Source organism: Ranitomeya imitator, chromosome 10, assembly GCF_032444005.1.
Source record: "Ranitomeya imitator isolate aRanImi1 chromosome 10, aRanImi1.pri, whole genome shotgun sequence".
NCBI classification, from domain to species: Eukaryota; Metazoa; Chordata; class Amphibia; order Anura; family Dendrobatidae; genus Ranitomeya; species Ranitomeya imitator.
The window spans coordinates 33,893,127-33,961,412 of record NC_091291.1 but is presented as its reverse complement, the minus strand read 5'-3'; the positions used below and the strand labels follow the sequence as shown (position 1 = coordinate 33,961,412).

Below are 68,286 nucleotides of genomic sequence, written 5' to 3'. Positions count from 1 at the left end.
AAAAGGAAGCGTTTTGGCTTTATTGAATGTTGTAAGCGCACACGTCATGGCATTCACATGGTTAATATAAGCATAGTGATTAGCAGCTATAGTGTGATGCTTTCACCACAGATTAGCATGTTAATGGATAACATGGGGAAGGTATACAAACAGAAGTTGAACTTGAAAAGGCTGATTAGGGGTAAAGTCACGTTGCTTGGCAGGGAAAACATACATATTGTACATATATAGATACATTCATACTATACATATATACACATATACATACTGTACATATATATACGCATACATACTATACATACACACTCTTAGGGTTGGCGGATTGCGCTAAATAAAATAAAGCACAATCGCCACCCAGGGTCCACCGTGCAGAGATGGAAAACTGCTGCTAGTAAATAATGACGGAATGCACGGCGTGCAATTACACATACACACTGGGTGGAACGCCACATGAACTGAACTCACACAAATGAAAGAGATGCTCTGCAACTGAGCTGTGTCACTCGCACACAGAAATAAGAGAGATGCTCTGCAACTGAGATGTGCCACTCACACACAAATGAAAAATGCTCTGCAACTGAGCTGTGTCACTCACACACTGAAATGAAAGATGCTCTGCAACTGAGCTGTGCCACTCACACACAAATGAAAAATGCTCTGCAACTGAGCTGTCACTCACACACAAAAATGAAAGATGCTCTGCAACTGAGCTGTGTCACTCACACACAAAGGAAAGATGCTCTGCAACTGAGCTGTGTCACACACAGAAATGAAAGATGCTCTGTAACTGAGCTGTGCCAATTACACACAGAAATGAAAGATGCTCTGTAACTGAGCTGTGTCACTCGCACACAGAAATGAAAGAAATGCTCTGCAACTGAGCTGTGCCACTCGCACACAGGAGCAAGAGATGCTCTGCAACTGAGCAGTGTCACTTACACACAAACGAAAGAGATGCTCTGCAACTGAGCTGTGTCACTCACACACAAAGGAAAGATGCTCTGCAACTGAGCTGTGTCACACACAGAAATGAAAGATGCTCTGTAACTGAGCTGTGCTACTTACACACAGAAATGAAAGATGCTCTGTAACTGAGCTGTATCACTCGCACACAGAAATGAAAGAGATGCTCTGCAACTGAGCTGTGCCACTCGAACACAGGAACAAGAGATGCTCTGCAACTGAGCAGTGTCACTCGCACACAAACGAAAGAGATGCTCTGCAACTGAGCTGTGTCACTCACACAAATGAAAGATGCTCCGTCCGGGCGCTGCTGCCTATCGCTGGTTATCATAGACTCAGGTGGAAAGCCAACAGTAACCAAACAAACAGCACGAGCAAGAGACTGGGACCGACGTCTATGCTCCATAGCACACGCAGCAGCCGAACCTGAATGGGAGACGGCAGAGGCAGATAAGGCTTGGGATCTATCCTGTGCAGCGGGAGAATCCTGACACCTAACACACACATACATAATATCTACTATATAATTGTCTAAGGGTCACTTACATCTTTCTGTCTGTCTTTCTGTCTGTCTGTCACAGATATTCATTGGTCGCGGCCTCTATCTGTCATGGAAATCCAAGTCTCTTATTGGTTGCCACAAAACAGCCATGACCAATCAGCGACGGGCACAGTCCGGAAGAAAATGGCCGCTCCTTGCTCCCCGCAGTCAGTGCCCGGCGCCCGCATACTCCCCTCCAGCCACCGCTAACACAGGGTTAATGCCAGCGGTAACGGACCGTGTTATGCCACGGGTAACGCTCTCCGTAACCGCTGCTATTAACCCTGTGTGTCCCCAACTTTTTACTATTGATGCTGCCTATGCGGCATCAATAGTAAAAAGATCTAATGTTAAAAATGATAAAAAAACAAAAAACCTGCTATTCTCACCCTCCGTCGTCTGATGATGCGCTTGCACCTGCCGCCTGCATTTCCCGTTCCTCGCGACGCCCCGGTGACTGCTCCATGCATTGCGATCTCGCGAGATGATGACGTAGCGGTCTCGCGAGACCGCTACGTCATCATCTCGAGGGAGTGAGACAAGGAAAAACAAGAGGGCAGCGAGAAGGTGGCGCGAATCCCCATGGGAGCCGAGGCTGTGTGCCTGGGAAGGGGGAAGGTAACGTGGGAGGAGGAGGAGCAGAGCGGCCAAGGTGAGGCGCCTCAGTCCCCACGACGAGCCGGCGCTGTACGGCCTGACTGCTGCTGACAGGTGCCGGTTTGTGCGAGACCCCAGTCCAGGAGCCGGCGAAACATGTACGTGTAGGAGGGGACGGCGGCACCATGGTGGAACTGTTCTGTAAAGTTGTCTCCATTATTACACTACGTGGCCTGTGTTATACACTACGTGGCCTGTGTTATATAGTGCGTGCGTGGGCTGTTATATACTACATGGCTGTTTTATATGCCAAGTGGGCTGTTATGCACTCCGTGGGCTGTGCTATATACTATGTGGCTGTGCTATATACTACGTGGCTGTGCTATATACTCCGTGTGCTGTGCTATATACTCTGTGGGCTGTGCTATATACTCCATGGGCTGTGATCTATACTCCGTGGGCTGTGCTATATACTCCGTGGGCTGTGTTATATACTACGTGGCTGTGTTATATACTGCATGGGCTGTGCTATATACTACGTGGCTGTGCAATATACTACGTGACTGTGCTATTTACTACATGGGTTGTTATATATGAAAAACCAGAAAACATGAAGTATAACAACTCAAAAAAATTGCGTTTAAAATATATGTTTATTAGTGCAAACAAGCAAAACTTACAATTGTTTAGAACAAAATCCAAATGTATAGTCAAAAAGATTGTATAATACAGAGTCATTTGAGTATTGAAACTGGGTGCAATAAAATCAGTGTTGCACCATGGACACAGAAAAAGGGGGGGTTTTATGAATGTAGTAACAAGAACCAATGGCTACCTATAAGGTAAAGTGGAGTGCCAATGCTTAATAAGTCCCTAAGCGTGGCGCGTTTCGCCCACGGCTTCGTCGGGGGGCCCCCGACGAAGCCGTGGGCGAAACGCGCGTAGGCGCGCGTGTTGACAGTCATGGAGAAGGAAAAGGGTAAGATGATAATATGGGACTGGTTCCCCTATATTTAGACTACTTTGGGGTCACTGGACTATAGGGTATTTTCCCTTTACCTTGTGTAACACTCTGACCCTGTATGGCTGCTTAGGGACTTATTAGGCATTGGCACTCCACTTTACCTTATAGGTAGCCATTGGTTCTTGTTACTACATTCATAAAACCCCCCCTTTTTCTGTGTCCATGGTGCAACACTGATTTTATTGCACCCAGTTTCAATACTCAAATGACTCTGTATTATACAATCTTTTTGACTATACATTTGGATTTTGTTCTAAACAATTTTAAGTTTTGCTTGTTTGCACTAATAAACATATATTTTAAACGCAATTTTTTTGAGTTGTTATACTTCATGTTTTCTGGTTTTTCAAATATTAGGAAGTATCTCAGGGTATTATCCCAATTAGTCCTGGGTGATCCAGACGGGACTGTCTTTTATGGCAATGGTATCTGTATCTGAGGTTTTGTTTCTGTGGGTTGTTATATACTACGTGGCTGTGCTATTTACTACGTGGGCTGTTATATACTACGTGGCTGTGCTATTTACTACGTGGGCTGTTATATACTACGTGGCTGTGCTATGTACTATGTGGCCGGCTGCGAACAATCAGCAACAGGCGCAGTCTGTTGAATCCTGTGTATTCAATGTATTATTCTAAAATCTTCATAAATAATCTACATACATATTCTAGAATACCCGATGCGTTAGAATCGGGCCACCATCTAGTACATATATATTTACCTTCATATATATACACATACTGTACATTATAATATATATATATATATATATATATATACATATATACACACACACACAGCAGCCTGTATTCTCCACTGTTTTTTACAGAAACAGTGAGCATCATCAGCAACATTATTACTATTTATTTTATATTAGGGAACTATTATTTATGTAACTCCTCATCTATTATAATTAGTGATGATGAGCAATGGTGCTGAGCTAAGGTGTTATCTGAGCATGCTCGGGTGCTAACCGATGCCTTCGGCATGTTCGAATAATATGTTCGAATCCCCGTGGCTGCATGTGGTGCTGCTGTTTGTTAGACAATATCTGCATGTGTTGTAGCTGTCGAACAGCGGCGAGACATTCAGCCGCGGGGACTCAAACATATTTTTCGAGCACGCCAAAGACCCTCGGTTAGCACCCAAGCATGCTCAGATAACACCTTATACCAGCACGTTCGCTCATCGCTGCTGTACAATACAATTCCCTACAGGATGATCAGCCCAAGTTGAATAGACATTTCCTATTAGGGAGGTAAATGGTTGGGCCAAGTTGCTAATTTCATATATTTCCAGGAGGAGTAACAGAGGGAAAGTTAAAAGAGAATCTACTTTACAGATGGAGAAATCGGAGTATTTACGCAAACAGAAATATCCGGAGGAAAAAAAGTGATAGTGAGTTTCCAAATGTACTTGCTGAGACTTGTAGTTCACTATACGCTGTTTGTTTATCGCTTGTTTCATGCAGTTATAGTGAGTATATGAGCTGAGAAAAATGTCACAAAAGAAAAATAGTAGAAAATGTCCAAAACACAAAGTACATGCTGAGAGATAATGACAGCTGCTTGTCCCAGACAGGACAAAACGAGGAAATGTGCGCACTGGCTGCAGATCAGAGATAACCCCCATCATCAACAACAACAAGAGGATGGAATCCAGGGCAGATCTTACACCATGGATGTCACTGTGAGGGGGACACCGATGGTTATAATGGGCACACCGGGAATGGAGTTTCCACAGAGAACCCCGCTGATTAGTTGTGACTGTCTGACATCCTGCAGGGCTTTTAATAGTTATTTTCATGTTCTGTGATTGCTGAGGAATGGATACATCCTCTTCCTCGTGACGTCATTCCCGGCAGGCGGACGTCACGGGTAATTGTGTTGTGTTTTCAGGTGTCAAGAGCTCAACTGACAGTGGAATCGTATCTGATATATAGAAAATAGGTCAAATGTATGTGTCTGCGAGATGGATCGACAGGAGACGGACGGACGGATCGTCGGGAGATGGATGGACGGACCGACGGAATATTGACTGATGGACAGACCGACGGGAGATGGATGGACGGACCGACGGGAGATGGATGGACCGACGGGAGACGGACGGATAGCCCTACGGGAGACAGACGGACGGATCGTCGGGAGATGGATGGACGGACCGACGGGATATTGACTGATGGACGGACCAACGGGAGATGAATGGACGGACGGACTGACGGGAGATGGACGGACCGACGGGAGATGGACGGACGAGAGATGGACGGACGGATAGCCCTAAGGGAGACAGACGGAAAGATTGTCGGGAGATGGACGGACTGACGGGAGATGGACAGAAGGACCAACCGACGGGAGATGGATGGACGAACCGATGAGAGATAGATGGATGGACGGACCGATGGGAGATGGACGGACGGATAGCCCTACGGGAGACAGACGGAAAGATTGTTGAGAGATGGATGGACTGACGGGAGATGGACAGAAGGACCGACCGACGGGAGATGGATGGACGAACCGATGAGAGATAGATGGATGGACGGACCGATGGGAGATGGACGGACGGATAGCCCTACGGGAGACAGACGGAAAGATTGTTGAGAGATGGATGGACTGACGGGAGATGGACAGAAGGACCGACCGATGGGAGATGGACGGACGAACCGATGAAAGATAGATGGATGGACGAACCGACAGGAGATGGACGGACCGACGGGAGATGGACAGTCGGACCGACCGATGGGAGATGGACGGACAAACCAACCGACGGGAGATGGATGGACGGAACGATGGGAGATAGATAGGAGGGACGGACGGACCGACCGAAGGAGGTAGATGGACAGACGGATCGACGGGAGATGGATGGACCGACGGGAGATGGACGGACCGACAGGAGATAGGTGGACCGACGAGAGATGGACGGACGGACCGACGAGAGATGGACGGATGGACCGATGGGAGATGGACAGACGGACCGACCGGAGATGGATGGACAGACTGACCAATGGGAGATGGATGGACAGACCAATGGGAGATAGATGGACCGACGGGAGATGGACGGACAGACCGATGAGAGATGGACTGACGGACCGACGAGAGATGGACTGACGAACCGACGAGAGATGGACGGATGGACCGACGAGAGATGGACGGATGGACCGACGGGAGATGGACAGACGGACCGATGAGAGATAGATGGATGGACGGACTGAAGGGAGATGGACAGTCGGACCGACCGGAGATGGATGGACAGACTGACCGATGGGAGATGGATGGACAGACCAATGGGAGATAGATGGACCGACGGGAGATGGACGGACGGACCGACGAGAGATGGACGGACGGACGGACCGATGAGAGATGGACGGACGGATCAACAGGAGATGGATGGATGAGTCGATCGATGGGAAATGGATGGATGGACGAATGGAATGACTGACAGAGGGAGAGAGATGGACAGAGACTGTTATATAGAGGTGGATAGAGAGAAATAGAGAGGCGGATAGATAGAAGTACCATATATATATGTAAGGTAGATGTTAAAGGTGGAAAGATCAATATTAGCAAAGGATCTTACACGGATATATAAATAAAAGGTAAAATAGTTCATAAAATATATCGAGATAAAATGTAGGTGGATAAAATTATAGCTGAATATTAAGCAGCTAAGGATCAATATATGAAATTTTAGAAAGAAGAGAAATATATCTTTCCTGTAGAAAGAAGAGAGGGATTCTATCATTAGTGTAGATTCTCGCTATCTGCCGATGTGATCTTTCAGCCCATTGATCCCTGATGTCCAGCGATCTTTCTCAGCTGGATCTGTGGGATAATCAGACATTTGTCAGTGGGATCCCTGTGCAGAGAGCCGTGTGTGGGGTGCGGTCAGTGACGTTTCGCGCTGTCTCTGCCCGTGTTCCCGGCACTCTGCCTGCTGCACCCGCCGTCCCTGCACCTTCCCGCCGTCCCTGCACCTTCCCGCCGTCCCTGCACCTTCCCTCCGTCACCTGCCTAAAATCACTTTCCCTCCACGCCGTTAACCCCTGCGCTGCTGGAGGCGGCCCACTGTCGCTATTCATGGGGCAGATGCTGCGCCCAGAGCTGAGCTGCCCGGGAGGAGGCCGATAACATCAGGAGGACACTGCCCCCCATTCATTGTCTGCACTGATGTTTAAGTGTGGGGGGGAAGGGGGCTACTAAGTGTTCTATCAATTGAAGTGTTATCCCTCACACCCCCAGGATAAAACAAGGGCAATAAACAAACAGTAAACAGCAGAGCCCTGCAGGGGGGCTGATGAATGGGAAGGAGACACACAAAGTGGATAAAAGTCATTGACACCCCCCAAAAAAAACTACAGCCCAAACATCTGCACGGGCCGAGGCGGGAGATTAGGGCTGATTTTGTAATGGGATTTGTGACCACCTGGCTCCTTAAGAGTCATTGATCTTAGTGACAGATATTGGGATCATGAGGCTCAATGGCTTCAAACAATCCGAATTAAGCTGGACATGGATATTAGATCACCCTCCTACCAAACAGATGATTCCTTCATTCCCCGATGACGACTCAATCAATAATCTCTCAAAAAATTTCATCTTAAAGGAGGAACAGCCATTTTCCGTTGACATATAATTTCTTTACGCCACCGTTCTCCAGAATCCGGCGTAGTTTTTAATTTGTTTCTACGCCTCTCCATTCTGGAGATATGACCCCTTAAAAGAGGGCATTGTCCTTGGCTCTTTTTCTGCAAGAGTCTTCTAGATGACCACGCCCAGTTGGTTAAAAGATTCATTTTTTTTCTTACACGGGCCATATCTCTGGAACGGAGAGGAGCAGGAACAAAAGAAAGACAACGCCGGATTCAGGAGAACGGCCACAATTACAGCAGGTAAAAAAAAAAAAAAATACATATTTATGACTCTTAAAATTTGGATCTAATAATGGTTATGGGTTCAGTCTATTGACTCCTGGTCGGAGAAAATGGGATTCTAGGTTTCCTCTGGAGAGATGTGGTGCCGAATGGATTCTCGTTGGCCACATATTACCTCTGCTCACAGGTGGGTAATGAACAATAAAGCAACTGCCAAACATAAACCCCTTGGGACAACTACAGGGCCACCAACCACATTGTCTAGACCAGTGGTCCCCAACTTCGGTCCTCAAGAGCCACCAACAGGTCATGTTTTCAGGATTTCCTTAGTATTGCCCAGGTGATGGAAGTATTGCCTGTGCAGGTGATGGAATTATCACCTGTGCAATACTAAGGAAATACTGAAAACATGACCTGTTGGTGGTTCTTGAGGACCGGAGTTGGGGAACACTGGTCTAGACTAATGGACCTTGACTCTTTAACTTCTCGCTTGATCCGATGCTTCATCTTTAATGATCGCCATCCTCCTTCCTGTGGATGACGTGTCCTACGTCATCCACAGAGTCGCCCATCGCGCTCCTGCGCAGGAGCACTTCTCTGCCCAGCCGAGGGTAGAGCAAACTACTGTGCCGGGAATGGTCAAAACTGAGGTCCCCCAGGGTAGCGATTGGAAGTGCTCTGCCCAAATATATAGAATGGAAGAACCTCTGTTATAGGGGCTTTAACATCTCTAAATGATGCTCTGCATGGAGGCCGATAACTAGAAAGTATAGAGTCATTCCTTATTTCCCATAGCAACCAATCAGAGCAGCCTTCAATTGTCAATAGCTGAATACAAAATGAAAGCTGTGCTATGACTGGTTGCTACGGAGAACGTTCTTGTATCTAGGTAGGCCTACTCAGTCTCTGGGGCCTACAGCTGCTACTGTAGCTACACTAGCTGGCTTTATACATTACAGACCAAAAGTTTGGACACACCTTATCATTTAAAGATTTTTCTGTATTTTCATGACTGAAAATTGTACATTCACACTGAAGGCATCAAAACTATGAATTAACACATGTGGAATTATATACTTAACAAAAGTGTGAAACAACTGAAAATGTGACTTATATTCTAGGTTCTTCAAAGTAGCCACCTTTTGCTTTGATGACTGCTTTGCACACTATTGGCATTCTCTTGATGAGCTTCAAGAGGTAGTCACTGGGAATGGTTTTCACTTCACAGGTGTGCCCTGTCAGGTTTAATAAGTGCGATTTCTTGCCTTATAAATGGGGTTGGGACCATCGGTTGTGTTGTGCAGAAGTGGTGGATACACAGCTGATAGTCCTACTGAATAGACTATTAGAATTTGTATTACGGCAAGAAAAAAAGCAGCTAAGTAAAGAAAAACGAGTGGCCATCATTACTTTAAGACATGAAGATCAGTCAGTCCGAAAAATTGGGCAAACTTTGAAAGTGTCCCCAAGTGCAGTGGCAAAAACCATCAAGCGCTACAAAGAAACTGGCTCACATGAGGACCGCCCCAGGAAAGGAAGACCAAGAGTCACCTCTGCTTCTGAGGATAAGTTTATCCGAGTCACCAGCCTCAGAAATCGCAGGTTAACAGCAGCTCAGATTAGAGACCAGGTCAATGCCACACAGAGTTCTAGCAGCAGACACATCTCTACAACAACTGTTAAGAGGAGACTTTGTGCAGCAGGCCTTCATGGTATAATAGCTGCAAAGAAACCATTGCTAAGGACAGGCAACAAGCAGAAGAGACTTGTTTGGGCTAAAGAACACAAGGAATGGACATTAGACCAGTGGAAATCTGTGCTTTGGTCTGATGAGTCCAAATTTGAGATATTTGGTTCCAACCACCGTGTCTTTGTGCGATGCAGAAAAGGTGAACGGATGGACTCTAAATGCCTGGTTCCCACCGTGAAGCATGGAGGAGGATGTGTGATGGTGTGGGGGTGCTTTGCTGGTGACACTGTTGGGGATTTATTCAAAATAGAAAGCATACTGAACCAGCATGGCTACCACAGCATCTTGCAGCGACATGCTATTCCTTCCGGTTTGCGTTTAGTTGGACCATTATTTATTTTTCAACAGGACAATGACCTCAAGCACACCTCCAGGCTGTGTGAGGGCTATTTGACCAAGAAGGAGAGAGATGGGGTGCTACGCCAGATGACCTGGCCTCCACAGTCACCAGACCTGAACCCAATCAAGATGGTTTGGGGTGAGCTGGACCGCAGAGTGAAGGCAAAAGGGCCAACAAGTGCTAAGCATCTCTGGGAACTCCTTCAAGATTGTTGGAAGACCATTCCCGGTGACTACCTCTTGAAGCTCATCAAGAGAATGCCAAGAGTGTGCAAAGCAGTCATCAAAGCAAAAGGTGGCTACTTTGGAGAACCTAGAATATAAGACATAATTTCAGTTGTTTCACACTTTTTTGTTAAGTATATAATTCCATATGTGTTAATTCATAGTTTTGATGCCTTCAGTGTGAATGTACAATTTTCATAGTCATGAAAATACCGAAAAATCTTTAAATGAGAAGGTGTGTCCAAACTTTTGGTCTGTACTGTACATTCATGGCTAAAAGTGTTGGCACCCTTGAAATTGTTACAGAAAAGTACTGCAATTACAGTTATTTTATTATATACATGTTTACTTCCTTCGTGTGTATTGGAACAAAACAAAAATTTGGAACTTCACCATATTTGACTGTAGGTACTGTGTTCTTTTCTTTGTAGGCCTCATTCCGTTTTCGGTAAACAGTAAAATAATGTCCTTTACCAAAAAGCTCTCGGTCTCATCTGTCAATTGCCAAAGAATAGTTCGCCCTGACACTGATTAACTCTGAGCCTTCAGGACAGCTTGAATATCTGCAATCCGGACTATTCTGCATTGCAACCTTTCATCAATTTTTCTCTGTTGTCCACAACCAGGGAGATTAGCTACAGTGCCATGGGTTGTAAACTTTTTGATTATGTTGCGCACCATGCACAAAGGAACATCAAAATCTCTGGAGATGGACTTGTAACCTTGAGATTGTTTATATTGTTCAGCAATTTTGGTTCTCAGTCCTCAGACAGTTCTCTTCTCATATGTTGTGTCGGTCTCTGAAGGTCGACTTCCAGACGGTCAAGGCTTAGGTTGACTTCCTGGAAAAGTGATTTCACATGCTCAAACCCAATTTCCATTCTGTCTCCAACGGCCTTTAGACCATTCTGGAAGACCAAGCCTATGTGAACAAACTCGGGCATGAGTTGCCTGTTCCAGGCATTCTGCCGCTGGTAAGAAGAGCCAAAAAAAACAGTGGCAGATGATTGGGACAGGGGAAAACCTGAAGGACCAGCTGCCTGTTCTCCAGCCTCTGAAGCCTGCCCACTTGCTGCATCCCTGGTGGATGACTGGAACTGTTCAGTGGCTGTTCGATGAGGGGCCGCTTCAACAGAGGACAATCCAGGTCCAGTGGTGCTGCTCCAGGTTCTGTTTGAAAAAGAAATGAAAAACAGTACTACAAAAAAATAACAATTTTTAAAGCGCCAACATATCCTGTTAAACAGAAAAATTCAGATGTTATACCATGGAATACAACACAAAAATACTTACGTTCGATGACCAACCGCAGGCCTCAGGAAGGAGAGACTACGATGGTACTTGTATTTGGAAATTTTTCAAGCAGCACCACTTTGAACTTGGGTCTCCTTTCTCATGCCCTTATTGAAGCGATCCTTCATTGAACGCCACCAGACTTTGACTCTCTTCACTGTGAAGGGGGCAAAAAAAGAAATTGCAAAACCATGCACAACAGGTTCACTGCCGCATCAGACCACATTTTAATACTTACAAAAATCCTTTCTGACTTGTGGCATGGCATGGTCCCAATCATCTAACAGCTATTTGGCCACTTCATCCCCTAGCCACCAAATGACCACAGTGTCTGAGTGCCGCTGATCCTGAGTCTCCCACAACGGAACTCGCTCCTACACCAATGATATTAGGAGGTTGTTTTTAATGGTGGCTTCACGATGTGAAACCTAGAAATCAATTAATATAGTTGTAAAAATAAAACAAAACAAAAACAGTCAAGAATACTTACCCGCCGCCTTTCCACCTGAACTTGGGCCTGAGTCTGCTCCTGCTCTGCCGCACTGGAACTGTTCTGGAAGGAAAATACATGATTTTACCACATGTGTCATATTGACAGTCTATACTTACCAATCAGTACCAAATGTACTCCATCAGTCTCCTGTCCGCTCTGGGAGGTATGCTCTTCAATGGAGGACATCTTGGATAAGGAATGCTGCAAGAGAGACAGAAGTGAGTACAGACTGCAGTGAGAGAAACAGACATCTTGATAGCTTCTATACTAACATCCTGAGTGAAATCCAGAGTCTTCAGAGCAGCAATCAATCGCGTACACCATGTTAAATATACGGACGCATGCGGATCTATGCGAATCCCTCAATGTCTGTCCACTATTTCATCCTTCTTCTCCGCTAGATTTCTCAAGCTTAACATGGACAAAACAGAATTCATCATCTTTCCTGTTGTGAATTCTGTGGCTGAGTTCACTTCTGTGGTCACAAGTGGTATTGCAGTCTCTGGGCTTCCTCCCTCAGGTGTTTTGGTGAGCTCGTTGGCTGCCTTGCTATTTAGCTCCACCTGAGTCTGTCTTCCTTGCTCCTTGTCAATGTTCCAGTGTTGGATCTGAGCTACTGCATCTTTCCTTGGGCCTGCTGCTCTGCTAGATAAGTGCTTCTAGTTTGTTTTCTGTTTTTTCTGTCCAGCTTGCTATTAACTTTTGCTGGAAGCTCTGAGAAGCAAAGGGGTGCACCGCCGTGCTGTTAGTTCGGCACGGTGGGTCTTTTTGCCCCTTTGCGTGGTTTTCGTTTTAGGGTTTTTTGTAGACTGCATAGTTCTCTTTGCTATCCTCGCTCTGTCTAGATTATCGGGCCTCACTTTGCTGAATCTATTTCATTCCTACGTTTGTCTTTTCATCTTGCTAACAGTCATTATATGTGGGGGGCTGCCTATTCCTTTGGGGTATTTCTCTGAGGTAAGTCAGGCTTGTATTTCTATCTTCAGGCTAGTCAGCTCCTCAGGCAGTGCCGAGTTGCATAGGTAGTGATAGGCGCAATCCACTGCTGCTTATAGTTGTGTGAGGATAGATCAGGTACTGCAGTCTACAGAGATTCCACGTCTCAGAGCTCGTCCTATTGTTTTTGGTTATTGCCAGATCTCTGTATGTGCGCTGATTACTGCACGCTGTGTTGCCTGATTGCCGGCCATAACACTTTCCCCCATCTCACACGACCCCCCCAACGAACCTAACCATTACAGTAAATGGCTGCCCACTCTCCCCAGTCCCACAAGCTCGCTGCCTCGGGGTAATCCTTGACGCTGATCTCTCCTTCAAACCACATATCCAAGCCCTTTCCACTTCCTGCCGACTTCAACTCAAAAATATTTCACAAATCCGTTCATTCCTCAACCAAGAATATGCAAAAACCCTAGTCCATGTGCAGCACCCCCAGAGTCCTGGTCGTTGCAGTAATGTCGCTCTGCCACTAAGGGGAGTGATGTAATGTCTGATTGCACTAAAGGAGTTCACCTGACCAGGTATCACAAGCACACATTACACTTCACACTCCGGCCACCAGGGGGAGCAAAAGGCACTATGTAATAGGCCACTCCTCACACTGGTAAAACTGGGGGTCGGATAGGAAGTTAGGACAGAACGCAGCCTGGGAGAGCTCCAGGGAGGACCTGTCAGGGGTGGGTTCCTGACAGGGGCCTAGCAGAAAGGATAGAGAGTGATGGAACCGCGCCTGCACTACCTTGCGGCGGTATCCCAAGGAAGGACACGAAGAGAAGGATATTGTGGAAAAGTGAGAAACGAGATCAAAGCACAAAGGAGAGCCAGTAGGAGTTATGCCCCAAGAACGGCAGCATCCTACTGTGGCGCATAGCCGGTGAGTGGAACACCGAGGGAGTAACTGACTTCAAGCATTACTTCAAATACCGCAGGACAGTTGATTATAGGTTGGCTGTCTACCATACATCACCTAAGAAGACATAGGGGGCAATGTTGTGAATTCCGCTCTTGGGCTCCCTCTGGTGGTTGTAAGTGGCACTTTTGTGAGTTCTGCTCTTGGGCTCCCTCCGGTGGTTTTAAGTGGAATGGCTGCTCCTTGGATTTAGCTGTCAGCAGCTGCTTCCACTGATTGTCTATTCTGCTCGGCTATTTAGCCTGGCTCTTTCCTTCAGCTTGTGCCACTTGTCAATGGTTCCTGGTTGGATTCACATCTCTTTGGATTTCCCTGTTATCCTGACCAGTTCAGCAAAGCTAAGTCCTTGCTTGCTCTTTTCTGTCCACAGGTTGTGGACTTATCCGTTCTGTGCTTTTTATGTTTGTCCAGCCTGTCAGTATGAATTAATTCAGTGATGCTGGAAGCTCTGGGAAGCAGATTTACCCTCCACACCTTTAGTCAGGTGTGGAGATTTTTGTAAACTCTGTGTGGATTTTTTGTAGTGTTTTATACTGACCGCACAGTATTCCATCTTGTCCTACCTATCTAGCTAGACTGGCCTCCTGTGCTCATCCTGGTTTCATTCTGTGTATGTCTTTTCCCTCTCCACTCACAGTCATTTCTTGTGGGGGGCTATCTATCCTTTGGGGATTTTCTCTGAGGCAGGATAGTTTTCCTGTTTCTATCTTTAGGGGTAGTTAGTTCTCAGGCTGTGACGAGGTGCCTAGGGAGTGTTAGGAGCATCCCACGGCTACTTCTAGTGTTGTGTTGAGCTTAGGGACTGCGGTCAGTACAGGTACCACTTCCTTCAGAGCTCGTCCCATGTTGCTCCTAAACCACCAGATCATAACAGTACAAGTGGCCAAAAATGAATTAAATGCATCTCAAAAGAAGGAAAAAATTCTGAGCCATTTTTTTTTCTGTGCTCTCTTTTGTCTTTTTTTTTCCTCTTGATCTCTGGGTGATTCAGGATTTATGCTCTGGCATGGATGTTCAGGGTTTGTTTTCTCATGTGGATCAACTTGCTGCAAGAGTACAGAGTATCCAAGATTATGTTGTCCAGACTCCGGCTTTGGAGCCTAGAATTCCTACTCCTGATTTGCTTTTTGGAGACAGATCCAAGTTTTTGAACTTTAAAAATAACTGCAAATTGTTTTTTGCTTTGAAACCCCGTTCTTCTGGTGATCCCATTCAGCAAGTTAAAATCATCATATCCTTGCTGCGTGGTGACCCTCAGGACTGGGCATTCTCCCTTGAATCAGGGGATCCGGCATTGCTGAATGTAGACGCATTTTTTTCAAGCGTTCGGATTATTGTATGACGAACCTAATTCTGTGGATCATGCAGAAAAAACCCTGTTGGCCTTGTGTCAAGGTCAGGAAGCGGCAGAATTATACTGCCAGAAATTTAGGAAATGGTCTGTGCTCACTAAATGGAATGAGGATGCTCTGGCTGCTATTTTCAGAAAAGGTCTTTCTGAAGCCCTTAAAGATTTTATGGTGGGCTTCCCTACGCCTACTGGTTTGAGCGTATCTATGTCTCTAGCCATTCAGATTGATCGGCGTTTGCGCGAGCGCAAAGCTATGCACCATATGGCAGTGTCCTCTGAGCAGAGTCCTGAACCTATGCAATGTGATAGGATTTTGACTAGAACAGAACGGCAGGAATTCAGACGTCAGAATAAGCTGTTTGTTCCTGATGGATGGACAAGTAAGGTGATTTCTGAGGTTCATTGTTCAGTGTTGGCTGGTCATCCTGGGATTTTTGGTACCAGAGATTTGGTTGCTAGGTCCATTTGGTGGCCTTCCTTGTCGCGCGATGTGCGTGCTTTTGTGCAGTCCTGTGGGACTTGCGCCCGAGCCAAGCCTTGCTGTTCCCGATCTAGTGGGTTGCTTTTGCCTTTGCCGGTCCCTGAGAGGCCCTGGACGCATATTTCCATGGATTTTATTTCGGATCTTCCTGTTTCCCAGAAGATGTCTGTTATCTGGGTTGTTTGTGACCGGTTCTCTAAAATGGTCCATCTGGTACCTTTGCCTAAGTTGCCTTCCTCCTCAGATTTGGTTCCATTGTTTTTTCAGCATGTGGTTCGTTTGCATGGCATTCCGGAGAATATTGTGTCTGACAGAGGTTCTCAGTTTGTCTCTAGGTTTTGGCGGGCATTTTGTGCTAGGATGGGCATTGATTTGTCTTTTTCTTCGGCGTTTCATCCTCAGACTAATGGCCAAACTGAGCGAACTAATCAGACCTTGGAGACCTATTTGAGATGCTTTGTGTCTGCTGATCAGGATGATTGGGTGGCTGTTGTGAATTCTGTTGTCGAGCTCCCTCCTGTGGTCGTGAATGGTACTTCGGTGAGTTCTGTCCGTGGGCTCCCTCTGGTGGCTGTGAGTGGAGCTGCTGCTTCTGAGGTTCCTTACACTGGTGACGTGGTTTATCCTTTGGTTGGCTGCTCTATTTAACTCCACTTAGATCGTTACTCCATGCCAGCTGTCAATGTTTCTGCATTGGTTCAGTTCGCTCTTGGATCTTTCTGGTGACCTGTCTACTCCAGCAGAAGCTAAGTTCCTGATAGTATCTAATTCGTTCATTGTTTTCTTGTCCAGCTGGATATCATGATTTTGTCTTGCTAGCTGGAAGCTCTGGGATGCAGAGTGGCATCTCCGCACCGTTAGTCGGTGCGGAGGTCTTTTTTGCACACTCTGCGTGATCTTTTGTAGTTTTTTGTGCTGATCCAAAGCTACCTTTCCTATCCTCTGTCTATTTAGTAAGTCTGGCCTCCCTTTGCTGAAACCTGTTTCATTTCTGCGTTTGTGACTTTCATCTTTACTCACAGTCAATATATGTGGGGGGCTGCCTTTTCCTTTGGGGAATTTCTCTGAGGCAAGGTAGGCTTTATTTTCTATCTCTAGGGCTAGCTAGCTCTTAGGCTGTGACGAGGCGCCTGGGGAGCATCAGGAGCGCTCCACGGCAATTTCTGGTGTGTGTATAGGATTAGGGATTGCGGTCAGCAGAGCTCCCACATCCCAGAGCTTGTCCTGTGTGAGTTTTAACTATCAGGTCATTCCGGGTGCTCCTAACCACCAGGTCATAACAGTACAGCTGGCCAAAAGTATTAATGCATCTCAATAGATGGATAAGAGAAGTTCTGAGACCATTTTTTTTTTCTTTGCACTGTGTTTTGTCTTTCTTTTCCCCTAAACCTTTGGGTGGTTCAGGACACAGGTGTAGATATGGACATTCAAGGTCTGTCCTCTTGTGTGGATCATCTCACTGCAAGGGTACAAAACATTCAAGATTTTGTGGTTCAGAATCCGATGTTAGAGCCTAGAATTCCTACTCATGATTTATTTTCTGGGAATAGATCTAAGTTTCTGAATTTCAAAAATAATTGTAAACTGTTTCTTGCTTTGAAACCCCGCTCCTCTGGTGACCCCACTCAACAAGTAATAATCATTCTTTCTTTGTTGCGTGGTGACCCTCAAGACTGGGCATTTTCCCTTGCGCCAAGAGATCCTGCATTGCGTGATGTTGATGCGTTTTTTCTGGCGCTTGGATTGCTTTATGATGAACCAAATTCCGTGGATCAGGCAGAGAAAATCTTGCTGGCATTGTGTCAGGGTCAGGGTGAAGCGGAGGTGTACTGTCAGAAGTTTGGAAAGTGGTCTGTGCTTACTCAGTGTAATGAATGTGTCCTGGCGGCAATTTTCAGAAAGGGTCTTTCTGAAGCCCTTAAGGATGTCATGGTGGGATTTCCCACGCCTGCTGGTCTGAATGAGTCTATGTCCTTGGCTACTCAGATCGATCGGCGCTTGCGTAAACGCAAAACTGTGCACCATTTGGCGGTGTTCTCTGAGAATAGACCTGAGCCTATGCAGTGTGATAGGACTTTGACCAGAGCTGAACGGCAAGAACACAGACGTCGGAATGGACTGTGTTTTTACTGTGGTGAATCCACTCATGCTATCTCCGATTGTCCTAAGCGCACTAAGCGGTTCGCTAGGTCTGCCACCATTGGTACGGTACAGTCTAAATTTCTTTTGTCCGTTACTCTGATTTGCTCTCTGTCGTCCTATTCTGTTATGGCATTTGTGGATTCAGGCGCTGCCCTGAATTTGATGGACTTGGAGTTTGCCAGGCGCTGTGGTTTTTCCTTGGAGCCCTTGCAGTATCCTATTCCATTGAGAGGAATTGATGCTACGCCTTTGGCCAAGAATAAACCTCAATACTGGACGCAATTGACCATGTGCATGGCTCCTGCACATCAGGAGGATATTCGCTTTTTGGTGTTGCATAATCTGCATGATGTGGTCATTTTGGGGTTGCCATGGCTACAGGTCCATAATCCAGTATTGGATTGGAAATCTATGTCTGTGTCCGGCTGGGGTTGTCAAGGGGTACATGGTGATGTTCCATTGTTGTCAATTTCGCCTTCCACTCCTTCTGAAGTCCCTGAGTTTTTATCAGATTACCGGGATGTATTTGAGGAGCCCAAATCCGGTGCCCTACCTCCTCATAGGGATTGCGATTGTGCTATTAATTTGATTCCCGGTAGTAAGTTTCCTAAGGGCCGACTGTTTAATTTATCTGTGCCAGAGCACGCTGCTATGCGGAGTTATATAAAGGAGTCCTTGGAGAAGGGTCATATTCGCCCGTCGTCGTCACCATTGGGAGCAGGGTTCTTTTTTGTGGCCAAGAAGGATGGCTCTTTTAGACCTTGTATTGATTACCGCCTTCTTAATAAGATCACAGTCAAATTTCAGTACCCTTTGCCGCTGATGTCTGATTTGTTTGCTCGGATTAAGGGGGCTAGTTGGTTCACCAAGATAGATCTTCGAGGGGCGTATAATCTTGTGCGAATTAAACAGGGCGATGAATGGAAAACAGCATTTAATACGCCCAAGGGCCATTTTGAGTACCTGGTTATGCCATTCGGGCTTTCTTATGCTCCATCTGTGTTTCAGTCCTTTATGCATGACATCTTCTGAGAGTACCTGGATAGATTCATGATTGTATATTTGGATTACATTTTGGTCTTTTCGGATGATTGGGAGTCTCATGTGAAGCAGGTCAGAATGGTGTTCCAGGTCCTTCGTGCGAATTCCTTGTTTGTGAAGGGGTCTAAGTGTCTCTTTGGAGTTCAGAAGGTTTCATTTTTGGGTTTCATTTTTTCCCCTTCTACTATCGAGATGGACCCTGTTAAAGTTCAGGCCATTTATGATTGGACTCAGCCGACATCTGTGAAGAGCCTACAGAAGTTCCTGGGCTTTGCTAATTTTTACCGTCGCTTCATCGCTAATTTTTCTAGTATTGCTAAACCGTTGACTGATTTGACCAAGAAAGGTGCTGATGTGGTCAATTGGTCCTCTGCGGCTGTAGAGGCTTTTCAGGAGTTGAAGTGTCGTTTTTCTTCTGCCCCTGTGCTGTGCCAGCCAGATGTTTCGCTCCCGTTTCAGGTCGAGGTTGATGCTTCTGAGATTGGAGCAGGGGCTGTTTTGTCGCAAAGAAGTTCTGATGGCTCGGTGATGAAACCATGTGCCTTCTTTTCTAGAAAATTCTCGCCTGCTGAGCGCAATTATGATGTTGGCAATCGAGAGTTGTTGGCCATGAAGTGAGCATTCGAGGAGTGGTGGCATTGGCTTGAAGGAGCTAAACATCGTGTGGTGGTCTTGACGGATCACAAGAATTTGACTTATCTCGAGTCTGCCAAACGGTTGAATCCTAGACAGGCTCGATGGTCGCTCTTTTTCTCTTGTTTTGATTTTGTGGTTTCATACCTTCCGGGATCTAAGAATGTGAAGGCTGATGCCCTGTCAAGGAGTTTTGTGCCTGACTCTCCGGGTGTTCCGGAGCCGGCGGGTATTCTTAAAGAGGGGGTAATTTTGTCTGCCATCTCCCCTGATTTGCGGCGCGTGCTGCAGAAGTTTCAGGCTGATAGACCTGACCGTTGTCCAACGGAGAAACTGTTTGTCCCTGATAAATGGACTAGTAGAGTTATCTCTGAGGTTCATTGTTCGGTGTTGGCTGGTCATCCTGGAATCTTTGGTACCAGAGATTTGGTGGCTAGATCCTTTTGGTGGCCTTCTTTGTCACGGGATGTGCGTTCTTTTGTGCAGTCCTGTGGGACTTGTGCTCGGGCTAAGCCCTGCTGTTCTCGTGCCAGTGGGTTGCTTTTGCCCTTGCCGGTCCCGAAGAGGCCCTGGACGCATATTTCCATGGATTTTATTTCTGATCTCCCTGTTTCTCAAAGGATGTCGGTCATTTGGGTGGTTTGTGATCGCTTCTCTAAGATGGTCCATTTGGTACCCTTGTCTAAATTTCCTTCCTCCTCTGATTTGGTGCCATTGTTTTTCCAGCATGTGGTTCGTTTGCATGGCATTCCGGAGAACATCGTCTCTGACAGAGGTTCCCAGTTTGTTTCAAGGTTTTGGCGGTCCTTTTGTGCTAAGATGGGCATTGATTTGTCTTTTTCTTCGGCTTTCCATCCTCAGACTAATGGCCAAACCGAACGAACTAATCAGACTTTGGAAACATATCCGAGATGCTTTGTTTCTGCTGATCAGGATGATTGGGTGTCCTTCTTGCCTTTGGCTGAGTTCGCCCTTAATAATCGGGCCAGCTCGGCTACTTTGGTTTCTCCTTTTTTCTGCAATTCTGGTTTCCATCCTCGTTTCTCTTCAGGGCAGGTTGAGCCTTCGGACTGTCCTGGTGTGGATACTGTGGTGGACAGGTTGCAGCAGATTTGGACTCATGTGGTGGACAATTTGACATTGTCCCAGGAGAAGGCTCAACGTTTCGCTAACCGCCGGCGCTGTGTTAGTCCCCGACTTCGGGTTGGGGATTTGGTTTGGTTTTCATCTCGTCATGTTCCTATGAAGGTTTCCTCTCCTAAGTTTAAGCCTCGTTTCATTGGGCCATATAAGATTTCTGAAGTTCTTAATCCTGTGTCATTTCGTTTGGACCTTCCAGCTTCTTTTGCCATCCATAATGTGTTCCATAGGTCGTTGTTGCGGAGATACGTGGCGCCTATGGTTCCCTCCGTTGATCCTCCTGCCCCGGTGTTGGGCGAGGGGGAGTTGGAGTATGTGGTGGAGAAGATTTTGGATTCTCGTGTTTCAAGACGGAAACTCCAGTACCTGGTCAAGTGGAAGGGTTATGGTCAGGAAGATAATTCCTGGGTTTTTGCCTCTGATGTTCATGCTGCCGATTTTATTTCGTGCCTTTCATTTGGCTCATCCTGATCGGCCTGGGGGCTCTGGTGAGGGTTCGGTGACTCCTCCTCAGGGGGGGGTACTGTTGTGAATTCTGTTGTCGAGCTCCCTCCTTTGGTCGTGAATGGTACTTCGGTGAGTTCTGTCCGTGGGCTCCCTCTGGTGGCTGTGAGTGGAGCTGCTGCTTCTGAGGTTCCTTACACAGGTGATGTGGTTTATCCTTTGGTTGGCTGCTCTATTTAACTCCACTTAGATCGTTACTCCATGCCAGCTGTCAATGTTTCTGCATTGGTTCAGTTCGCTCTTGGATCTTTCTGGTGACCTGTCTACTCCAGCAGAAGCTAAGTTCCTGATAGTATCTAATTCGTTCATTGTTTTCTTGTCAAGCTGGATATCATGATTTTGTCTTGCTAGCTGGAAGCTCTGGGATGCAGAGTGGCATCTCCGCACCGTTAGTCGGTGCGGAGGTCTTTTTTGCACACTCTGCGTGGTCTTTTGTAGTTTTTTGTGCTGATCGCAAAGCTACCTTTCCTATCCTCTGTCTATTTAGTAAGTCTGGCCTCCCTTTGCTGAAACCTGTTTCATTTCTGCGTTTGTGACTTTCATCTTTACTCACAGTCAATATATGTGGGGGGCTGCCTTTTCCTTTGGGGAATTTCTCTGAGGCAAGGTAGGCTTTATTTTCTATCTCTAGGGCTAGCTAGCTCTTAGGCTGTGACGAGGTGCCTAGGGAGCGTCAGGAGCGCTCCACGGCTATTTCTGGTGTGTGTATAGGATTAGGGATTGCGGTCAGCAGAGCTCCCACATCCCAGAGCTTGTCCTGTGTGAGTTTTAACTATCAGGTCATTCCGGGTGCTCCTAACCACTAGGTCATAACAGGTGGCTTGCTTGCCGTTGGCCAAGTTTGCCCTTAATAATCGGGCTAGTTCGGCTACTTTGGTTTCACTTTTCTTTTGTAATTTTGGTTTTCATCCTCGTTTTTCTTCTGGGCAGGTTGAGCCTTCTGATTGTCCTGGTGTGGATTCTGTGGTGGACAGGCTGCAGCAGATTTGGACTCATGTGGTGGACAATTTGACGTTGTCTCAGGAAAGGGCTCAACGTTTTGCTAACCGCTGTCGGTGTGTTGGTCCCCAGCTTCGTGTGGGGGATTTGGTTTGGTTGTCTTCTCGTCATGTTCCTATGAAGGTTTCTTCCCCTAAGTTTAAGCCTCGGTTTATTGGTCCTTATAAAATTTCTGAAATTATTAATCCGGTGTCTTTTCGTTTGGCTCTTCCAGCCTCTTTTGCTATTCATAATGTTTTCCATAGATCTTTGTTGCGGAGATATGTGGTGCCCGTTGTTCCCTCAGTTGATCCTCCTTCCCCGGTGTTGGTTGAGGGAGAGTTGGAATATGAGGTTGAGAAAATTTTGGATTCTCGTTTTTCGAGGCAGAGGCTTCAGTATCTTGTCAAGTGGAAGGGTTATGGCCAGGAGGATAATTCTTGGGTTGTTGCCTCCGATGTCCATGCCACCGATTTGGTTCGTGCTTTTCACTTGGCTCGTCCTGATCGGCCTGGGGGCTCTGGTGAGGGTTCGGTGACCCCTCCTCAAGGGGGGGTACTGTTGTGAGTTCTGCTCTTGGGCTCCCTCCGGTGGTTTTAAGTGGAATGGCTGCTCCTTGGATTTAGCTGTCAGCAGCTGCTTCCACTGATTGTCTATTATGCTCGGCTATTTAGCCTGGCTCTTTCCTTCAGCTTGTGCCACTTGTCAATGGTTCCTGGTTGGATTCACATCTCTTTGGATTTCCCTGTTATCCTGACCAGTTCAGCAAAGCTAAGTCCTTGCTTGCTCTTTTCTGTCCACAGGTTGTGGACTTATCCGTTCTGTGCTTTTTATGTTTGTCCAGCCTGTCGGTATGAATTAATTCAGTGATGCTGGAAGCTATGGGAAGCAGATTTACCCTCCACACCTTTAGTCAGGTGTGGAGATTTTTGTAAACTCTGTGTGGATTTTTTGTAGTGTTTTATACGGACTGCACAGTATTCCATCCTGTCCTATCTATCTAGCTAGACTGGCCTCCTGTGCTCATCCTGGTTTCATTCTGTGTATGTCTTTTCCCTCTCCACTCACAGTCATTACTTGTGGGGGGCTATCTATCCTTTGGGGATTTTCTCTGAGGCAAGATAGTTTTCCTGTTTCTATCTTTAGGGGTAGTTAGTCCTCAGGCTGTGACGAGGTGCTAGGGAGTGTTAGGAGCATCCCATGGCTACTTCTAGTGTTGTGTTGAGCTTAGGGACTGCGGTCAGTACAGGTACCACTTCCTTCAGAGCTCGTCCCATGTTGCTCCTAAACCACCAGATCATAACAGGGCAAGCGTGGGGAGGGGCGTCTCTAGGGTCCCAGAATAGCTCCGAGCCTTCCCGTCAAACGGGTGCGTCCTATCCAGATAAACTTGGGGGACGGAGAGAGAAAGAGAAAGAACGAACACAAGAGTTGTGAGGACTATCCCGAATGCTCAGCAGGGAAGAACTACAACACACAGGCGCTAGTGGTAGGCACTGATTTCCACCTGCAAAGGGAACTCTGAATGTGCCTTCGGACCGGCCGGTCTCAGACAGCCCTGTTAACAGTGCTCTGGATTGAGGATCCCGAAGTCTTCAGTAAAAGGTAAAGAGACTGCAACCCACCTACACAACTGGGAAGCCCTGGGGATATACTTCACCTGTGGGAAGGTATACCATCTAGCTGCCATTCCATCACCCCAGCAGACCCCTAAGCAGCGTTGGTCACCCTGACCAAACACCACAGGTGGCGTCACGAACCCTTGACAAACTGCCATCACCCCTTTTATTGGACACCCCTTAGCAGGGTCACGGACCGGGTCCAGCCACCGTGACATCCCCAGCACCGAGACAGAGGACCAGTACCAAGTTCCCCGTGGCCCTGCGTCTGGGGGCGCTCCACATGCCCTCATCATCTCTCGCCTTGACTACTGCAACCTCCTGCTCTGTGGCCTCCCCTTGAACACTCTTGCACCCCTCCAATCTATTCTAAACTCTGCTGCCCGACTAATCCACCTGTCCCCCTGCTATTCCCCGGCCTCTCCCCTCTGTCAATCCCTTCACTGGCTCCCCATTGCCCAGAGACTCCAGTACAAAACCCTAACCATGACATACAAAGCCATCCACAACCTGTCTCCTCCATACATCTGTGACCTCGTTTCCCGGTACTTACCTACACGCAACCTCCGATCCTCACAAGATCTCCTTCTCTACTCCCCTCTTATCTCCTCTTCCCACAATCGTATACAAGATTTCTCTCGCGTATCACCCCTACTCTGGAACCCTCTACCACAACATATCAGACTCTCGCCTATCATTGAAACCTTCAAAAAGAACCTGTGACCCACCTCTTCCGACAAGCATACAACCTGCAGTAACCACCGATCGACCAAACCGCTGCATGACCAGCTCTATCCTCACCTACTGTATCCTCACCCATCCCTTGTAGATTGTGAGCCTTCGCGGGCAGGGTCCTCACTCCTCCTGTACCAGTTATGACTTGTATTAAGATTATTGTACTTGTTTTTATTATGTATACCCCTCCTCACATGTAAAGCGCCATGGAATAAATGGCGCTATAACAATAAATAATAATAATAATCCTATGCGGATCAAACGCTGTGCGCCCAGACGCAAATGTGAAACCAGCCTTAGCTCTTAAAGGTATCAACCACCAAGGACTCAATTTTAAGGATTTTTCCACTATCCAGTCTGTTAATTTGTTTCCTCATACTAAAGCAAGGACCATAAATGTTGATGAGCGGACATGATCTGATAAGGTGTTATCATGCTCGGGTGCTAACCGAATGTCTTCAGTGTGCTTGAAAAGTATGTTTGAATCCCCATGGCTGCATGTCTCGTGACTGTTCAACAGCTGCGAGACATGCAGCCACAGGGACTAGAACTTATTTTTCAAGAATGCCGAAGACACTCGGTTAGCACCCGAGCATTCTCTGATAACACCTTATCCGAGCATGCTCGCCAATCACTAGCCATAAACAATTGGCAAACTGCACCATGTTGCCGGAGGGTTGGTTTTATTAAAGGGAACTTATAAGAACAGAGGGCATAAAAGTTTTACAACCACTACCCCCACCCAAAGGGTAAAGACCGAGGCGGGAGATTTAAATCAGATTTTCTGCCCAGTAAAAAAGGTTAGGATGGCGGCCACCTGGCACCATAAAGTCCAGGGCCAGTGATTTATATGTATATTGAATACATTTTTCTTGGATGATTTGTGCATTATTTTTCAAGATGTTAAACACAGGTTCCAGAGTGTAAATCACTACTGGAAAGTTTAACAATTGTACTTACAGGCATTAAAATGACAGTTACTCCTAGACTGTTGACAGCGATTGCCTGCAGCTCTTTACAAGGTCATCGGATATTCTCTCTCATTGTGCTTGCAAATTGCTGTCAAAACGGGAGAATTAGGAGCCCTTGCTATATTTCACTTTAAAGTGCATTCAACTTTGGTTTAACAATATGAAGCTATTGTTGGTCTGTTCACATCTTCCTTCCGCTATACTGGAGATCTCCTAGAGAATAAGTGAAGAAAAATGTACACAACTAATTTTCAAGTGGTTTCTCCAAATTCAGCACAAAATACCCCTTTTACTGACTACTGCAAAATCCGAATTATTTACGCCTTGACAACAAGCGACTTTAGTACTAAAGTATAGCCCCTCTGGCTGCAGATGTGAAGCATCCTGAGGAATCATAGGCAAGGGTCTCTAGATCAACTATTGTTTTGGTTTATGTGCTACAACCACTTTTCAAATCCCTCCAAAGTTTTTCTATTGGGTTTAAGTCAGGCGACTGACAGCCGCTTCAGAATCTTCCAAAACTGTTTTCTAAAATATATGTTGAAATATTCAATGCCACCCAATGTTAGTCTATTATTTCATAAGGAGAATATGGACTTATCGTATGCCCTGGCCACACACCGGTTATATTTTCGAGATCCCCAGAACATGGAGAGCGCCTGGCTGGGTCTTGACCCATACTAGAACCCAAGGGTATAGAGATACATAGAACAGTCAGTAGAAAACAGATAGCAAAGCTGTGTTGTATCTTAATGCATAGCAGGGGCCCAGCTGGATCCGATGGCATCAGAAATGGCACCCTAGGACTTCCCAGAAAGGAGTTATGATCCTTGATCGGTTTTGAAGTCTGCAGCTGCATATGTAACAACCCTGTCGGCATCACTGCATGGCCTTCCATTCCCCACCTGCCTGCTACATCTACTCACTCACCCAGTGCCATGCTGTGAGATCTGTCTGCTGCTGGTTCCATGCCATGTCCTTCATGGCGGCCTGCTCTGTGTACACTTCCTGGCCGTGTGCATAGGGGGGCGGCGCCAGCCACTCCGGATTCTAATTGAGACTGTGTGCACCTCCCTAAGGTGCTTCTGGCCAATTGCCAAGAGACCTCCTGTATATAGGGCAGCTCCACCCTGTGGTCTGGGCCTGTGCAATGTGTTTGCTCAGTTAGTGTTTTGCTTCTGAGTTTGCCAGGTCTAGCTCTATGTTACTCCCTCTCTGGAGGCTTTTCTCTGTGCTTTTGCCTTGATCTTTGTCTGCCCTCCAGGAGGCAGAATATCTTGGTCCCTGTGTCTTTGTCCCTGTGTCTTTGTCCTTGTGTCTTGTTCCATTGCCTTGTCTGTACTTAGTCTTATCTCGGTCTCCTTGTCTGTGGCTTCCTTCCCTGCTGTGTCTTTCCTTGTGTTCTCAGTCTGCTTACACTCCGCACTCTTGCGGCTCTGCCTGCTCTGCATCTTGGTGGCTTTACCGCTGCTTCGCACTTCTGCGGTTCTGCTCCGTCTTACTCTGCTCCGCTCCCGTTGCTGCAGAAACCTCTTGCTGCAGTTCCTCTCTGCAATCCTTGCGGTTCCACTTTGCTTAGCTTCTGCAGTATCTCTTGCTGCAGCTTCTCTCCACATTCTTTGTGGCTCTGCTCAGCTTTTGTCGCTACGCTACCGCTTGCTGCTTTTCCATTCCTATCTGCAGTCTTTCACTCCTCTCCTGTGTGAACAGGTCCCTACCTGTTCCTCCAAACTATATATCCCTACCTGTTCCTTCATCTCACTCACAATTGGACTGCACTCGGGTGTCATCTGACTGCAGCCTGATTCTAATATCTCATCAGCTAGTCCTGTGTTTCCTGCCGTCCTAGCCAGTCCTGTCTCCTGCCGTCCTAAGTCAGTCCTGTGTCTCCTGCCGTCCTAGCAAGCCCTGTGTTCTCTGCCGTGTCTCTGCCAGCCCTGTGTTCCAAACTGCATATCTGTACCTGCACGTCCAGTGTGAACAGGCCCTTACCTGTTCCTTCATATACCACATCAACCAGTCCTGTGTTCTCTGCCGTGCCTCCCAATCCTGTGTTCCTGCCAGTCCTGCCGTTCCTGCCCTGCGTTCCAGTCCTGTGTTCCTGCTGTCCTAGCCAGTCCTGTTTCCTGCCGTGTCTCTGCCAGCCCTGTGTTCTCTGCCAGCCCTGTCTCAGCCGTGCCAGCCTACTCGTCTGTGTTCCAGCCGTGCTCTTCTGCCAGTCCTGCCTAATGCCCGCACCAATCCTGGTGTTCCTGTCTCCCAAGTGGGATCAGCAGCCACAGCCAGACACCACCCTGGAGTAGCACCTGGCAGCTGCCTGCTGCACAAGCCTGTCCTCACCATCAGAGGCTCCAGTGAAAACCCAGGCAGCTGTTATAGTCACGCCCCTTCCAGGGTAGTCTGGTTTGTGGCACAGTGGGGCCACAAAACCCCCAAGCTCACGCCCACCAGTCAGGGCGTGAGCGTAACAGCATAGGCAAGGGGAAGGGATTTAGGTTCAGCCCAGAGTGCAGGATGGGAGTGACCCAAATGGGATAAAGGCTAGTGTATGGCCACATGGGCTCTCTCTCCGTTATGAAGACACAAAAGCGCACAGAGAGGTAAAAAAATACTCTGTTGTAAAAAGGTCACAGTAAATAAGCAATTGTGACGCCCAGGAGACCGGGGTACCCAGCACCGGACCAATGGGGTCTGTCTCTTGAGGGAGATGTCACCGGTGGCTTGACCCGGTGCTGTGGCCTCAGGCAATGCACAGTGTAAGGGGTATCGTGAGGGGACAGGCACTTACTTGATCAGCAGCAGGTTCTCTCAGCGGTGATGATCCTGATCCTGGATAGATAGCTATTGTCCAAATGAAAGTCTGAGGCACTGAAACGTTTAACCAGTTTACTTCAACATAAAGGGATTTACAACCAGTCCTGTCACCGGAGTCTGTATGGGAACTCTGAGTTACTTTGACCCTGCCGGGGTCTTCGCCTCTTATTGTACGCAGTTTCTGTGTGGCCCTGCTGCTGTATGTGAACTGGCTGCCGGCCCAATCTGTCCCCTCCGGGTCCTGGTTCGACGGGCAACCCGAGTCCTTTTATCTGCTTACCCCCTTCAGGAGTACCGCTGAACTCTGTGTCTGTTGCTGCATCCGGCCCTAATGAAGCTGATATCACCTCACGTTTTTCCGGTTGCTGTATTATATATAACGAATACAGCCACGGATCCGGTATCCGTCTTTGCGCCTGTTCTGGGTAGTGATTAATGCTACCCGGTTCTCACAATGTCCTTTTTCTCTGTCCCTTTTCTCCTCAGGCCGGTGATTTGGGCCTGGAAACTGTCATAGGGCTGTTAGAAATTCAGCTGTATGACCTCTCACTTTCAGCTCCTTAGCCCAACTGCCAGTTCTTCTCTCAGACCAGAATGGATCAAGGGGAGTCTCTGGAGCTCCCCCTTCTGGCCGGAGGTGATAGTGCAGTTTTGCTATCTTAGTACTTGTATTTAGTGTCAGTAACTATTTTTGTGGCAAATACCCCTAGGGGTGCCACATTCCCCCTTAGTTAAGAACAGTACTCCGGGACTGTGGGACGATAACATTTTGAAATAACAATTAATATGTACAGAGTCTTAAAAATGAAAAGTTACAAAAACCACTCAAGGAAACAAAAATAGAGTTCTGTAAAAAGTCACTTCAAATAGCGTCCATTAATACAGTTCTATCCTTGAAGGTACTAGGAAAGGCACTGCACTTTGTGTTCAGGAATTTAGTTCCATTTTTCCAACAGAGTTGTCAATATAAAGTCTAAAGAAAGTTCAAAAAGAGCAAAAAGCAAAGTTCAAAAAGCAGTCTTTCCGGAGCTTTGATTTTGTGCCTCCGGGCTGATAAAAAAAGTTCAAGAATATGCAAGAAGTTCATACAGACAAGTCTCTGTAGGTACTGGGCTTAAACGTTGCAGAATGATAACAATGACTATAGTTTTATAGTTGGTAATCCGCATACCTGGCCGGTAATTGACCCTGGGTACTACGCTGTGATCTACGTAATAGCGGTGTCTCTTCATGTGGTGTACTACTGTCTACTGCGGATGTAGTATCTGCCCGCTCTGCTAAAGATAATTCCACGACTATGGAGTTGGCAAGTCCACCGTGAATGGGATTACTCTGATCAGGAATCTGTTCTTCTTGGCCTGGAACCTCCCGTAGTACGGGGTCAGCCTCTTCCTGTCTTGGGACTTCTGGTATTGGGTTCGGTGTTGGGTAAAAGGCCACCATGGGAACCACTACTGCACCATGGTATGTTAGTAGGGTTTTGGGAAAGTCTCCTATACAGGTGTGATACATTTCCTCTTCTTTTTCCTTTACTGGTTGGACCTGCATGGGTTGAATAACTTCTGGTTCTGGCTGGACAACTTCTGGCTCTTTCAATGCTTCCGGACATAATTTAAGATTGTCTCTTGACACTAGTACAGATGTTAAGCCTCCGTTTTTGCTAATGAGACACATTTTAGGATTATCCATTCTTGTTGGTAAAACTGTGTAGGGTACGGCTGTTTCCGACTGATTGTCTAGTTTATTGGTTCGACGATTTCTCTTGAGCACTTGGTCACCCGGTCTTAATGGGGTCGCTAGAGCATTCTGGTTGAAAGTTCGCTCTTGTCTTTCTCTAGTTTGCTGAAGGTTCTTTCCACACTCTCTTGCACTTGGCGATACTGCTTTTGCCGTATGATATCCCAATTGGAGTCTTGAACTTCTGCGTCTGGTTTCAGAATTCCCATTTCTAGATCAATTGGTAATTGGCCGGGTCTTGCACGCATAAGGTAAGCTGGGGTGCAGTTGGTGGAGCTCACCGGAACATGATTATACAGATCCACCAAGTCAGGCAATTTCTCTGGCCATTGATTCCTTTCTGTCTCAGGTAAAGTCTTTAGTAGGTCTATTACAATATGGTTCATCTTCTCGCATAAGCCGTTTGTTTGTGGATGATAGGCCGTCGTCCGGATCTTTTTGCAACCATACATATTACAGAATTCTCTGAAGATCTGTGATTCAAAGGCTGTACCTTGGTCGGTGAGAACCTGTTCCGGATATCCATGGGGTCTACAAAAGTACATTTGGAACGCTTTGGCTGCTGTTTTTGCTGTCAGATCTTTTACGGGTACTACTACCAAGAAGCGTGAATAATGGTCCACGATGGTCAAGGCATAGACATAGCCGGACCGGCTTGGTGTCAACTTCACGTGGTCCATGGCTACAAGTTCAAGTGGTTGTTTGGTGATTATGGGCTGCAGTGGTGCTCTTTGGTTCTTTTGATCGTTTCTTCTGAGGTTGCACGGGCCACAATTTCTGCACCACTGTTCGATTGATTTTCTCATCCCGACCCAATAAAATCTTTCTCTTAGAAGTACTTCTAACTTTTTCCAACCGAAGTGACCAGCACCATTATGGTAAGCTTCGAGGACCATATTGACATCTTGTTTAGGCACGATAATCTGCCAAACCAATTCATGTGTTTTCGGATTGGTGTACCTTCTACAGAGCTTCCCTTGATACAGGAACATTTTGCCTCTCTCTTTCCAGAGTTGATGCGTCTCTTCTGGGGCATTCTCATCGGGATATGCACTTTGCTCAGTTAACAGTTCCTTCACCAACTTCACAGCTGGATTGCTGTCTTGGGTGTCAGCCCATCTATGGTGTGCTAACGGATTAAAATTCACCTCTTGTTGTTTCTGATAGGTACTTGATGGATGATGTTTTGCCTTGGGATGATGGAAGGCTGGTAGTTCAATTTCTTCAAGCTCCCCCGTTTCTTCTTCTACATCTCTCAAGTGTGGCATCCGGGATAGGGCATCGGCATTTCCATTCTTGCGACCTGCTCGATACTTGATCTTGAAGTTGTAATTAGATAACCGGGCTATCCATCGCTGTTCTAACGCACCTAATTTGGCTGTGTCCAGGTGGGTCAACGGATTGTTGTCAGTATAGACAATAAATTCTGCAGCGGCCAGATAGTGTTTGAAACGTTCAGTCACAGCCCAAACTACTGCCAGTAGTTCCAATTTGAAGGAGCTATAATTTTCTGGATTTCTTTCAGTAGGCCGGAGCTTTCTACTTGCAAAGGCGATGACTTTCTCCCGACCTTCTTGCTTTTGTGACAGCACCGCTCCTAGTCCCACATTACTGGCATCGGTGTAGAGGATGAAAGGTTGATGGTAATCTGGATATGCCAGAACCTCTTCTCCAGTTAGTGCCTTCTTTAGTTGTTCAAAGGAGTCTTCCCTTTCGTCGTTCCGCTGAAAAGGAGGGTTTCGGTTTGAAGGTTTCTTCGTCTGCCCTACCAAGGCGTCTTGCAAGGGTGCTGCCAACTTGGTAAATCCTTTTATAAATCTGCGATAGTAACCCACCAATCCCAGGAATTGCCTCACTTCTTTTGCGTTGGTAGGTCTTGGCCAATCCCTTATGGCGCTTATTTTCTCGGGATCCGGTGCTACTCCCTCCGAACTCACGATGTGTCCCAGGTACTGTACCTTTGGTTTGAGAAGGTGACATTTGGATGGCTTGATTTTCATGCCATACCTGGATAAGGCTTCAAACACTTCTGCCAGGTCTATTAAGTGTTGTTCATAAGTCTTTGAGTAGACGATCACATCATCTAGGTACAGGAGGACGGTCTCGAAGTTCTTGTGTCCGAGGCAGCATTCCATCAGCTGCTGGATGGTACCAGATGCGTTGCAGAGTCCGAATGGCATGCGATTAAATTCACATAGACCCATTGGTGTGGTGAATGCCGTCTTTTCCTTATCTCTCTCAGCCACAGGGACTTGCCAATACCCGCTTGTTAAGTCTAAGGTGGAAAAATAATTAGCAGATTTCAAAGCAGTCAAGGACTCTTCTATCCTAGGCAAGGGGTAGGCGTCTTTATGGGTGATGTTATTAATCCGCCGGTAGTCTACGCACATTCTCATGGTTCCGTCCTTTTTTTTGACAATCACTAGAGGGGCCGTCCAGGGGCTACAGCTATCTCTTATTACCCCGGCCTGTTTCATCTCCCTCAGCATATCTTTTGCACATTGATAGTGAGCGGGCGGTATGGGTCTATATCTTTCTTTTATTGGGGGATGGTTACAGGTGGGGATTGTGTGTTCTACCCCTTCTATCCGTCCGAAGTCCAATGGGTGTTTACTGAAGACTTGTTCATATTCCGTCACTAGCCTATACACCCCTTGTTTTTGATGGGTAGGTGTTGAATTTATGCCCACGTGTAGCTGTTGGCACCAATCCTCCAATTCTCCATCTGAGCCGTTGACTTCCACCTGACAGGTTGGTTCTAAGGGCTCAATGGTTGTGATGGCATTGTTGTCAACAGTATATAGCTTTGCCACTGTAGCATACCTTGGCAAAGTGACCTCTTCCTCTCCACAGTTCAAAAGTCGTACCGGCACTCGTCCCCGGTGTACCTCGACTACCCCTCGTGCTGTGAGTATAGTGGGCCTGCTGTCGGTGTACACTGGTTCTATTAAGGCTTGATAATCTCGTCCCTTAGTACCAATGGCTGCTCTACACCATACCAGCATTTCTGTTTTTGGTGGGATTACAATAGACGTTGGATCACTTACCCTCACACTGCCGATTTCTCCACCTGCAACTTCTACCTGTTGCCTTAACATCAATACTTTTATTTCCCTCCGGAGAACTCTCTGCTGGTAGGATTGGGCAGTTTCAGCAATTTGCTGTAAGACAGAAATAACTTCGGCAAAGCAGTTCTCTAACACATTCATTCCTATCAATACAGTTGGTTCACAGTTCCGCCGGTCAACATCAACAACAATTATACCCTGTTTCTTCAATTCTACTTTACCAATCTTTATGGTCATCTCCCTGAATCCTAGTTTCGGTACCAACTTACCATTACTGGCCCATATATCTAGTTCAACATCAGAGGGCCCTTTATCAATATCTGCATCAGCCCAGTACCTCTTATAAAGGATATACGGTATAGATGAAATCTGGGAACCTGTGTCCAGCAAAGCGTTGAGGGGAATTCCGTCCAGCACGATAGGGATAATGGGTCGTCCTCCGATGTACCTGTCGTGCCAGGGTGTTGGGCCTTGAAAGTTCATTCCTGTGAAGCGGCCCGCATTCCCAGGGGATTCCCGTTTAAATCACAATCTTGTGCAAAGTGGCCTGGCTGCTGGCAACGGCGGCAAATGGGCTGTCCATCCGGTTGGTAGCGGTCGCGGGGTCGTCCTCTCCATGTCGGGTATCTCCGGGGTCTCATCCATGGAACATCCTCTCTATGGTTTGCCAACTCCATCTTGGGTCCTCTCATCTCCTGCATGGTTTTAGCCATTGAAGCAACAACATCAGTTAAAGAGTCAAGCTTTTGTTGAAGAGCCTCATTAGTACTGGGCCCCAGGGGCTTAGCAATGGCCCCGGACATAGCTGATGTCACTGGCACTCCCTGTTGTTGAGGTGCCTCTGCCATGGGTTGTGCAGGATCCTGATCCCGAGGTGCCTCTGCCAGCTGGAGACGTATAGCGCTCTCCTTTAATTGGGCAAATGTCAATTCAGGGTTCTTAAAAACAAGCATGCTCACATGCCCCCGGTGAGAAGGGGTGTAGAGTCCCTCAATAAATTGATCTCTTAGCAGTTTATCCGCTCCGGTGTTAAAAATGGGTTCAGCCAGTGTAAGTGATTTAAGGGCTTCCTGCAGGTTTAAGGCAAAGTCTCTCACGCCCTCATTAGCTTTTTGTTTGCAATTAAAGAATCGTACTTTAGCTTTGCTGCTGGCAGTGGTTTCAAATGTAGCTTTTAATCCAGCAAATATGCGTTCAACAGTGCCTTTTAGATCAGCTGCCCATGCTGTGACTTCTCGCTTAGCATGGCCACTTAACTGCATCATCAGGAGACTAACACGCTGAACTTCACCCACGGGGAACATGTCAAAATGGGCCAGCATCTTTTCTCTGAAATCGTCAAGGGTATTAGGCTCACCTTCATACATTGGAAGCCACGGGCCACCCGGGGTATATGGCATCAGCACCGACATGATGGGCGCCACTCCTTGCACCGCTGCGCTACCGGACTCTCTATCGACACTCTGTCTTTCAGCTGCATTAGCGTCGCCGGGTGCTGCGGCGTCTCCATGCTGCGACATACTGTGCCCCCTTTGTTAATCCGGACCCTTCCGGTCCTCCGCTTCCGTCGGGATAGTGTAGATTCATTCCGCTGTGCAGCAGGATTGGTTTTCCCCTTGCTCTGACGTCAGAGCGCTCAGCTTGGTGCCGCCCACAATGACACGCCCCCTGCTGCTCCCGCCCGCCACGCGCTCTGTAATGGCGGATTCTGAAGTGTTTCAGTCAGACTGAGGCTCAGGTAATGGCGTAGCTCAATTAACAGTCTCGTGCCTAACGGTTATGAGGTGATGGCGGCCATCTTTACTCCATTATAACCAATGGGGAAAAGTCACTTTCAATAGCTTTTAATGGGAAATGGAATTTTCTTTAATAAAGTCAATTTTCAAGATTTTTCATCCAAGTTTTCACAGTTTTGGGCTCCAATCACGGCACACAATACCCGGTATACGGGCTGGCTGGATCCTGTTTGTGATGCCAATTGTGACGCCCAGGAGACCGGGGTACCCAGCACCGGACCAATGGGGTCTGTCTCTTGAGGGAGATGTCACGGGTGGCTTGACCCGGTGCTGTGGCCTCAGGCAATGCACAGTGTAAGGGGTATCATGAGGGAACAGGCACTTACTTGATCAGCAGCAGGTTCTCTCAGTGGTGATGATCCTGATCCTGGATAGATAGCTATTGTCCAAATGAAAGTCTGAGGCACTGAAACGTTTAACCAGTTTACTTCAACATAAAGGGATTTACAACCAGTCCTGTCACCGGAGTCTGTATGGGAACTCTGAGTTACTTTGACCCTGCCGGGGTCTTCGCCTCTTATTGTACGCAGTTTCTGTGTGGCCCTGCTGCTGTATGTGAACTGGCTGCCGGCCCAATCTGTCCCCTCCGGGTCCTGGTTCGACGGGCAACCCGAGTCCTTTTATCTGCTTACCCCCTTCAGGAGTACCGCTGAACTCTGTGTCTGTTGCTGCGTCCAGCCCTAGTGAAGCTGATATCACCTCACGTTTTTCCGGTTGCTGTATTATATATAACGAATACAGCCACGGATCCGGTATCCGTCTTTGCGCCTGTTCTGGGTAGTGATTAATGCTACCCGGTTCTCACAATGTCCTTTTTCTCTGTCCCTTTTCTCCTCAGGCCGGTGATTTGGGCCTGGAAACTGTCATAGGGCTGTTAGAAATTCAGCTGTATGACCTCTCACTTTCAGCTCCTTAGCCCAACTGCCAGTTCTTCTCTCAGACCAGAATGGATCAAGGGGAGTCTCTGGAGCTCCCCCTTCTGGCCGGAGGTGATAGTGCAGTTTTGCTATCTTAGTACTTGTATTTAGTGTCAGTAACTATTTTTGTGGCAAATACCCCTAGGGGTGCCACACAAGTGATAGTCAAAAAATGAAAAAATACAGGGTATTTAGTTAATACTTTTTTTTGCCAAAAAAGTATGTTAAGCTGCTGTATAGTACCTGTATGAGCAGGGTCCAGAGAGAAAATATCCATGTAGAACATGCAGGATGGAACAGCTACAATGCAAATGACCCATAGAGGAGTGGTGGACTCCCCAGTCTTGTAGAAACAAGAGAACAATTATAAAACCAAAACACATGGGCTACTTGCACAGTGAACAAGTCTGTAGAAACCTGTTCACACCACCAAAGAACTTGAAGACACAAAAGCGCACAGAGAGGTCAAAAATACTCTGTTGTAAAAAGGTCACAGTAAATAAGCAAGTGCTAGTCAAAATGAAAAAATACAGGGTATTTAGTTAATACGTTTTTTTGCCAAAAAAGTATGTTAATCTGCTCTACCAATCGCCAAGGTATACCCATAATGGAGCAGTCCTATCTAATGTATATAATCCCTATCTGATGTATTTAAAAACCTGATCATCTGTATAGTACCTGTATGAGCAGGGTTCAGAGAGAAAATATCCATGTAGAACATGCAGGATGGAACAGCTACAATGCAAATGACCCACAGAGGAGTGGTGGACTCCCCAGTCTTGTAGAAACAAGAGATCAATTATAAAACCAAAAACACATGGGCTACTTGCACAGTGAACAAGTCTGTAGAAACCTGTTCACACCACCAAAGAACTTGAAGACACAAAAGTGCACAGAGAGGTAAAAAAATACTCTGTTGTAAAAAGGTCACAGTAAATAAGCAAGTGCTAGTCAAAAAATGAAAAAATACGGGGTATTTAGTTAATACGTTTTTTTACAAAAAAAGTATGTTAAGCTGCTCCACCAATCGCCAAGGTATACCCATAATAGAGCAGTCCTCTCTCCGTTATGCATGCCGTCCACTTTGGAAGTGGAGGCCTCATCGAGTTTCACGCTCAGAAGGGACCAAGGAGACAGCTGGCAGCCTGTGGCCCAGTGCCCCCATGATTTAACATCATCTGATAAGTAACATATATTCTGCTTATATCTTTTGTCCTACCACTGTGTGTATTTGCACATCTGACCATTGTATATATGTAACCATCGTGTATATAGTGTAAAATAAATAAATGTAAATAGTGTATTGTCTAGTGTGCCCTTAAGGTGATTACATATACCTTGGGCTGCTCTTATCTCGATCACATGTCCGTACTCTCGGTTTAACTTTCCATACCACCAGGGCTGGTTTCTGGCCTGATATAATAATATTAACGGACTGGGCTTATATCTGTCAGGGTTGTGAGTGTAGTGCCACGTCAGTGACTGCATGGACCACATCCTTTCACTCCCCATGCCTCCCTGGTTCTGTGTACACAGCGGGTATCTGTGTAAAACTGTACCAAGCTGACCTTACGTGTCCCCGGAGGTGCGGAACATCATGTTGGTGCAAGTGGGAAGACCGCACTACCTCTGACATAATAGTGACGTCAGGCAGGGTGGTGAGGTGCAGTTTCATCACAAACGCCTTTAGGAAAATAATTCACTGTTTGGGCTGCATTAATCCACGTTATGAGTGAGTTGTGTAAGTAGGTTGGGCTGCGCTAACCAGAATGAAGATCCTTCATCCAATAATATAAAAAAAATTGTTTATTCCACAGCGAGTTTCCATGCCGGATAGGCGTCTTACTCAAGTGTTTTTTAACATTCGCGAAAGACACCTGTCCAGCATGGAAATGAGTTGTGGAATAAAAACCACTTCTTTATATTATCTTATGAAGGATCTTTATTCTTGTAAGCTCAGCCCAGCCTACCTACACAACTCACTCAGGTGACTACATAACCTGGATCCATTTTCTCTTTGTTTAAAGGCATCACCCTATGGTTTGGTGCACTCTGTTTCCCCTGTTATGTAGGCAATCCAGTGACACAGTGTGCCAGCAATCAGAGCACATACAGTGATCTGACAATAACCCAAAAACAATAGAACGAGCTCTGAGACGTGGAATCTCTGTAGACCGCAATACCTGAACCTATCCTAAACACAACTAAAGGCAGCTGTGGATTGCGCCTGACACTACCTATGCAGCTCGGCACAGCCTGAGGAGCTGACTAGCCTGAAGATAGAAAAACAAGCCTGACTTGCCTCAGAGAAATACCCCAAAGGAAAAGGCAGCCCCCCACATATAATGACTGTTAGCAAGATGAAAAGACAAACGTAGGGATGAAATAGATTCAGCAAAGTGAGGCCCGATATTCTAGATAGAGCGAGGATAGCAAAGAGAACTTTGCAGTCTACAAAAAACCCTAAAGCAAAAAACCACGCAAAGGGGGCGAAAAGACCCACCGTGCCGAACTAACGGCACGGCGGTACACCCTTTGCGTCTCAGAGCTTCCAGCAAAAAGAATTGACAAGCTGGACAGAAAAAGTAGCAACAAAAGCAAAGAAGCACTTATCTAAGCAGAGCAGCAGGCCACAGGAAAGATCCAGAAGCTCAGATCCAACACTGGAACATTGACAAGGAGCAAGGAAGACAGAATCAGGCGGAGTTAAATAACAAAGCAGCCAACGAGCTCACCAGAACACCTGAGGGAGGAAGCTCAGAAGCTGCAGTACCACTAGTGACCACAGGAGTGAATTCAGCCACAGAATTCACAACATTCCCCAACAGTGTTTATCAAAAAGAATAATTTTGGTATACACTGGGTTCATGGGGGACCATGTGAAGAGATAACAAGGTTTGAACAGTGCTGTAATTCACCACATGGACCATAAATGCGATGCCTATAGCGATTTACTGTTTCTTATTGGTTAAATGCTCAAATAATCCGTAAGGCTTTAGGGGTGATGTATCCCATAAGTATACACACATGTTCTTTATAGATGGAGGATGGCCTCTCCAAATAATTTTCTGAAATTGCCCTGCCAATTAGTGTTCTTGGTAAACTTCATTTGCTAAAGGCAGAATGCTCTACTTCTCTTAACTATTTATACGCGCTGGGCTAGGCTGAGCGTGCATGCATCTTCAATTAGGGGAAGGGTTTATACCAATATCCAAAACCTTTTTTTTCCTTGACATTGCGGTGTAAGAACCGGTAAGGGTACTATAGTAAGTTCAACCAGAGGGGTTCCACTGGTTGCATCTACTAGACTGCCATGTTCACACTATTGCCCTATACCACTGCCATGTCTGAGAAACACATATTTATGCATATAAGCCAAAAGTGAGTTTTGTGCGTGTCAAAGAACTTCCAGCTCTCCAGCCCTCACTTTTCCCTTCTGGTACCTGTCTGGCACTTGCACAAAGTCTTGCGCAAGGAGTGGCAAATGACAGAGGCCAAGCTAACCTGTCAATCAAATGCAGGAGAAAGGCGCCGGAGGGGAATAAGAAGTGAGGGCCAAAGCACACTTTTGGCATGCCGGATTTATCAGCATTGACTAGGCAAAGATATTGATTTACTTGGCATAAGAGCATTTCTACAACCATATACTTAGGTTTAGGTAGAAATTCCTCCTGTCAAGTTACGGTAAGTGTCTCCACGTATAAATATGAGTGTTGGAGTTGACATCAGTGCACATCAGAGACGCAAAAGTAAGTTAAGCACCACACCTTCCAAATAGTACTTTTACAGGGAAAAAATGGGTGGCCATCATGCACTTTTGATAGCGTAAGCACTGTTGGACACACCAATTTCAACAAGACCGGTGGAGTTATGATTGGGTAAAAAAATAAGTAAATGAGTGGCACTCAGCATCTGGTAAAACTCTATTGATAAAGATTAAATCATGGGGGCAAGGGAGTGGATCACCTATAGGACAACGGCCGTTTCACGTCCACATGACGCTTCAACGGGTCAAGGTCTGGTAGAACATGGGGAGCCTATCCCTTTATAGAAGGTCCGCCTCTCCTCCCACGTCACAGGAACATGATTAAAATAACAGAGAAACAACAGATTAACAAATAATCAGAAAAACACCACCATATCCATTTTAGCATTAAAACCAAGGGGACCTTGTGCATTAGCTAGAATAAACTATTTAGTCTCACTGCATAAGAGTAACCTATTCAGATTGCCTCCCTGATCAGGTAAATTGACTCTTTCTGGTCCTACAAAACGCAGATCGTCCGGATCCAAATTGTGTACCTTGTGGATATGTTCGAATAATCTAGTTGATCCTTTACCAGAACAAAATGGACTCAAAAGGCTCCCTAAATCTCACGTATAGTGGTCTAATTGTTTTCCCTATATAAAATTTATCGCGAGGACATAAAATAATGTAAACGACAAATTGAGGTTTGCAAGATATAAATTCCGGAACCTTGCCCGTAACTGCCCCTAGTTTGATGGGATTTGTAATCAAATTAAATTTTCAGTAAGTACAGGAACCACATTTATAATTTCCTACTATCTTAGAATAATTTAGACAATCTTTTGGAGATGTTTTAATAAGGTTCCTAACCAGGTTCTCTTTTAGATTGAGACATTGTAAGTGACGAGCGTTTTTTGTGCAGCTACCTTGGCTAAGTCTTTATCAGATTCTAACACATGCCAGTTTTTAGTTATAGCTGAATGGATTATCTCATTCATGGGACCAAATTTGAGAATTACGTTTTTGCTTATCCTTTTTCACTGCCCATTAGTCCTTCCAAACAGATTTATTTGCTCACAATTTTTGCCCTATTAAGTGCCTGATCTAGGGCAAACTCAGGGTAACCTCTTGAAAAGAACCTACAACTTAAATCCTCAGCTTGTTTTTGAAAACTACTTCTGGAATTATTAATTTTCATTAGTGGGAGGAATTGGCTGCAAGGGAGTGAAGTTTTCATATGGAAGAGGTGCATGCTTTTATAATAGAGAAGATAATTAGTAGAGGAAGGATTTCTGAACGCCTCAGTTATCAGAATACTATTTTCCACCTGGATCTTATCATCAAGGAAATTTAATTCCATACCCCCAAAGACTAAAGGTGAATTACATATTCATATTATTTATCTTATTCAAATATTCTACGAATTAAAAAAAACTACTCCTTAGATCCTGCCCATACAAAAAAATGTCATCTACGTATTGCCTGAACATCTTAATACATTTTAGAAAGGGGTTTTGTAGTTAAAATACATACTTCAGCTCAAAAACTGCCAAAAATAAATTTGCAAAAATGCAAGCTGCAGGTGTACCCATTGCAGTGCCTGTGCATTGAAGGTACCAACTATCCAAAAATTTAAATGCATTATGGGTCAAGATAAAGTCGAGTGCTTCTCATACAAAATCAATGCATCCCAAACTTTTGTCTGTATAGCAAAATACCACGGACCGCATCAATGCTCAAACGGTGTAGTATTCTGGTGTGCAAGCTCTCCCCATCAATGAAGACTAAAGTGAAATCCTCCTGCCACTTAAATCCTTTGTAATGCCCTTAAAAGCTCACCAGTATCTTTTAAATAGGATGGAACTTCCTTCAGGAAGGGTTGCAAGAGCCAATAAACATACTTGGACAGGGGCTCTGTCAAAGATCCCACCCTAGAAATTATCAGGTGACCTGGGGGGTTAGTGAGTGATTTATTGATTTTGGGCATGTAATACCAATGAGGTTTTTGTGGGAATTCAGGAAACAATTACTCAGATTTTTTTATGGGATAAAATGCCTGAATTTCCCTGCTTCCTTAAGGAGGTGTTGAGTTTTAATTTTAATTTATTAGTGGGATCTTGCGGTAAGGGGGTGTTGGTGGTACTATCAGAGATCTGCCTTAGAGCTTCTTAGATGCAATAATTTCTAGACAATAGGACTATATTACCCCCCTTGTCTGCGTCCCTTACTACCACAACTTTCCAATTTTATATTCTTTTTAAAGCATTGCGCTCATTGTCACTTAGGTTAGGTGGCATCTCCGAGTGCATAAGAGCCTCAATGTCTCTAGTCATTAAATCATGGAACAAGTCAGTTACATTGCCCGAGGCTATAGGGGGCATAAAAGTGAAAGTAATGCCACCCATGAAAGGTTTAACCAATACCTCTTTGTTGTCCTTCTCAGTGACTGTACTGTTGCCATTGATGTTGAGGAGCAAAGCTGAATAATCACCAATTAGATGACTACATGAATCATCAACCTTAGAACTCAAAGGGATAACCCACACATGGGACCTTCCCTGACAGCTGTTCTGAATCTATGCCTGTAGAGGAGGAAAAGGATTTAAATAAATGCATCTTTCTGACAGCTTTGAATAAATCAATTTTGAAATCCACTATATCAAATTTCTCATTAACAAAATTAAGACCTCTTGAAAGGAATGTCAATGCATCCTTAAGATTTGTCAGGTTGAATGTCTGGTTGGAAACATCAGTTATTTCCGCCATGATACCGGTTTGCATTTTACCACCAACTAGCCGCTTGTGGTTTCCACCCTCCATCCCCCTGATGCATTTTCTAAAGGGATAGAACCGTGCTGAGGGTTAATCAGGGTGAGATCCTGACGTATAGAATATCTTATATCTTCAGAGGCGCTGGAATCCGTCTCTGCAGTCCAGCAATCCTGGCACGGTTTTCTGGTTCTTCTGAATCTCTGTGGTTTAGCTCTTTTTACATTATTTTTGATTAAATACCAGGCCAGAATTAAAATCATTTTTTTAGACCTCACTAATTTGTCTTTTTGTTTTCTCTGTTTAATTTCTACCTGAAAAAGAATAAGTATTTTGTCCAATTTTTTAGGATTAGTTCACGTAGTTGGAGCCTCCATTGAAAATTCCACAATTTTCAGCAGATCTGCATGACATCCGTCATTTTTCAAATAATGCTAACTCCACCGGTCTTGTTGAAATTGGTGAGTCCAACCGTGCTTGCGCTATCAAAAGTACATGATTTTTGTTAGCCATTAGTGATGACCGAACGTGCTCGGATAAGGTGTTATCCAAGTGCAATGCTGTCATGATGTGACACGACCCAACGGGGTGAAGGTCGGTCAGCGCAACACTCACAACGGGATGGAAATGGGAAGAGGAAGGCCCTACTGATAGGGAAATGAGGGATGGTCACCAGCTCAGCCAAACCTGAGCCTGTCCCTGCACTCCCCTATTGCCCTAAGTGGGTCCTTCCCCCACCGCTATCAGGAACCTCATCCCTTGTTGTCTCCTAGCACTGCCCTGGCTAGTGCACAGGCCAGCAAGGGGCGATATCCTCACCACTGCAGATAGTATCACACAGGGGACAGTGACAAACACAAAATAAAGTGTGACAAATGCAGATGTCTGGATGCAACGAGCAGAGGTTACGAGGTGGAAACAGCCAGGGGTTGATATAATGGTATTTATATACAACAGTAACTTTTAATCAATTACTGTTAGTAGATATGCAATTTAGCAGTATAAAGAATATCAACAGTCTTAGAATAAGCAAGAAAGTCACTCAGTACTTAGCGTTAGTGGTACGCCCAGTCTTGGGAAACACGGAGTGAGTTGTCACAATAAGCTCTGGTCCTAGTGAGGGGTCACTGGGTTTTCCCGCTAGGCCACAAGACTCTTCCTGACGTAGTCTATTAAAACCAGTTGAGCCTTTCACACACCAACCGGCCCCTTCCCAACCTGTAATCCTAGTCCCAGCCGACCCGGTACCATAGGTGATAGCTGGAAGTGACGACCCTGCTGACTCGCCCTGTTCCTCCTCTATCGCAGGCATGCCTCTTCTGTCGCAGTCGCCGCATGGCTCTTCTTGTCTTGACAGTCAGCGGAAGTCTCTCAGGCACGGGGCAGAGAGGATCGGGCCTCAGCTCTTCACAGGTGTAGTCAGGCATTGGAGGCTTGACCAGCGCAAGGCGCAGATTTCGGCTCTGACCAGTGTAAGCCATATTTAGAGATATCTTCTGGGGGATCCGGACCTTTCCAGGTGGTGACTGGCACCTGGGTAGCACAGACTCCCAGCTGAGGCCTGTCACATTGGTCTCAGTGGTGTCTCTGAAGCACGTCTTCTCTTCTCTCTTCCCTGGCACCAAATCTCCTGGTGGTTGAGCGCACAGGGCTTTTATATCAGGGAAGTCCTTACTAAGGCTCACCTGATCCGGTACAGCACAGAAGATCGTCCCCCCTGCAAATCTTCCATCACACTTTGGTTCCACTTGATTTCGGCTGTCCAGCAGATAGCAGTCTCTCCTCATTAATGGCACATCCTACACTAGTTTCCCAGAGGTCTTATGGCTGTTTGATACACGAGAATGCTCGGGTGCTAACCGAGTGTCTTCGGCGTGCTTGAAAAATAGTTCCCACGCCTGCATGTCTCGCAGCTGTTCTACAGACATAGCATGCATGGATTGCCTGTTTGATAGGCAATCCCTGCATGAGTTGTGACTGTTGAACAGTCTCTAGAGTCGACATTTAGCATCGGGGACTCAACCATACTATTAGAGCACCTCGAAGACACTCGGTTAGCACCCGAGTATTCTCGTGTAACACCTTATCCCAGCACATTCGCTCATCACTAATAGCCAGCAAAAAGGTATCATAACTACAAGATTATTATTTTGTTTCTTCAACTGAGATCAATCATTCCTTTAAATGGAACAAAAACTATGATTTCCTAAGTCAGACATTTTGAGATCTGGCGCAGTATTTTTCCCCCTTTTGTTCTGTAACCTTCTCGTCTGTAATTGTAAATGCTGCCGAATGTATCAGCGCTATACAAAGAAATAAGAATGAATTCAGGATAATGCACCCCGGCGCGGGGCAGCTATGCAGATGTTATCTCTAGCATGAACATTTCTAGCTGCGAGCCATTAGTATTTTGAGAACGACTCATTTAGTAATTGCTTCATTCAGTGGGCAGGAACCTGTAATTTACTGCTGTCCTGTAAAACTGTTCTTGTCAATTTTGTACGATATGACTGATCCATTCATACTAAATTATCTACTATAAGATAATCCTATGAACAATAAATATCATAAGGGTTTATTGCATTTATTATTTTTATTCTATCATCAGCAAATTCTGCAAAGTTAGATTATAAACATTTATTAAAAAACACAATACCTATTAAAATAGGAATAGACTACAGTACAGACCAAAAGTTTGGACACACCATCTTATTTAAAGATTTTTCTGTATTTTCATGACTATGAAAATTGTACATTCACACTGAAGGCATCAAAACTATGAACTAACACATGTGGAATTATATACTTAACAAAAAAGTGTGAAACAACTGAAATTATGTCTTATATTCTAGGTTCTTCAAAGTAGCCACCTTTTGCTTTGATGACTGCTTTGCACACTCTTGGTGTTCTCTTGATGAGCTTCAAGAGGTAGTCACCGGGAATGGTCTTCCAACAATCTTGAAGGAGTTCCCAGAGATGCTTCGCACTTGTTGGCCCTTTTGCCTTCACTCTGCGGTCCAGCTCACCCCAAACCATCTCGATTGTGTTCAGGTCTGGTGACTGTGGAGGCCAGGTCATCTGGCGTAGCACCCCATCACTCTCCTTCTTGGTCAAATAGCCCTTACACGGGTGTGTTTGGGGTCATTGTCCTGTTGAAAAATAAATGATGGTCCAGCTAAACGCAAACTGGATGGAATAGCATGCCGCTGCAAGATGGGTAGCCATGCTGGTTCAGTATGCCTTCAATTTTGAATAAATCCCCAACAGTGTCACCAGTAAAGCACCCCCACACCATCACACCTCCTCCTCCATGCTTCACGGTGGGAACCAGGCATGTAGAGTCCATCCATTCACCTTTTCTGCATCGCACAAAGACACGGTGGTTGGAACCAAATATCTCAAATTTGGGCTCATGAGACCAAAGCACAGATTTCCACTGGTCTAATGTTCATTCCTTGTGTTCTTTAGCCCAAACAAGACTCTTCTGCTTGTTGCCTGTCCTTAGCAGCGGTTTCCTAGCAGCTATTTTACCATGAAGGCCTGCTGCACAAAATCTCCTCTTAACAGTTGCTGTAGAGATGTGTCTGCTGCTAGAACTCTGTGTGGCATTGACCTGGTCTCTAATCTGAGCTGCTGTTAACGTGCGATTTCTGAGGCTGGTGACTCGGATAAACTTATTCTCAGAAGCAGAGGTGACTCTTGGTCTTCCTTTCCTGGGGCGGTCCTCATGTGAGCCAGTTACTTTGTAACGGTTGATGGTTTTTAAAACTGCACTTGGGGACACTTTGAAAGCTTTCCCAATTTTTCGGACTGACTGACCTTCATTTCTTAAAGTAATGATGGCCACTCGTTTTTCTTTACTTAGCTGTTTTTTTCTTGCCATAATACAAATTCTAACAGTCTATTCAGTAGGACTATCAGCTGTGTATCCACCAGACTTCTGCTCAACACAACTGATGGTCCCAACCCCATTTACAGTATAAGGCAAGAAATCCCACTCATTAAACCTGACAGGGCACACCTGTGAAGTGAAAACCATTCCCATGACTACCTCTTGAAGCTCATCAAGAGAATGCCAAGGGTGTGCAAAGCAGTCTTCAAAGCAAAATGTGGCTACTTTGAAGAACCTAGAATATAAGACATAATTTCAGTTGTTTCACACTTTTTTTGTTAAGTATATAATTCCACATGTGTTAATTCATAGTTTTGATGCCTTCAGTGTAAACGTACACTTTTCATAGTTATGAAAATACAGAAAAATATTTAAATGAGAAGGTGTGTCCAAACTTTTGGTCTGTACTGTATTTACTAGAATATATACTAGAGCCAGTGTAAGAGGAAGGAAAGTGAAGGGAATTAATACAGTGCTAAAAAGGTTGTCCAGGTTTGAGGTTCAAGTCTGCAGTCACTACGCGGCTGCAGACTTGTGAATCCTCAGTGTGCGCGTTGTTAAGATTCTCTAGTGCTGGTGCTGTCACGTGCCAACTAGATGTGCACGGCCTTGCTCAATGCAAGTGAATTAGGGCAGGCCGGACACGTCTAATCATAATGTGGCAGTGTAGAATCAATAAAAAGCTGGAAGGAAAGTAAAAGCGCAATTGGATCTTTTCTGGGTATTAAGAGATACCTAATCAGATTTTACTAACTAGATAGAGCCCAAACACAGGCTCATAGAAATATTAGCTGCTGCAGATCCACCGGTCTCCTCATGACCAGCCAGAGTAAAAAAAAAAGGGATAAAATGGTGGATCAACTCCGTGGTGCTTGAAAGATAGAAGTCCAAATGGATATTCAGATGAAAAAGTAGCTTTATTCAACGCGTTTCGAAGTACTATGACTCCATCAGGAAACCACAAAAGTATATCTATATATACTTTTATGGTTTCCTGATGAAGGATTCGTGGTACTCCGAAACGCGTTGAATAAAGCCACTTTTTCATCTGAATATCCATTTGGACTTCTATCTTTCAAGCAGCACGGAGTTGATCCACCTTTTTATCCCTTTTTTTTATTAATGTGGTAGTGTAAGAAGATGAACCAGTTCAGGGGTACCTCTCTTGTGCCGGTTCCAGAATTGTCACCAATGTTGCACGGGGGAGAGCTTTCTGGCCCGGATCGACCTTGGCCCTTGTCAGCAGGGGGCGGGTCAGGGATAAAAACCGCTTGCCTGTGTTGCCTCACACAGGTGGAGCTTTGCAGAGCCTTCTGCTATGTACTCCTCCAAACACCAGACTGACACTGACCCTGACACACCCAAACCCTATACTGCAGGGTTTATAACTGGAATCTGTGGCCTTGGACCACATGGAAAACCCGGGCCAAGAATTAAACAGACTGAACCACTACCATCCTGTAGTCTATTTCAAAACAAAAGCCCAGAGCAGGTTCTTAAAACTGCCTTGGACAAATAGTTTACCCAAAACTAACACTTAGTTTTATTCCACATCGCAATCACAGCTACGCCTGTGACTGCAATGCACTCCCACAGCCTCAATATGCCTCCATGCGCATCCTGGGGAAACACACAGCGATCCTCACATGTAACACCAGTCACTGCCTCACAAGGTATATAACCCTTTGACTCCCCCTGTATACCACCAAAAAACCTTTTGATATTCTCCCGCACTTTATATGTAGATCCTGCCAGTCTGGTCGGTGTCCTTGCCGATGTGTCTATACTTCCTCCTGGCTTCTGAGTGCCATCCTCCTGCTCTGATTGACATAGATGATGCTTCCTGCGTCATCCACATAGCCGGCCGAAATCTTGTGCCTGCGCAGAGAAATCGCCAACTCTTATCTGCGCACATTGCTTTGCTCTACAGCGGACAGAGCCTAAGACGTAAGTGCGAATGCGCCTTACTGTGGGCAGAGCTTAAAACATAAGAGCTATTTTAGTCTCTGCCCATAGCAGGGAAGAGCATCATGCACACGCACAGGCCGGCGATGTCTCTACGCAGGTTTAACATTTTCTCCAAGTGTATGGAGGAGATAGGTTGTGGATGGCTTTGTATGCCATGGTTAGGGTTTTGACGGGACTGGAGTCTCTGGGTGGTGGGGAGCCGGTGAAGGGATTCACAGAGAGGCCGGGGAATAGCGGGGGGATAGGTGTATTAATTTGGCAGCAGAGTTTAGGATAGATTGGAGGGGTGCGAGAGTGTTAGAGGGGAGACCACAGAGCAGGAGGTTGTGGAAAAAAAATGTTACGAGGGAAAGAAAGAGCAAGCAGTACATTTTTGGGGGTGGTGGTGACATTTGGAACAGAAGCCCTTATGAAAATCCACAGTGCATTCAAGAGGATAATTACTGCAATTTATTCCTTTTATGTTCATGTAATTTCCAAAGAGAAAAAAAAAAGAATTAAAAAAATGTATGTAAAAAGAATGTAATCTTTCAAGGGGGCACGAGTCCAGAATTTGTCTAAGAGCCGTAATTACCAAAGTGCCTGCTGGCATTTACAGATGGCATGAATCTAACACGCAATTCTATTCTCTTCGTACAGGTATATTGTCATGTTACCCTGCTTACAATTCTTAAAACACCTGAGCAGTTATTATCACCTTTTGCAAGCTTCCAATCTACTATATAATTGTCTAAGGGTCACTTCCGTCTGTCTGTCTGTCTTTCTGTCTGTCTGTCACGGATATTCATTGGTAACGGCCTCTGTCTGTCATGGAAATCCAAGTCGCTGATTGGTCGCGGCAAAACAGCCACGACCAATCAGCGACGGGCGCAGTCTGGAAGAAAATGGCCGCTCCTTACTCCCCGCAGTCAGTGCCCGACGCCTGCATACTCCCCTCCAGTCACCTCTCACACAGGGTTAATGCCGCCGGTAATGGACCGCGTTATGCCGCGGGTAACGCACTCCGTAACCGTTGCTATTAACCCTGTGTGTCCCCAACCTTTTACTATTGATGCTGCCTATGCGGCATCAATAGTAAAAAGATCTAATGTTAAAAATAATAAAAAAACAAAAAACCTGCTATACTCACTCTCCGTTGTCCGACAATGCGCTCGAGCCTGCCGCCATCTTCCGCACCCGGCGATGCATTGTGAAATTACCCAGAAGACTTAGCGGTCTCGCGAGACCGCTAAGTCATCTGGCTAATTTCACAATGCATCCTGGGAACGAATGATGGCGGCAGCCGCGCGCGTATCGCCGGAGCTTCGGTGGATCCCGCCGGGTAAGTATATAACTATTTTTTATTTTAATTATTTTTTAAACAGGGATATGGTGCCCACACTGCTATATACTGCGTGGGCAGTGTTATATACTGCGTGGCTGCTATATATTGCATGGGCTGTGCTATATACTACGTGGCTGCTATATACTGCGTGGGCTGTGCTATATATTATGTGGCCAGTGTTATATACTGCGTGGTCTGTGTTATATACTACGTCGCCTGTGTTATATACTGTGTGGCTGCTATATACTGCGTGGGCTGTGTTATATACTGCGTGGTCTGTGTTATATACTAGGTCGCCTGTGTTATATATACTGTGTGGCTGCTATATACTGCGTGGACTGTGTTATATACTGCGTGGGCTGTGTTATATACTGTGTGGGCTGTGTGATATACTGCGTGGGCTGTGCTATATACTACGTGCCCTGTGTTATATACTGCGTGGCCTGTGTTATATAGTACGTCGCCTGTGTTATATACTGCGTGGCTGCTATATACTGCGTGGGCTGTGTTATATAGTACGTGTGCTGTGTTATATACTGTGTACCCACTGTTATATATTGCGTGGCCTGTATTAACGCATCGGGTATTCTGCAATATGTATGTATATAGCAGCCACATAGTATATAGCACAGGCCACGTAGTATTTGTCTGCTATATACTACATGGCTCCTATATACTACGTGGCCTGTGCTATATACTATGTGGCTGCTATATACATACATAAATACATATTCTAGAATACCCGATGCATTAGAATCGGGCCACCATCTAGTTAAAGTTATATTTTTATATTCCTGCTTCTGTGTTTCCAATTGCTCTAAGGTTATCTCCCTGGCCTCTTGAGTTTTATGGTCCATCCTGCCCTGCAGCTTTTCTTGTTTATTATTGCATTTATTGTCTCCTCTAATCTTAAGTTAGTTAATTAATTGTTTAATGAGTTAAATTATACCAAGATGTAAGCAGATACTTCCACCATAAATTTAGTTCTGGTCAAGTGGAATACCTCCAAAGGTTTGGGCTAGGGGGTAGGGATAACGATTTGTAACCTGACTTCTGCGGTGTTCCTCCTGTGGCATTCCTACTGTCATCATGGGGGACTTTAATATTCTCTATGATGATCTATTCTTCCCTTCTGCCACTCATCTTGTATCTGTAACTTCCTCTCTAGGCATTTCGCAGCTTACTAACTCTCCTACACATAAAAATGGGAATACACTAGACCTGGTCTTCTGCTAGCTCTACTACTAACTCCTTTCTCCCACTCTCTGACCGTAACTTTCTTTCGTTTTCTGTTTAATATTTTTGCCCCACTCAGTACACCCCTACATGCCACAAAGAAATCTACAGGTCATCAATACCCAGCAATTTATGATGAATTTACAACTATCATTGGCGCCAATCTCCTTCCTCCTTCTTCTCTGATCACTCCCTCAATGTATCATTTGTTGGCTCTTCTTGTCCTTCTCTTTCATTGATTGTTGGGGGTTCTCCGGGTTCAGCCCCCATGATCCCTCCTCTTTGCTCTTGAACAAATCATCACCAGATTTGGCTTTTGGTACCATCTCACTGTATCGGAAACGGAATCTTTCCAAAACCAAATTTCCTGTGCTGTATATAGTGCAAGAGATCAAATGCTTAAGTCACCCGAGGGGACTAACAAATATAGTAATAAAACATAAAAACAAAAAGCATACAAACCATAAAAATCCAAATAACCTGCTTTTTACTCTGTTAAAAAAAATCCAATAACCAGCGATAAAAACATAATTCTACATTCTATTATTTATTATATTCTACAGATATTACAAACTATTGGTTCTTCATTTGTTTTAGCATATAAAAGTACAGCGCTTGTCCACCCTACCACCATGTGCTAGACATAGAGGAGCCTGATACCACAAACATAGCTCAATCTCTTTGTATCTATTGGGTTTATTAGGTGTCCAAAAAAAAATGTTACCAACATGTTGATATTGTTCTTACAGTTTATAGGAATTTTAGTGGGGTTCTGCATTGCTATACTCGTCAAACCATTTGATTGAGAGATATCCACTTGAATACAAGGTTTATACAGTTGTTCTCAAAAGTTTACATACCCCAGCAGATTTTTGCTTTCTTGGCCTTTTTTCAGAGAATATGAATGATAACACCAACACTTTTTCTCCACTCATGGTTAGTGGTTGGGTGAAGCAATTTATTGTCAAACTACTGTGTTTTCCCTTTTTTAAAATCATAGTGACAACCCAAAACATCCAAATGACAATGATCAAAAGTTTACATACCCCATTCCTTAATACTGTGTATTGCCCCCTCTAACATCAATGACAGCTTGAAGTCTTTTGTGGTAGTTGTGGATGAGGTTCTTTACTTTCTCAGATGGTAAAGCCGCCCACTCTTCTTGGCAAAAGCCTACAGTTCCTGTAAATTCCTTGGTTGTCTAGCATGAACTGTGCGCTTGAGATCTCCTCATGATGAGTTATAAAGAGAAAACAGCAGTTTGACAAAAAATGGATTCAACCAACCACTAACCATGAGTGGAGAAATGGTTTTGGTGTTATCATTCATATTTTCTGAAAAAAAGGTAAAGAAAGCAAAAAATTCTGCTGGGGCATGTAAACTTTTGTGCACAACTGTAATGTCATCGTTGAGGGTTCTCTCCATTTCTTTTTCTCGCGTCAGTGAGTGAAAACTTGATAGTTGCAATACACGTAAGGTGACACTATTACGCTTGTTGGTTACTATTCATTCCTGGTGTATACTGTAGCTATAACCAAAGCAAGCTCGGAACTGGTGTAGATTTCATTTTCTAGCTTACGCCAAGCCTAAAGATGTGCCAAATTTATTAAGAGGCTGAGGTGGAATAACTTACTACCTAGGGACGTATATATATGACTAAAGGATAGCGCATTCACGGGTGTGATATACCGCTAAGCTATTGCTGCATCGGATCAAACTGGGGCTAGCTATGATCACAGCAGCTTATAGAGGTCACCCAAGCTTGGAACTATGGAACTGTAGACTAGCGAATAGTGTTGAGCGATACCTTCCGATATCAAGAAGTATCAGTATCGGATTGGATCCGCCGATATCCAAAAACTATCGGATATCGCCGATACCGATACCCGATACCAATGCAAGTCAATGGGACACAAATATCGGAATGCAAATAAGCCCTTTCTGTCCTTCTACATCCTGTTCCGGAGGGGGGAAGAGTGTGGGCGGTGCATGGGCGGACACTGTGCGTGTCTGTGTGTGCAGGTGGGGTCTGTGCGGACCTGCCGTTGATCTGTATGGGCATCTCGGAGGTCTGTACGGGCTTGCCAGGGCTTTGTGCGGCCTGCCGGGGCTCTGTTCGGGCTTGCCGGCGCTCTGTGCGGCTTGCCGGGGCTCTGTGCAGGCTTGCCGGGGCTCTGTGCGGCCTGCCGGGGCTCTGTGCGGGCTTGCCGGGGCTCTGTGCGGGCTTGCCGGGGCTCTGTGTGGCCTGTTGGTGCTCTGTGCGGGCTTGCCGGGGCTCTGTGTGGGCTTGCCGGGGCTCTGTGCGGCTTTCACGGGGCTCTGTGCAGGCTTGCCGGGGCTCTGTGCGGGCTTGCCGGGGCTCTGTGCGGCTTTCACAGGGCTCTGTGCAGGCTTGCCGGAGCTCTGTGCAGCCTGCCGGGGCTCTGTACGAGCTTGCCGGGGCTCTGTGTGGGCTATCCGGGGCTCTGTGTGGGCTTGCCGGGGCTCTGTGTGGGCTTTCCAGGGCTCTGTGCAACTTGCCGGGGCTCTGTGCTGGCTTGCCGGGGCTCTGTGCTGGCTTTCCAGGGCTCTGTGCAACTTGCCGGGGCTCTGTGCGGGCTTGCCGGGGCTCTGTGCGGGCTTGCCGGGGTTCTGTGCGGGCTTGCCGGGGCTCTGTGCGGGCTTGCCGGGGCTCTGTGCGGGTTTGACGGGGCTCTGTGCGGCCTGCCGGGGCTCTGTGCAGCTTGCTGGGGCTCTGTGCGGGCTGCCAGGGGTCTGTGCAGGCATCGTCTGATGGGACTACAAGTCATTAGCCAATGATGGGACAGTAGCAGTCCCATCATCCGGCTAATGTGTTGAATGTAAAAAAAAAATACTACATACATACTACATACAACATACATACTACATACATACATACATACTACATACAAGATACATACAACATACATACTAAATACTACATACATACTACATACAACATACATACAACATACAATACATTCATACATTACATACAATACATACATACAGACATACAGTACATATAACATATGGTACATACTCATCATTACTTGTCATTTTGTTCCCTGAAGCCAGTGTCATCTGTAAAAAAGATTAAAATAAAAAACAACCAATATACTCCCTGTCCGCAGAAATCCACGAGTGTCCCACAACAATCTCCCTTGGAGAACGGCAACATCAGCTGATGCGACCGCTCTCTAGGGGCTCCAGGAACACAATGACGGGAGGAAGGTATCCTTCCGCACTGTATTCCTCCGCCGCTGTAAAAAAATAGTCCCTAGTCTCACTTTTGGACTTTGTCCTAAGGTAACCTCTCAGGGATGCACTGCAGGAGCCATTGTCTCCTGTCAGTGTGTCACTGAGGATCCTATAGAGCAGTGACATCACCCGATGTCATTGTTCTATAGGGGAGATCGTCGTGGGACACTCGTTATTAATTGGACTACGGCAGACAGGTAGTATACGGTTTATTATTTTACATTTTTTGCAGGCGCTGAAGTATGGTAAGTATGGTTAAATGAAGAATATTAAAATACTTTTTTTCTAATGTGTGCGTGTTTTATTAACCCTTTATTACTATTGGATTAATAATGGATAGGTGTCTTATTGACGCTTCTCCGTTATTAACCTGACTTAATGTCACCTTACAATAGCAAGGTGACATTAACCCCTTATTACCCCATATCCCACCGCTACATGGGATTGGGAAGAGAGGGGCTAAGTGCCGGAATTGGCGCATCTTACAGAAGCATGAACTGTGCGCTTGAGATCTCCTCATGATGAGTTATAAAGAGAAAACAGCAGTTTGACAAAAAATGGATTCAACCAACCACTAACCATGAGTGGAGAAATGGTTTTGGTGTTATCATTCATATTTTCTGAAAAAAAGGTAAAGAAAGCAAAAAATTCTGCTGGGGCATGTAAACTTTTGTGCACAACTGTAATGTCATATGTCATAACATATGGTACATACTCATCATTACTTGTCATTTTGTTCCCTGAAGCCAGTGTCATCTGTAAAAAAGATTAAAATAAAAAACAACCAATATACTCCCTGTCCGCAGAAATCCACGAGTGTCCCACAACAATCTCCCTTGGAGAACGGCAACATCAGCTGATGCGACCGCTCTCTAGGGGCTCCAGGAACACAATGACGGGAGGAAGGTATCCTTCCGCACTGTATTCCTCCGCCGCTGTAAAAAAATAGTCCCTAGTCTCACTTTTGGACTTTGTCCTAAGGTAACCTCTCAGGGATGCACTGCAGGAGCCATTGTCTCCTGTCAGTGTGTCACTGAGGATCCTATAGAGCAGTGACATCACCCGATGTCATTGTTCTATAGGGGAGATCGTCGTGGGACACTCGTTATTAATTGGACTACGGCAGACAGGTAGTATACGGTTTATTATTTTACATTTTTTGCAGGCGCTGAAGTATGGTAAGTATGGTTAAATGAAGAATATTAAAATACTTTTTTTCTAATGTGTGCGTGTTTTATTAACCCTTTATTACTATTGGATTAATAATGGATAGGTGTCTTATTGACGCTTCTCCGTTATTAACCTGACTTAATGTCACCTTACAATAGCAAGGTGACATTAACCCCTTATTACCCCATATCCCACCGCTACATGGGATTGGGAAGAGAGGGGCTAAGTGCCGGAATTGGCGCATCTTACAGAAGCGCCATTTCTGGGGCGGCTGCGGACTGGTGTTTGTAGCCGGGGGGGGGGGCAATATCCATGGCCCCTCTCTAGGCTATGAATATCAGCCCGCAGCTGTCTGCGTAGCCTTTCTGGCTATAAAATATAAGGGGACCCCACGTCATTTTTGGGGGGGATCCCCCTATTTTAATAGCCAGTAAAGGCTACGCAGCCTTCTGTATTTTCATGACTATGAAAATTGTAAATTCACACTGAAGGCATCAAAACTATGAAGTAACACATGTGGAATTATATACTTAATTTCAGTTGTTTCACAATTTTTTGTTATGTCTTATAGTCTAGGTTCTTCAAATTAGCCACCTTTTGCTTTGATGACTGCTTTGCACACTCTTGGCATTCTCTTGATGAGCTTGATGAGAGGTAGTCACCGGGAATGGTTTTCACTTCACAGGTGTGCCCTGTCAGGTTTAATAAGTGGGATTACTTGCCTTAGAAATGGGGTTGGGACCATCAGTTGTGTTGTGCAGAAGTCTGGTGGATACACAGCTGATGGTCCTACTGAATAGACTGTTAGAATTTGTATTATGGCAAGAAAAAATCAGCTAAGTAAAGAAAAACGAGTGGCCATCATTACTTTAAGAAATGAAGGTCAGTCAGTCCGAAAAATTGGGAACGTTTTGAAAGTGTCCCCAAGTGCAGTGGCAAAAACCATTAAGCACTACAAAGAAACTGGCTCACATGAGGACCACCCTAGGAAAGGAAGACCAAGAGTCACCTCTGCTTCTGAGGATAAGTTTATCCGAGTCACCAGTCTCAGAAATCGCAGGTTAACAGCAGCTCAGATTAGAGACCAGGTCAATGCCACACAGAGTTCTAGCAGCAGACACATCTCTACAACAACTGTTAAGAGGAGACTTTGTGCAGCACGCCTTCATGGTAAAATAGCTGCTAGGAAACCACTGCTAAGGACAGGCAACAAGCAGAAGAGACTTGTTTGGGCTAAAGAACACAAGGAATGGACATTAGACCAGTGGAAATCTGTGCTTTGGTCTGATGAGTCCAAATTTGAGATCTTTGGTTCCAACCACCATGTCTTTGTTCGAGGCAGAAAAGGTGAACGGATGGACTCTACATGCCTGGTTCCCACCATGAAGCATGGAGGAGGAGGTGTGATGGTGTGGGGGGCTTTACTGGTGACATTGTTGGGGATTTATTCAAAATTGAAGGCATACTGAACCAGCATGGCTACCACAGCATCTTGCAGCAGCATGCTATTCCATCCGGTTTGCGTTTAGTTGGACCATCATTTATTTTTCAACAGGACGATGACCCCAAACACACCTCCAGGCTGTGTAAGGGCTATTTGACCAAGAAGGAGAGTGATGGGGTGCTACCAGTGGCGTAACTACCACGGTCGCAGCGGTCGCCAGTGCGACCGGGCCCGGCAGGTCAGGGGCCCGGGCCCGGCAGGCAGGCTCGGACTGGCAGTGCCTCCCCCCGCTCCAGGGCCTCCCCCCACTCCAGGGCCCCCCCCCCCCCCCGCCGCCGCCGCCGCCGCTGCCTTGAATACTCACCCTGCTCCTGCGATGGTCTCGGCGTCTGCACTGCAGCTCGTTCCTGCTTGAGCGGTCACGTGACACCGCTCATTAAGATCATGAATATGCGCATATTCATGATCTTAATGAACGGTGTCACATGACCGCTCAAGCAGGAAGAAGGTGCTGCGCCGGCGCCGCCGCCTGGAGTCGGGACAGAGCGCGAGGGATGTCGGCACGGCCGTGCAGTGGGACAGGTGAGTATGAGGGCCGGGGGGACGGGGGATGAAGGAGGACATAAGCCGGCGCGCCGAGCAGGAGCGGAGAGATAAGCCTGCATACAGGGGGGAATATAAGCCATGCAGGGGGGAATATAAGCCATGCAGGGGGGGATATGAGCCATGCAGGGGGGAATATGAGCCATGCAGGGGGGGATATGAGCCATGCAGAGGGGAATATAAGCCATGCAGGGGGGAATATGAGCCATGCAGGGGGGAATATGAGCCATGCAGGGGGGAATATGAGCCATGCAGGGGGGAATATGAGCCATACGGGGGGGAATATAAGCCATGCATACAGGGGGGGGAATATGAGCCATGCATACAGGGGGGAATATAAGCCATGCATACAGGGGGGAATATAAGCCATGCAGGGGGGAATATGAGCCATGCAGGGGGGAATATAAGCCATGCATACGGGGGGGGGGGAATATAAGCCATGCATACAGGGGGGGAATATGAGCCATGCATACATGGGGAGATATGAGTCATGCATGCAGGAGGGGTAATATGAGCTATGTATATGGGATAGGAGAGAGATGAGCCATGCATACAGGAGGGGGGTCATTATACAGTATTGAGCATCATGTGTGGCCGTTATACAGTATGGAGCATCATTTGTGGTCATTATACAGTATTGAGCATTATGTGGGATCATTATACAGTATGGAAAACTGTGTGGCCGTTATACACTATGGAGCACTATGTGTGGGTGGTCATTATACAGTATGGAGCACTGTCTGGCCATTATACAGTATGGAGCAATGTGTGGCCATTATACACTATGGAGCATCATGTGTGGCCATTATACAGTATGCAGCATCATGTGTGGCCATTATACAGTATGCAGCATCATGTGTGGCCATTATACAGTATGGAGCATCATATGTGGTGGCCGTTATACAGTATTGAGCATCATGTGTGGCCATTATTCTATGGGGGTTACATTGAGTTGTATGGCAGGGCTGCAGGGGGGGGGCCCCATTTGGAAGTTCGCACCGGGGCCCCTAACTTTGTAGTTACGCCACTGGGTGCTACGCCAGATGACCTGGCCTCCACAGTCACCAGACCTGAACCCAATCGAGATGGTTTGGGGTGAGCTGGACCGCAGAGTGAAGGCAAAAGGGCCAACAAGTGCTAAGCATCTCTGGGAACTCCCTCAAGATTGTTGGGAAACCATTTCCGGTGACTACCTCTTGAAGCTCATCAAGAGAACACCAAGAGTGTGCACAGCAGTCATCAAAGGAAAAGGTGGCTACTTTGAAGAACCTAGAACATAAGACATATTTTCAGTTGTTTCACACTTTTTTGTTAAGTATATAATTCCACATGTGTTAATTCATAGTTTTGATGCCTTCAGTGTGAATTTACAATTTTCATAGTCATGAAAATACAGAAAAATCTTTAAATGAGAAGGTGTGTCCAAACTTTTGGTCTGTACTGTATATAATAGAAGTAGGCACTGTAGCGTCTCCCTTACTTTGGATCTTGGGGAGACACTCGCTTTGCATGGGAATAATGCATACAGGCACAATTTTTTCCACAAATTAAGTCCGTTCCGGTTTATTAAAGCATCCTAAACCGCACCGTAAGCCAGGTTACACACAGTCTGTTACTTTAACACGTGTGGCTTTACAAAACATTTGGTAGTCACTTCTTTTCTCTTCATTACATTACATGCATCAACGGAACATATTAAACCCCGACAGTCTGTTCCAATGGCAGATAGTTACGTCTCTGCCGTATATTAGAGGTTTTTCCCATACCAGGGATTACCTCAGGAGCTTCGGCTCTACACACTCACTCCTGCCAGTGCTGGTTCACAGGGAAACTGCCTCACTGGAATCACCGTCCTTGTGACCAGGGCACCTCGGATAGTCCAGACCCACAGTAGGAACTGTAGCTTCCCCAACACAGAAACCTTCTCAGGCTCTGTAGATGCAGCCTGTCCATGCGCTTCCAGGAAGTCCAATCACAGGCACTTCCAACACAGAGGCTATCAGTCCATGATCTTACCAAGTGCTTACAGGACTCCAGTCCATCCGTGTACAATCCAACACTCTCACCATTCCATTACTCACACTCTTACTAGGTGCTTGCAGGACTCCAGTCCTCCAGTCCATCCCAGGACAATCCAACACCCTCGAGCATTCAGTCCATAGCCTCAGCAGTGCTTCCAGGACTCCAGCCCTCTTCAGGACAATCCAACACTGACCATCCACTAGGTCCACAGTCTCAGGTGCTTCCAGGACTTCTCTAATGCCAGGAGACTCCAACACTGACCGTCCAGGACCTTGCACATGGACCAAATAGATCCATACACAGGGACCATGTGATCCACAGCCTGGTCACATTACATACCTGTAACCACTCCCCTGGGTGGGAGTGTGGGTGTGTGTGGCTAGTTTGACCCTCCCATCTCTCATAACTAGCCCTGCCAGTCTCCCATTAGCATTAACACAATTACTTGTGGGACTACAGGTTCCAGCACACCAACTTAACGTCAGACTGACAGTGCAGAGTGTCTTCCTCTGCAACACACACACCGGCCATTTACACTCCTGCCGGACTTTGTCTCATCACATTTATGCCTCCAAGCACATCTTGCAGCGCACACCCAGCGCCCCCTGGCTGTAACCTGGGTCACTGCACCACAGCACATATAAAAAGTTTGGGGGAAGGGAGTGAATCTTTTTGACATATTCCCTTGAAAGCTTCACGATACTAAGTAATTTTGCACATTGGTAGCAATTTGGAGAAGGATCTTTTCTGTTCCTGATGGCTGTTGCTCAGAGGATAAAGCAAGGTCCATAAAGCATGGTTGGGTAAGTTTGGTGTGGAAGAACTTAACGGGCCACATGAAGCGGAGACCTCAACCCCATCCGCCTCATTTTGGATGGACTAGAATAGAGATGGTGAGCCCGGCCTCTCCTCAGCATCAGGGACTGATAACACAAATGCTCTTCTGGATGAAAGTGCAAAAATTCCCACAGATGCCTCCAAAATCAATAGACCAGCTCTTCCGCTTCTGGACTGCTCTGTCAACAGGGCATGACCACCGACGTCATGCTGATGGACAGCAGGGAGCCTTCTGTCAATCAGCATGACGTTGCCAGTCACGCCCTGCTGCAGAAGCATCTGAATTTAGGTTTCAGTAAACTGATTGTTTAGATATGCGAGAATTCATTCATATTTGGAGGATACTGCTTGCATTTAGCATTGTATGTAATTATCCTTCTGGTTGATCTTTGCCCCATTTCTAATTTTTTTGCAGTGAATTTAAAAAAGTCCTTCTCCTCCTCCCATCAAAGTTTTTATCCTCTTAATATATTGCAATCATCATGTTATACAGCACTGTACACTTACAATTGCTCATTTTGCCTTTCTACCCAGATAATTCTTCTCTTTTCTCTACTCTGTGCAGAAACAGGAAATTTCTTGTTGCTGCAGATATACGGATTGTAAAATAGGGTTCCTACATGAGCATTTTAGATAATACGAGAGAGAAGCTGCATAAAAAAATGTAGCTTATTGTAATCGGCAGCAGTCAATGCTGGTATTATCTGTAATAGGCTCTTTAACTGCGCTTAGCAGAGAAGCCATTGTAAAGATTAATTTGCAGCTACTTTTGACTGTTGCCCAAAATGCTCTATCAGCAAAAAAATTGGAGAAATTAAAGGGAACCTGTCACTTTGGAAAAAGCCATTTACCTGCAAATATAGGCATAATTTACATGTAACTGTCTTGCTGCCTAACTGACAAGAGTGGCTCCTGGGAGAAAATTAACTTATTTCCTGCTGGGAGCCACTAGCTTTCAGTGATCGGGGCATGGCCAGAGTGGTTTCAGTCATCGCTGATTTTACTGTGAGTGGTAACTGTAAGGACGCCCCCCGTACTTTGATTGACAGTTCGCTCTGCACAGATGCACTGTCAATCAAAGTTCCGGGTCATACTTATAGCCGCCGCTCACAGTATAGGTTGGCTTTTCTCTTCATACCACTCCAATTGATTGACCGGTCTCTTCCTATGTACATGCATGCGAGAAACCGGTTTATCGACTGGAACGGTAAGAAGTCAATCGGGACTAGTCACCGCACATCCCTCCCTATAGTCCTCGGCCAGCTTTTCCAACCAGGATAAAACATACCTGACTGCAATTGCGTAGCCAGACTCTGAATCATGTTGCCCACAGTCCAAGTAGCATAAATCTAGTGGACTTCTCGTATGGGTCAAAGTGACCTTTTTTGGGCCAAACACACTATATTTATCCAAAACCCCTGGTCACCGAAGCTGCCATTCATCCCTACCAAACTCCCACCCTATGTATAGCGTTAAGCCCCCTATATACATTAGATGGCCGTCAATCGATCATTTGGCCAACAGCCATCCAAGTCTCCTCCCAAGCGCTCCATGAGGGAGCCGTCACCAGACATGTCTTATCTCCAGGAGACCATGGGATCGGCAACTCGAAAGGGGGACCCTTATACTCTGCAGACTGTCAATATCGAGCCAACATTAATCTATTGTTATGGGGGGCTTTAGAGTGCCCTCTATCTAGTAAAACAGCATGTAACAAGTCAGATCTCACGGTCAGGAGTCTGGGAAAGTTGGGATATAACCTTTGAGAACTTGAATGCCATGCACGATCCAAATTTGGTAATTTTAAGCCTTTTTTCCCCCATAAGTGGAGAGTAGACGTTTCTGACAGTGTGGTAGGCACAGGTAGCGTGTCAGACATGAGACTCGCTGGCACATAACAGTCTCCTGGGATTTGGACTCTTGCAACATAAGGAAATGTGTTTCCTTCGCTGCAGGCACCAAAAACTGACTCTGAATCGGTTTCAAAATAAATGTGTATTTTATACCACGAGGGCGCACAGATGGTTATTGTGCATCAGGTAGAAAACATCGCTGTGTTACAGAAGGGTGCCAATACTCAACGCCTATTTTTAGCTGAAATATATAATTGAATCCCTCTAGCAAATGGACCACCTAGACGTTAAAGCGGTCTTTGTTCCTCGCCTGAAGGGCAGAACAGAGGTTTCATGGATGACGTGACAGCTCCGGGCCTGTTCTAATTAGCCACCGAAAAAAAAAGTGCAAGGGAGCATTCATACAAGGCGATATTACACGGATATGGCAAATGATCTATGTGCCGGATTGTAGCAGTTGAATGGCGTGGCTCAATCAACAAGCTTCCAGAAAATACCTCCTTAAAAGGGAACCTGTTAGCAGGTTTTTGCCATGTAATCTGAAAGCAGCTTAATGTAGGAGGAGAAACCCTGATTCCAGTGATGAATAACTTGTTAGGCTGTGTTATGCTATTTCAATACAATCAGTGTTTTATCAGCAGGAGATCATCACTAAAGGACTAGGTGCTTCCTTGTCCAACCACGCCTCCAACACGGATTGGCAGCTTTCTGCCAATCAGTGGTGTGGGCGGGGTTATACACAGCTCAGCATTCTCAGCTCTGATAGATCTTCAGCTGAGAAAACTGTGATATTATTGCAGCACCCCAGGTTACCAGTTGCTGCAGTGATGTTACTTTTCCTTCGGGGAAGGTGATGTCATGCTCAGAGGCAAATAAGTTCTCTTCACAGGTAAGGCACACACATGCAACACATGTTGAATCCAGGCCAGGAGGGGGAGCTCAAGACTCAGATTCAGGGGAGCTTCCCTGTATAAATATCCTGACCTGGAGGAGGAGCTAGTGAGTTGTACACAGACAGTTGGTCCAGGGAGACCAAGCAGAGCAGACGTCTAGGAGAGACGCAGTGCAGACAGAGAGGCCTGGCAGCCACAAGGGAGCTGCGGATTCTGGGAAGGAGTAACCTGTTGGGTTGCATGTGGAGCAGCCGGACGGGAAGGAGCACAGGAGAGAGACAGAGCTCAGAGGGGAACTGTGGCAGGGCACCCTCGGAGCTGGAGCTCAGAATTCGGGTACCGGGAGCCCGAGGCTTTCGTGGACTCTAGGACACGGAGCAGAATGGGAGGGGATAACACTACACGTCACCAGCCTGCATCATGCCTGAGACGCAGCAGCACTGGAGGACCTCGGGGCATCTGAGAGTCCCTGTAAAAAGGCTCAAGCTGCCTGTCATGCAGGTACCTGTCCCAGGACAGGGGGAAACTGGCGGACCTTGTAGGAAGCTTAAAGCAGCAGGGACCTCACTTAAAAAGGCGCAAGTAGGAAAGGCTCATGGACCTCTACTGGTACAAGAGAACTCTAATTTGCCTCTGAGTCGGCCGGACCACCATCATCCGTGCCTGGTACCCTGGACTGTGGCCTGTCACCCACAAGTAAACCAGGTAAAGACTTATCACTTATCTCCTCCATTTATTCACCGGCTACACCATCTACGCCACACACCATAGGGCCCCTGGGGACCCCGCTTCACCTGTGGGAAGTGTAACATCTGGGCTGCCGCAACATCCCCCAGGGGACCCCTCTAATGCAGCGTCGGTACCCATATTGACCGAACTCCACAGGTGGCGTCACGACAAACTTTGAACACTTAACCCCTTCACCGTTGATGCCCAGGGCCACGGACCGGATCACAGCCACCGTGACATCCCCTTAGCGACCAGACCCGGTACCGAGTACCCCACTGCCCTGTGGGCACGTCAACTTTCACAACTGCTGAACCTAGTAAACTAAATGACACATCACTGGAATAAGGGTCTCTGTCCCTACATCAAGCTGCTGTCAGATTACATAGCAAAATCCTGCTGACAGATTCCCTTTAACCCCTTCATGACCCAGCCTATTTTGACCTTAAAGACCTTGCCGTTTTTTGCAATTCTGACCAGTGTCCCTTCATGAGGTAATAACTCAGGAACGCTTCAATGGATCCTAGCGGTTCTGAGATTGTTTTTTCGTGACATATTGGGCTTCATGTTAGTGGTAAATTTAGGTCAATAAATTCTGTGTTTATTTGTGATAAAAACGGAAATTTGGCGAAAATTTTGAAAATTTCGCAATTTTCACATTTTGAATTTTTATTCTGTTAAACCAGAGAGTTATGTGACACAAAATAGTTAATAAATAACATTTCCCACACGTCTACTTTACATCAGCACAATTTTGGAAACAAAATTTTTTTTTGCTAGGAAGTTATAAGGGTTAAAATTTGACCAGCGATTTCTCATTTTTACAACGAAATTTACAAAACCATTTTTTTTAGGGACCACCTCACATTTGAAGTCAGTTTGAGGGGTCTATATGGCTGAAAATACCCAAAAGTGACACCATTCTAAAAACTGCACCCCTCAAGGTGCACAAAACCACATTCAAGAAGTTTATTAACCCTTCAGGTGCTTCACAGCAGCAGAAGCAACATGGAAGGAAAAAATGAACATTTAACTTTTTAGTCACAAAAATGATTTTTCAGCAACAATTTTTTTATTTTCCCAATGGTAAAAGGAGAAACTCAACCACGTAAGTTGTTGTCCAATTTGTCCTGAGTACGCTGATACCTCATATGTGGGGGTAAACCACTGTTTGGGCGCACGGCAGGGCTTGGAAGGGAAGGAGCGCCATTTGACTTTTTGAATGAAAAATTGGCTGCACTCTTTAGCGGACACCATGTCACATTTGGAGAGCCCCCGTGTGCCTAAAAATTAGAGCTCCCCCACAAGTGACCCCATTTTGGAAACTAGACGCCCCAAGGAACTTATCTAGATGCATAGTGAGCCCTTTAAACCCCCAGATTCTTCACAAATTGATCCGTAAAAATGAAAAAGTACTTTTTTTTCACAAAAAAAGTTTTTTAGCCTCAATTTTTTCATTTTCACATGGACAACAGGATAAAATGGATCCTAAAATTTGTTTTGCAATTTCTCCTGAGTACACCGATACTTCACATGTGGGGGTAAACCACTGTTTGGGCACATGGTAAGGCTCGGAAGGGAAGGAGCGCCATTTGACTTTTTGAATGAAAAATTATCTCCATCGTTAGCGGACACCATGTCGCGTTTGGAGAGACCCTGTGTGCTTAAACATTGGAGCTCCCCCACAAGTGACCCCATTTTGGAAACTGGACCCCCCAAGGAACTTATCTAGATGCCTAGTGAGCACTTTAAACCCTCAGGTGCTTCACAAATTGATCCGTAAAAATGAAAAAAAGTACTTTTTTTTCACAAAAAATTTATTTTCGCCTCAATTTTTTCATTTTCACATGGGCAACAGGATAAAATGGATCCTAAAATTTGTTGAGCAATTTCTCCCGAGTACGCCGATACCTCATATGTGGGGGTAAACCACTGTTTGGGCACATGGCAGGGCTCGGAAGGGAAGGCGCGCCTTTTAACTTTTTGAATGGAAAATTAGCTCCAATTGTTAGCGGACACCATGTCGCATTTGGAGAGCCCCTGTGTGCCTATGCAATGGAGCTCCCCCACAAGTGACCCCATTTTGGAAACTAGACCCCCCAAGGAACTTACCTAGATGCATACTGAGTACTTTAAACCCCCAGGTGCTTCACAGAAGTTTATAATGCAGAGCCATGAAAATAAAAAATAATTTTTCTTTTCTCAAAAATGATTTTTTAGCCTGGAATTTCCTATTTTGCCAATGGTAATAGGAGAAATTGGACCACAAATGTTGTTTTCCAGTTTGTCCTGAGTATGCAGATACCCCATATGTGGGGGTAAACCACTGTTTGGGCGCACGGCAGGGCTCAGAAGGGAAGGCACGCCATTTGGCTTTTTAAATGGAAAATTATCTCCAATCATTAGCGGACACCATGTCGCGTTTGGAGAGCCCCTGTGTGCCTAAACATTGGAGATCCCCCACAAATTACCCCATTTTGGAAACTAGACCCCCAAAGGAACTAATCTAGATGTGTAGTGAGCACTTTGAACCCTCAAGTGCTTCACAGAAGTTTATAACGCAGAGCCATGAAAATAAAATAAAAAAATTATTTTCTCAAAAATGAATTTTAGCCCGCAATTTTTTATTTTCCCAAGGGTAACAGGAGAAATTTGACCCCAAAAGTTGTTGTCCAGTTTCTCCTGAGTACGCTGATACCCCATATGTGGGGGTAAACCACTGTTTAGGCACATGCTGGGGCTCGGAAGTGAAATAGTGACGTTTTGAAATGCAGACTTTGATGGAATGCTCTGTGGGCGTCACGTTGCGTTTGCAGAGCCCCTGATGTGGCTAAACAGTAGAAACCCCCCACAAGTGTCCCCATTTTGGAAACTAGACCCCGAAAGGAACTTATCTAGATGTGAGGTGAGCACTTTGAACCCCCAAGTGCTTCACAGAAGTTCATAACACAGAGCAGTGAAAATAATAAATACGTTTTCTTTCCTCAAAAATAATTTTTTAGCCCAGAATTTTTTATTTTCCCAAGGGTTACAGGAGAAATTAGACCACAAAAGTTGTTGTCCAGTTTCTCCTGAGTACGCTGATACCCCATGTGTGGGGGTAAACCACTGTTTGGGCACACGTGGGGGCTCAGAAGGGAAGTAGTGACTTTTGAAATGCAGACTTTGATGGAATGGTCTGCGGGCGTCACGTTGCGTTTGCAGAGCCCCTGGTGTGCCTAAACAGTAGAAACCCCCCACAAGTGACCCCATTTTGGAAACTAGACCCCCAAAGGAACTTATCTAGATGTGTGGTGAGCACTTTCAACCCCCAAGTGCTTTACAGAAGTTTATAACGCAGAGCCGTGAAAATAATAAATACGTTTTCTTTCCTCAAAAATAATTTTTTAGCCCAGAATTTTTTATTTTCCCAAGGGTTACAGGAGAAATTGGACCACAAAAGTTGTTGTCCAGTTTCTCCTGAGTACGCTGATACCCCATGTGTGGGGGTACACCACTGTTTGGGCACACGTGGGGGCTCAGAAGGGAAGTAGTGACTTTTGAAATGCAGACTTTGATGGAATGGTCTGCGGGCGTCACGTTGCGTTTGCAGAGCCCCTGGTGTGCCTAAACAGTAGAAACCCCCCACAAGTGACCCCATTTTGGAAACTAGACCCCCAAAGGAACTTATCTAGATGTGTGGTGAGCACTTTCAACCCCCAAGTGCTTTACAGAAGTTTATAACGCAGAGCCGTGAAAATAATAAATACGTTTTCTTTCCTCAAAAATAATTTTTTAGCCCCGAATTTTTTATTTTCCCAAGGGTTACAGGAGAAATTGGACCACAAAAGTTGTTGTCCAATTTCTCCTGAGTACGCTGATACCCCATGTGTGGGGGTAAACCACTGTTTGGGCACACGTGGGGGCTCAGAAGGGAAGTAGTGACTTTTGAAATGCAGACTTTGATGGAATGGTCTGCGGGCGTCACGTTGCGTTTGCAGAGCCCCTGGTGTGCCTAAACAGTAGAAACCCCCCACAAGTGACCCCATTTTGGAAACTAGACCCCCCAAGGAACTTATCTAGATATGTGGTGAGCACTTTGAACCCCCAAGTGCTTCACAGACGTTTACAACGCAGAGCCGTGAAAATAAAAAATCATTTTTCTTTCCTCAAAAATGATGTTTTAGCAAGCAATTTTTTATTTTCTCAAGGGTAACAGGAGAAACTGGACCCCAGTAATTGTTGCGCAGTTTGTCCTGAGTATGCTGGTACCCCATATGTGGGGGTAAACCACTGTTTGGGCACACGTCGGGGTTCGGAAGTGAGGGAGCACCATTTGAATTTTTGAATACAAGATTGGCTGGAATCAATGGTGGCGCCATGTTGCGTTTGGAGACCCCCTGAAGTGCCTAAACAGTGGAAACCCCTCAATTCTACCTCCAACACTAACCCCAACACACCCCTAACCCTAATCCCAACTGTAGCCATAACCCTAATCACAACCCTAACCCCAACACACCCCTAACCACAACCCTAACCCCAACACACCCCTAACCACAACCCTAATTCCAACCCAACCCTAAGGCTATGTGCCAACGTTGCGGATTCGTATGAGATTTTTCAGCACCATTTT

The 68,286-nt window shown here is 45.9% G+C and overlaps 1 long non-coding RNA gene across 3 annotated transcripts; it reads right to left on the bottom strand.

The window, feature by feature from the left end:
- Positions 1 to 10,617: 10,617 nt before the first annotated feature.
- Positions 10,618 to 42,254, bottom strand: LOC138652132 (uncharacterized). 3 transcript variants are annotated; one of them, XR_011315578.1, is made up of 6 exons: positions 26,527 to 26,605; positions 25,586 to 25,809; positions 12,090 to 12,293; positions 11,838 to 11,973; positions 11,600 to 11,756; positions 10,618 to 11,476 (listed from the first exon to the last, which is right to left on the bottom strand). It is a non-coding gene; the product is annotated as an uncharacterized lncRNA (long non-coding RNA). The 3 variants fall into 3 exon arrangements; XR_011315579.1 differs by lacking the exons at positions 25,586 to 25,809; positions 26,527 to 26,605 and adding an exon at positions 42,100 to 42,254; XR_011315576.1 differs by lacking the exon at positions 25,586 to 25,809 and having other exon boundaries at positions 26,527 to 26,609.
- Between the last annotated feature and the right edge of the window lie 26,032 nt (positions 42,255 to 68,286).